The 72,089-nt window shown below is 41.9% G+C and overlaps 1 protein-coding gene across 9 annotated transcripts; it reads right to left on the reverse strand.

Moving 5' to 3' along the window:
• Window positions 1–1,424: 1,424 nt before the first annotated feature.
• On the reverse strand, window positions 1,425–46,744 carry LOC115179340 (uncharacterized). 9 transcript variants are annotated; one of them, XM_029740758.1, is made up of 13 exons: window positions 46,554–46,744; window positions 38,644–38,931; window positions 38,205–38,471; window positions 36,585–36,872; window positions 36,194–36,462; window positions 34,576–34,861; window positions 34,187–34,453; window positions 33,683–33,760; window positions 26,866–26,892; window positions 26,660–26,716; window positions 25,300–25,332; window positions 24,397–24,443; window positions 23,700–23,800 (listed from the first exon to the last, which is right to left on the reverse strand). In XM_029740758.1, exons 1-12 carry the CDS (start codon window positions 46,654–46,656, stop codon window positions 24,421–24,423), a joined length of 1,986 nt encoding a protein of 661 aa, XP_029596618.1. In that variant the 5' UTR covers window positions 46,657–46,744; the 3' UTR covers window positions 23,700–23,800; window positions 24,397–24,420. The 9 variants fall into 9 exon arrangements, with proteins under 9 accessions (XP_029596622.1, XP_029596620.1, XP_029596619.1 ...); XM_029740761.1 differs by lacking the exon at window positions 33,683–33,760 and having other exon boundaries at window positions 36,585–36,870; window positions 38,203–38,471; XM_029740762.1 differs by lacking the exons at window positions 23,700–23,800; window positions 24,397–24,443; window positions 25,300–25,332; ... (3 more) ...; window positions 34,187–34,453; window positions 34,576–34,861 and adding exons at window positions 1,425–1,489; window positions 7,744–7,800; window positions 7,936–7,962; window positions 8,494–8,763; window positions 8,901–9,188 and having other exon boundaries at window positions 36,196–36,462; window positions 36,585–36,870; window positions 38,203–38,471.
• Window positions 46,745–72,089: the final 25,345 nt, after the last annotated feature.

Below are 72,089 nucleotides of genomic sequence, written 5' to 3' on the forward strand. Positions count from 1 at the left end.
CATTTGATGCATTGAAAGGATGTGGGTGGAGCAATGTCTATCTACATAAGGGTGCAAATGAAAAACACTCATAAAAGCTCTGACGAAGACCTTGAGGCCGATACGTTAAGCTTATTAAATGCAGCGATACTATCAAGAGCATTTTCTCATGTTATTCAGTTGTTACCATGCACCTGCTACAAAGATAGCCCAGATGTGCCTTTTGAATGGAGGTCATAATAGAATCCGATATAGAACTCAACTCCTTTATAGAAAAAAATGAAATATCAAAACACCTCAAATTGGTAGTATATGCAGGCTGGAATTCAATAGTTGCAGATAGATGTGAGCTTTGAAGTGCATTTCTTTTGCACAGCAGCATGTCTTGGAAGGAAGGAGTTGGGGGGGGGTTGGCATAAATGACTAAAAACAATAACTAAAACAATAACAACCTGTGCAAATTCCTTGACTTAGGTCAAGTGAAGGCTTGAACAATGATTCAATTATGAAAGGAAAGACATTCACAAGCTGCAATTAAAAACAGAACGTGCAGTGGGTTGGCATAAAGTGCTCTGGAGAAAATACCAGAAAAGGTATCATACAACCACAAAGTGATTGACACTATGGCTTCAAACAACAACAATATGCGCAAATTGATTTCGATTTGTAAAGACGAGGCATGAATACTGAGAAAGGATAAGAATCCTAAGCTATTTACCTCAAAGTATAAGAATCTCGTTTTTGTCCATCATCAAATGTTCTGAGATACAAATATTCCCCTCATATTTCTGAAGTACTGTAAGTTCATAAAGCACACAGTTCATCACATTATACAGGTATTGGAAAGGTATTGGAACTGTGACACGTGTTTTGATTGTTTTGGCTCTGTACTCCAGCACTTATGATTAAATTGATACTACAATGAGGTACATTATTATTTACCATTCATTTCTATCAGGCCCAAAATAATCTGAAACAACCAAAACAAGTTTGTAGAGTCACAAGCTTTATGTAATCTTTGCGCACTAGGGATATGATCCAAATACTAAAAACTTTTGACTCCTTTAATACACATAAGTGAATTTGTACCAATACCTTTGCTTCCCTAAAATGAGGGGGGGGCAAAGGTACAAAAACTGCTGTAATTGCTAAGCGGTTCACCCAATATGGATGAGAAAACACTCAAATTAAAGCTGACAGTCTTATAGTCCTTGTATAATTTCAAATCCGAAGTGCTGGCGTACAGAGCCAAAACAACTAAAAATGTGTCACACTCCCAATACTTTTGTAGCTCTGTACTTCATCTGATTGAGTGCAAGTTACTATCTGCAATGTTTGCCTGTTTTCCTTCATTTTAAATTCAGATTTCATTGAAAACATCTCCAACAGTTCAAACGTGTTTCTCTCTTCTTGGTTGTTTGTCTCCATGTAACAGATATGGAGGCATGTACTGAGAGCCTTCAAACCCCATTTTTCTGGTCCTCAGTTAACCCACCAGGAAGACCACCAGCTGGAAGGAAGCAATAGAGGAAAGAGCTCATGAGACAAAACATGACTAATGACTAGGGCCGGGAGTTTTTCCTGGTCAGGTCACATGGTCTGGAAAATCTCTTGGTCTTATGTTATAAATGCAACAACAGGTGTTCTTCCTTTCCTTTAACTTCTTTGGGATAGGGGGCAGTATTTTCACGGCCGGATAAAAAACGTACCCGATTTAAGAATACCAGCACCAATCTGACTTGTTCATTGTTTGTCTTTCATTGCATCCAAATTAAAATCCCACATGTTGATCATCAAAAACATAATGTAATAACAATGTGAGCACTTCCTAATGTTTTCTTAATAAATGTTGTGGTTGGTGTCTTTCTCAGACTCATACTTACTATCCTAAAACACTGGATTCTTTACTGGTGGTCTTTCTACTCCATGAATGGGGTGTGTCATGACGTTGCCCTCTTTGGGTACAGCGAGCACTATTTCCCCCTCCCTCTGCACCAGCCCTTTTCTATGCACCATCCCCCTACCTCTGTCTCCCACACCCAGGCTGCTGTGGTCAGAAGAGGTCGTAAATTCCTAGAGAAGATCCTGCCTCATGGACAGACAGTATAGAGAGAGTGAGTTTTCATAGAGAGAACAAAGGAATTTCTTCCACCTCACAGAACTGGAGGGCCGAACAGTATTTATGTTCTGGAGAATGTATAAAAGATTGGTGAAGAATCCAGGTACGAACTGGTCCGTTTGGTACAATTTTGTGAAACTCATGAGAGACAATATGGCCACATAACAGTGTTTATATAATAGCCTCAGTTATGAGGCTTACATCTAATTGTTGTATAAAATGAATGAGTGAGGATGGAACTGTTTGTGAAATTGTGTAATGTGATTTTGGACTGTTTAATGAAGGAAACTCCAATTCCCTTTTGGAGTTTAACTAAATCAGAGGACCGCCCATGAGCACAGTTATGGTCTGGCATCATGGGACAGGCCCTTTTCTGCTCTTCCAAATAAAACCCCCACATGGGTTTTCTATGACCAGACCAGCTTACCTCGATAACGAGAGGGCCAAGGTTTGAGAGGAGACCAAGCTTACCTCAATTACAAGATGGCTAAAGATTGTAGACCATGCATTTCTCTTGCTGAACTTTTAACCATACCACGTGGTTAAACTCTTAGACTATCGATACCGACAGAATAAGAACAAGTCTTTGATATTAATTACTAGCCTGCAGCGAGGAATTGGTATCATTGAACGCGAAGACCGACAACCGCCCGAAACATCTATCTATAACGACATGAATGAATGTCATTCTGAACTATCCATTCTAACCACGAGAGAGAGAGAGCGGACAAACTCTCCAGCAGAAACAAACTTTTCAACAGAGATCCCGACGACACACTGAGCATAAATATATATATTGATTGCAGTTATTCCCGAATGAGTGAGCGCTCATGTGCAAAGGATTAGCATTTCAATTGTTATAATTATCAACTCTGTAGTGCCTTCTCAGCTGACCCCACTCCCCTTTTGTCTAACAAGCCTCCATACCGGTGTAGCCCATATTCTCCTATCATTTCCTTGTAACCATATCTACTGTTTGTTATGCATTTCTGTGAATTACCTAGTTAGTAAATAAATTATTTTAAGACAATTGATGTATGATGACTCATAGTGAAGACTGGGTTCATGCAGATAACCAACAATTTACGACTATTGGAATGAGACTAACGTGAGATAAATAATAATTCATTAATTCGAAGACTAATTGATCAGATATTACAATATCTGAAAGTTATATTAGGAAAATTATAACTTTGTAATCTGAATATTTTCCTTGGTGCCCCGACTTCCTAGTTAATTACAGTTACATGATTAATCAGTTTAATTGCGTAATAATAATAATTAGAGTTATTTGAAACAGAAGTCTTCAGTTTTAAGGATGCCAAAGATACGACAGGTGGCTACTGGCAAGAAAACACACGACAGAAGAGTTGGACTTAATCATACAAACACACAGGCATGCAAGCAAGCGCACACACACATCCCTGCTCTCCATTCCCACCCTCATAAGCTACAACAATCAAACAGTACAGGGATTTCCTAGTTAGTCTTTTCTGGACCACAAACTTGCTCTAACAGGTAATCAAGGTAATCAACAACATAGTAGATGACAGAATTCCAGGCGAATGCCACTGTGTCTTCTTACCCTCAGGCTTTGACTCATCTTTAGGACTGATGGATCTGCTGACTTCAGCTGCTAATGAGAACAGAAGGACAAACTTTCTCTAATCAGATACTTTGAAACAAACACTCCTATATTTATAACACACAGTATATTATATTTAACTTATAAGAATCAGTCCGTTACAGCAGTGTTTCCCCTAGGATTGTTTTCAGCACTGGTGGCATGTGTAGCAAGAGGGGGGTTACTCACCACGGCACATTTTCGTTGCAGATTCTAACTGCATAATACATATTTTATATATACTAGTCCACACACTGCTAACTTTAAACTCACATTAGTAATAACCTCAAACTGTATGTAGATGTCACTAAAACATGTTCTTCAAATAAATGCCACCACAAATAATGAGAAACCCATTACTGGCATGTAAGGCTCGGGCGTAGTGGAGGAGGAAACAGACACAGGAAGCAGCGAGAAGGGTTATAGCTTTTAATGCTCGAAAAGCAAAACACCTGCCAACCCAACATGCGAACTTAGCGCACACAAAATGAAAGTGCCCCAAACACAGGGGACAAAATACAGTGAGCGCAACACGATGCACTAGCGCAAAATACAGACAGCGCTTACCCAAGCAACACACAGAGGAAACAATCCAGCACAAAGAGCAGGCGGGCCAGCTAGCTCATATAGCCCCGCTAATCAACCCAACTACGGACAGGTGCAAACAATAACAGAATGGGGGAAAACAAAAAAGGAATCAGTGGCAGCTAGTAGGCCGGTGACGACGACCGCCGAGCGCCACCCGAGCAGGAGGGGGCGCCACCTTCGGTGGGAGTTGTGACATGGCAACATCTCCACATACAGTTGAAGTCGGAAGTTTACATACACTTAGGTTGAAGTCATTAAAAATCATTTTTCAACCACTCCACAAATTTTTTGTTAACAAACTATAGTTTTGGCAAGTCAGTTAGGACATCTACTTTGTGCATGACACAAGTAATATTTCCAACAATTGTTTACAGACAGATTATTTCACTTATAATTCACTGTATGACAATTCCAGTGGGTCAGAAGCTTACATACACTAAGTTGACTGTGCCTTTAAACAGCTTGGTAAATTCCATAAAATGATGTAATGGCTTTAGAAGCTTCTGATAGGCTAATTTACATCATTTGAGTCAATTGGAGGTGTACCTGTGGATGTATTTCAAGGCCTACCTTCAAACTCAGTGTCTCTTTGCTTGACATCATGGGAAATCAAAATAAATCAGACAAGACCTCAGAAAAAAAATTCTAAACCTCCACAAGTCTGGTTCATCCTTGGGAGCAATTTCCAAACGCCTGAAGGTACCATGTTCATCTGTACAAACAATAGTACGCAAGTATAAACACCATGGGACCAAGCAGCTGTCATTCTGCTCAGGAAGGAAATGCATTCTGACTCCTAGAGATGAACGTACTTTGGTGCGACGAGTGCAAATCGTTCCCAAAACAACAGCAAAGGACCTTGTGAAGATGCTTGAGGAAACAGGTACAAAAGTATCTATATTCACAGTAAAACGAGTCCTATATCAACATAACCTGAAAGGCCGCTCAGCAGGGAAGAAGCCACTGCTCCAAAACCAACCATAAAAAAAGCCAGACTACGGTTTGCAACTGCACATGGAGAAATGTCCTCTGATCTGTTGAAACAAAAATAAAACTGTTTGGTCATAATGACCATCGTTATGTTTGGAAGAAAAGGGGGAGGCTTGCAAGCCGAAGAACACCATCCAAACCGTGAAGCACGGGGGTGGCAGCATCATGTTGTGGGGGTGCTTTGCTGCAGGAGGGACTGGTGCACTTCACAAAATAAATGGCATCATAAGGAAGGAAAATGATGTGGATATATTGAAGCAACATCTCAAGACATCAGTCAGGAAGTTAAAGCTTGGTCGCAAATGGGTCTCAACCTGACTCAGTTACACCAGCTCTGTCAGCAGGAATGGGCCAAAATTCACCCAATTTATTGTGGGAAGCTTGTGGAAGGCTACCCGAAATGTTTGAACCAAGTTAAACAATTTAAAGGCAATGCTTCCAAATACTAATTGAGTGTATGTAAACTTCTGACCCACTGGGAATGTGATGAAAGAAATAAAAGCTGAAATAAATCATTCTCTCTATTATTATTATTCTGACATTTCACATTCTTAAAAGTGGTGATCCTAACTGACCTAAGACAGGGAATTTTACAAGGATTAAACGTCAAGAGTTTTGAAAAACTGAGTTAAAATGAATTTGGCTAAGATGTATGTAAACTTCCGACTTCAACTGTATCTGCATTGTCAAAATGGCCCCATAGAAGTACCATGTAAAATGTGTGTTAGTGTTACTACCTGTGTTAGTGGCAGTGTTCATTTTGTCATCCGTTTTAGTCATGACGACTAAAATACATTTTAATCTTAGCCCCATATTAGTAATTTCATCCTGAATTTGAGTTATCAGGCGACTGGACGATTCTAGTCCTATTTTAGTCATTGTAAATTAATTTAGTTAAATAGTTCATACAAACCTCTAACTTAACTTCCATCATGCACACAATAGCTTCCACTCCCTTAGACACAGCCATTTCAGTCACATAATAGTCAGTGCATTATTTTCTATAAAATCATTTATATTTAGGCTACCACCTGGGAGCTGTGTAGGAGAGCCGCGCAGATCAGCTCAATCAGATTGCGCAACTGAAAGATGTCAATTCTGCCAATGAGAGGATTGTATGACATTCTCCATGCACGCTTATGATTGGACAAAACATATGAAAATTAGCTTCATGTCGAATTGAATGTCCATTAGTCTCATGGGGAATTGTTGTCGTCACATTTTCGTAGACTGAAATGAAAGTAATTTGTAATAGTTCTCGTTTTTCCCCAGGGCATCGTGTCTCGTTATCGGCTTAGTTTTAGTCAGGAAAAATAGGTAGTTGACAAGTATTTTTCGTCATTGTTGACGAAATTACACTGGTTAGTGGGCTGATTGTTATTATTCTGATTAATGGAGTAATCTCTAGAACAGCAGTTCCCAACCTTTTCCGATCTGGGAACCATCATCAAAAGCTTGAGGACCACCATTCGCGAAGTCGCTAATTATTTTTTTCACATAAAATTGCCTGGTGGCCAACTTTAGTCCATTTTAGCAGTGAATGTAACAAATTAAAGGCCTATTATTATTATTATTATTATTATTCTAAACAATTAGCATTGTGAAAAGTAATGTACAAATTGCTTATAATAACAGTTAATGCTCCTTATCTTCTCCCCTACAGTCCTCAACATTGGTTTAGAATTTAGGATGTATTTTCCCTTTACGTTTGCATAAAGTTATGATGAGACTTCACTACATTCCAAAAGAAAATCATGTACTTTTTACTCCATACATATTCCCTAACACCAAAAAGTACTCATTACATTTTGAATGCTCAGGCAGGACAACAATATGGTCCAATCCATGCACCTATCAATATAATGCCTTGTCATTCCTACTGCCTCTGATCTTGTGGACTCACTAAACACAAATACTGCATTTGTAAATGTCTCAGTGTCTGTCCGTAAATAAAAAATAAACAAGAAAACTGTGCTGTCTGGTCTGGTTTGCTTCATATAAGGAATTTGATGTTTAGCATTTACTTTAACTTTTGACTTTTACTCAAGTATGACAATTAAGTACTTTTTCCACCACTGTACTTAAGTACATTTAAAACCAGATACTTTTAGACTTTTACTCAAGTACTAATTTACTGAGTGACATTCGCGTTAGTTTGGGCATCCTTTTCTATTAAGGTATCTTTACTTTTACTCAAGTATTACAATTGAGTACTTTTTCCACCACTGCACACACTGCAAAGGTTCCTAATTAGAATAAAACAGGTTTCTGGATTTCTGGGATGGGACAAAAACAACACTCCTGTCCTGTGAGGAAGCATGTGTGCAGTGCATGGAAAGTTGGGAATATAGATCAGTACATTAATAATGTTGTGTTTGTATTACTTTGGGGACCCTGTTAGCAGGTTGAATATGGATCAGAGTCAAGTTAAGGTAACACTTACCACAAATTCCACCACAAAACTTTCTCAAAAAGTCCATCCAGGTGTCTTGGGGATATCCTGAGATGAAAAAGAGACAAATTTAAGACAATTATTAAGAGACTTAAAGCATTTAAATGAAATTAACATTGTGTAACATTTTGGTGAAGAAGTGAGTATGAAGTTGAACCAGGAGGAGCCAGAGAATCATTCTACCTTTTATTTTATTCCACACCAACCAACCTGGGGAGTAAAAATACAAATATTTTATTACCTCTAAGTACAAGTCTGCATTAACCATTCTATCAGCTATTGAGTAGGACTTCACCGACAATTACATGCTTAAGCTGCAATAAGAACAGATATTTTCTGAGAGCACCAATTAACAACCTGCATACAGTACCTGCACATCTGAACACTACTGTAAATACAGGTAGAACAGGTATCCCCTTCAGGGGGTATAGCTCACTGTTGTTGCTACTGTTATGTCAATCTGTGCTTCAGAACTATGTACATGTGCAGTGCTCTGTTTCTATAGATGTACTGTTCCTATTATGACGGCAACAAGCACTACAATGATAACACCAACAACAACACCAACAACAATCCCTCCACCACCGACTTCAGAAGGCTCTGAAATGAAAAACGCATTCTGTATTGATTTGTTGATCATGAATTCAACATCGTGCAGCATTCAAAATGTCCTACAACATTAGCAGTGTTACTGACATATCAATACATAAGACTGTAGCACACTTATGAGTGTCCACTCACCTGAACCAAACACCTCTCCAACTGGCTCACTGACTTCCCCTTCTCCAGCAGAGTTCTTCATCTTGCAAACGTACTTGTAACCATTGGTTGATTTGCCAGTGTCGCTTTTAGAGACATTCAGCTGTTTGTATAAGTCCTTCCATGCTTTCTCTCCCACTTTCCAGCTGTAAGTGACTGGTTCAGCATCAGTGGTGTCACTTTCACAGGTCAGAGTGCAGGAGGTTTGGTTGGCGTTACAGGAAGAAGTGATTGTGGGTTTGGGGGCTGCCTCTGTAAATAGAGGAAAGAAACAGGAATAATTTGGGAAAATGGGTGTGAGGCACTACAATACATAACCTGCTGTTTCTACACGACCACACATGTACACACACACACACACACACACATACACATACACAAACACTTACTGATAACAGATCGTTTATATGTCTTGTCAAACAGTTTGCTGTTGAACTCCACAGAATAAACTCCACTGTCGGTTTTCATCAATCCACTGATTCTCAGCTCTCCAGTAGTCTGGTCCAGGGTTGTGCGGTTTATGAAGTCAGCATAGATGTCCAGGCCACCAAAAGCATTGTCCCACTCTGCCACCTTGTTCTTCCCATGCTTCCATAGGATGCTTGTGATGGGGTCAGGCACTGTGGACTTGTCCGGCGTCAACAGGAGCTCACCTCCCACTTTAAGGTTAAGGTCTTCTGGAAAAGCAGACATTTCATACATGTATCAGAGTATCAATGTATCCAGGGTAACACATTATGGTTAGGGTATAAATATGTAGTCCTAACCCTATTGGCATTGAACTGACATTCTTATCAACCTTTACTTTTTATGTCTAGAATTCTGCTTGCTGGGTGTATCTGGTCTATGTAGTCTGACCACTTTGACTAGTATGTCCTCCCTCACCACCACCACTGGAGCAGAAATGTATCTAGACTACACTACAGATGGAAATCTTTGGGTACACCCTGACTCGGAGGCTGTCCACTATTATATCAATATAGATCCTATTAAACCACTAGAGGGGCTATGTCATAGTCCCTCAACGTTCCAGAATGGGGAAAAATAGCAAACATCTTGTTCAGGGAGAAATCCAAAACCAGTCTAATTTGAATGAATGGCAGTAGAGGCATAGATGACGCATTTCCTGATTTTACTGATGCAGGAAAGTAAAAGTAAGGCATGTGACATATCAGAAATTGTGTAATGAAATTATAGTCAACCTAAAATATTGACATATAATTATAGATACTGCTTATAGGAAGAGGATGAACTTTAATATCCCAAGGGGAAAATTGTCTTAGACACTCAGTACTGCTGTATACAAAATAGATACTGTACATTACACACTCAACATAATACATACATTACCCTTATCATACACTTCTCTTACATTCACAAACATAATACTTTGCATAATCCCTTATTCTGTCAGCGGCGTACTAACACAGCTCAGCTTTACTTATTGCGGTTTAGGTATTTGCTGGACATGGGAATGATGGAGTGCTTATACCTGTTCAGCTTACACATAGAGATACTATAGCGTCTGCCTGAGGGAGGTGCTGATACCCAGAGTGGAATACATGGGACGGACCTGAAATAATTTGATGCGCTTGTCTGGTAACAGTCTGTTCAAAAATAGTCTGCAGGGAGGGATGTTGCCTCACACCCATACAGATTTTATACAAATTGTATGTATAAATAGCTTCTAAAATATACTGAACAAAAATATAAATGCAACAAGTAAAGTGTTCGCCCCATGTTTCGTGAGCTGAAATAAAAGATCCCCAAAATGTTCACTACGCGCAAAAAGCTTTTTTCTCTCAAATTTTGTGAGCATTTCTCCTTTGCTAAGATAATCCATCCACCTGACAGGTGTGGCATATCAAGAAGCTGATTAAACAGCGTGATCATTACACAGGTGCACCTTGTGCTGGGGACAATAAAAGGCCACTCTAAAATGTACTGTTTTGTCACACATCACAATGCCACAGATCTCTCAAGTTATGAGGGAGCGTGCATTTGGGATGCTGAATGCATCCCGTTTTAGAGCATTTGGCAGTAAGTCCAACTGGCCTCACAACTGCAGACCACGTGTAACTACACCAACCCAGGACCTCCACATCCGGCTTCTTCATAGAGTAGGATCTAATTAATTTATTAAAATTGAATGATTTCCTTCTATGAACTGTAACTCAGTAAAATCTTTGAAATTCTTGTTTATATTTTTGTTCAGGATATATGTAAACAGACCATAAAGGTGGAGAGCACACCTCCCTGTACTAATTGCTGATTGCCTAGGAGAGGTGAAACCACTCCCCCTCCAATACAGCCACTGATTACCAAAACAAGTCACAAATTGCCCTGCCCGTTGATCCTGGTTGATGTGTCAACAACTATCTGCAAATGAGGAGCAGTCAGCAGTTCACACACCAAGTAGGCTACTGGGAAAACAGGCAGCACTTAAAGTAGATAGCCCTAGCTAGTAGTACTAGACCACAACAGATAAAGGCAAACAATATATACTTATCACTCCTGGAGATATCAGGAGTCCTCTAGCAATAGAATGAAGCAGTTTGATGCATGATTCATATAATTCATCAATACATTTCTTGGTAGTTTAAAAATACTGCTATCAGGTTGTAAATCACAGCTGGTCTGGTACAATGTTACCTGCCTCCATTCAGGATGCAATGTTTCAGTTTCAATGGCTCAATATTTTGGACAGAAACGGAACAATGTAACTAAGGTTGGGAATGACAATACAATCAAACTAGCAACGTCAAAAATCACAAGTCAGTCATAACGTGGCTAATAGGCTAGCGTATCTATTTATGTAGCAAGCTAAAAACAAGGAGCCCTGCCTAGATACGCTAACGTTGGCTAGATACACAACAGATAAAGCGCATTCAGAAAGTATTCAGACCCCTCTACTTTTTCCACGTTACAGCCTTATTCTAAAATGGATTACATACATATTTTCCCTTAATCTACACACAATACCCCATAATGACACAGCGAAAACAGGTATTTATACATGTTTGCAAATGTAAAACATAAATACCTTATTTACATAAGTATTCAGACCCTTTGCTATGAGACTCAAAACTGAGCTCAAGTGCATCCTGTTTCCATTGATCATCCTTGAGACGTTTCTAAAACTTGGAGTCCACCTGTGGTCAATTCAATTGATTGGAAATGATTTGGAAAGGCACACACCTGTCTATATAAGGTCCCACAGTTGACAGTGCATGTCAGAGCAAAAACCAAGCCATGAGGTCGAAGGAATTGTCCGTAGGGCTCTGAGAGAGGATTGTGTCGAGGCACAGATCGGGGGAAATGTCTGCAGCATTGTTGGTCCACAAGAACACAGTGGCCTCCATCATTCTTAAATGGAAGAATTTTGGATCCACCAAGACTCTTTCTGGAGCTGGCCGCCCGGCCAAACTGAGCAATCAGAGGAGAAGAGCCTTGGTCAGGGAGGTGACCAAGAACCCGATGGTCACTCTGGCAGAGCTCCAGAGTTCCTCCAGAGTTCCTCTGTGGAGTTGGGAGAACCTTCCAGAAGGACAACCATCTCTGCAGCACTCCACCAATAAGCTCACACCATATCTTTTTCACCATTGCCTTGCTTCAGAATGTCCAGGATTCCGCGATCGCATAATTCAATGCAAAATCAACCAATCAGCACATATTATGCAAGAGCTCGCAATCAAAAGCGGGTTTGCAATTTTGACAAATTACTGCACCGTTACCGTGAAAAATGGCCCAATCCAATCACACTTCAACAAAGCCCCCCATGTCGAAGTCAACAGTCACTTCGAATCGGCAAAGCATATGAGAATGTCAGAACAGTTCCCACAGCAGCGGCAGATCACCATAACTGAAGTAGTAGCAGGGACAAGCGCTGAAAGGATCAAGGTGAGTGTCATTTTACTCAAACTTGTACTCCTCTATCCTTGGCTTTAGTAGGGGGGTCGGCACTCTGCTCTCCCCAGTCTGTCTATGGAGAGCGCTGCTCAAAGCACTGAGTGCAATTTGTCAGCTTTGCCGTTTTAAACTCTGTAAAACTTAATACGGATCACGAAAGCACAATCTTTTTGGATTTTTAGAAATGGTAATACTGTTTTAAAAGTACATATCAACCACAATACTCTATTTTTACGTTCTGTTCTCTCTCCCTTATGACACTTTCAGAAAGAAAAAAAAATCTGAGAGAATGCAGAAGAACAGCTCCTGACTTGTTATAACTTTCTGGTTGTTAAGAGTGAGAACACGATTAAATTAGCAAAAAATGTATAGGTAATCAATTTGTTCAACTGAAGATCAACACAGGAGGAAAAGATTGGTCTTTTAACTCACACTGTCAATTTCCAGCAGAAATCAAATCAGAAGTAGAGGTCGACCAACTATGATTTTTCAACGCCGATACCGATACCGATTATTGGAGGACCAAAAAAGCAGATACCGATTAATCGGCCGATTTCTATTTTTCTTTTATTCATTTGTAATAATGACAATTACAACAATACTGAATGAACACTTATTTTAACTTAATATAATACATCAATAAAATCAATTTAGCCTCAAATAGTGGTTAAAGCTGGGACAGGATGTGGAGTGCATCCTGTGTTTTTGAGCACCATATTTTGGACACCTTGTGGTGGGGGAAGAGTTTATCCTCTTGGATGAATTTCCCATTTGAGTCAATGAGGATGGCCACCTCAGTGGGTTTATGGTGTGGGGCTGGGGTACACAGGGCCTGTGTACAAGGAGGGGTGTGTCAGGGGGGGCCAGAGAGCTTCTCTCTGTAGTAAGTGTCCCCATGTGAGCCTCCTTGTTGACTGGGGGTGTGGGTAAAGGGTTGTCTGGTATGGGGGGGTTGTGGGTAAAGGTGGGTCCGTTAAGGGTGGTGAGGGGCAGCAGCTTCTCTCTAGGAGTCTCTACAGTCTGCGCTCTGTGCTGCAGCACCCTCTTGATGACAGACAACTCATTTGCCATCTCCTCCTTTACCTGCACTAGCTCTCTCCTCTAGAGGTCGACCGATTATGATTTTTCAACGCCGATACCGATTATTGGAGGACCAAAAAAGCCGATACCGATTAATCGGCCAATTTATATATATATATATATATATATATATATTTTTTTTTTTGTTGTAATAATGACAATTACAACAATACTGAATGAACACTTATTTTAACTTAATATAATACATCAATTCAGTCTCAAATAAATAATGAAACATGTTCAATTTGGTTTAAATAATGCAAAAACAAAGCATTGGAGAAGAAAGTAAAAGTGCAATATGTGCCATGTAAAAAAGCTAACATTTAAGTTCCTGTCTGAGGAGAGGTGTCTTATGATGCGCGTGCACGTGACTTCGTGTTTTTTTTATTTTTCTTCTGGGATGAATACCTTTTGCCCGGTTGTAAAATTATCGCAATTTGACGTTAAAAAATACCCTAAAGGATTGATTGTAAACATCGTTTGACGTGTTTCTACAAATGGTAATGGAACTTTGAACATTTCGTCTATGGATTTGCGTCCACGCCACATGGCATTGTTAAGTGTTCTGGATGGATGGGTCAACAAAACGGACGTATTTGGACATAAATGATGGACTTTGCAGAACAAATGAACATTTCTTGTGGAAGTGGGTGCCCATCCGAGTGCATTCCGCCGAAGATCAGCGAAGGTAAGTAAATATTTCGAACATATTGTTAGAGATTTGTCGACGCCGTGGTTGTAGGCTAACTGTATAGCTTAGCATTGAAGGCTAAGTTCTGTACTCAGAATATTGAACAATGTGCTTTTTCCGTAAAGTTATTTTGAAATCTGACAAAGTGGTTGCATAAAGGAGTAGATTATCTCTAATTCTTTAAATCATTGTTATACATTTTTATCAACGTTTATGAGTTCTTCTGTAAATGAAATGTGCCTATTCACCGGCGGTTATGGGGAGAAAACATTTTCTGAACGTCACGCGCCAATGTAAAAATTGGGTTTTTGGATATAAATATAAACTTGATCGAACAAAAAATGCATGTATTGTCTAACATGATGTCCTAGGAGTGTCATCTGATGAAGATTGTCAAAGGTTAGTGCTTAATTTTAGCTGTATATCTGGTTTTGTGATGGCTATCGTGCTTGGAAAATTGCTTTTTTTTTTGCTGAGGTGCTATGCTAAAATAATCTAATGTTTTGTTTTCACCGTAAAGCCTTTTTGAAATCGGACAATGTGATTGGATTAACGAGTAGAGTATCTTTAAAATGACGTATAATACTTGAATTTTAATTTTGAGATTATTTTGTTTTGAATATCGCGCCCTATCTCACTGGTTGTTGTCCAACCAATCCCGTTAGCGGGACTGTATCTCGAAGGGGTCCTCAAGAGGTTCCAGCCTTTTTCTAAAATGTAACAAAATGTGAATCTAATGGTCTGAATACTTTCTGAATACACTGTACAGCTTTGCGTTATTTCATGGTAGGCCTATATATATGACAAATGTAGCCTATTGGTTTTGCGCTGAGATGACGCCTTGACGCCAGTCATCTCGCTGACTGCCGATACTTCCCATGGTCCTGAATCAATCGTTTTTGTGCTGTTTTAATGAGCGCCTCTTGGGCTACCAGTCATCACGTGGCTTCTCTACAACATCCCACGCTTTCTTGTGGCAAAATGACAGTTGTGTAAGGCTGCATTTAAAAAATATATATATTTTGTATGTCACAGTGTAGGTCTCCTAAAAGAAGTAGGCAAACGTTCACTCTTATCATTCATTTGCATTAGTCGTTGTGTGATACTGTAAAAGTGACGTCAACACTGAAAACAACACAGTCTACCTTTTCGTCCCCTCCCTGCTGCGGTCTTGCTATAGCGTGTGTGTTGCTCTCGGAATGCGCTTTTAATCTTACTGCCAGATCAGCTATGAATTGAGAATATACACTTAGTTTTATTTAGTTTGCTTTTCTGAAACTCCCACAGGAAATATTGCGCACCTGGAGAAGTTGCCATTTGCCCTAGGTTATTTATTCAGTGCAGTGTCACAAATTCAACAAAATTGGTAGGCGCAAATGTACGGCCGATACAAGTGTATTCGAAATTCAGCTGTATGTCCTAGAGGGGCCGGGGCCAATATATTTATTGTGTTATAATATAAAACGCTGGTTGTTTGTGTATGGCTACATTTCAGACATTTTTGTATATTTGAACAATAGTAGGACAAATCTACCTTGTGGTGTTAGGGCTCTAAGCAATGCTAGTTGTGCCCCCCATATAATTAAAATGCACCCTCAGGCATTTCATCCTGGAGCTGGGCCTGCGTTGTGTTCATAATGCACACATTATTCCATAGTACTGTCCATTATACAATTCTATACAATTACAAGAATTGACAACTAGCTAACAGATAGGCATGGGTTTTACTGCTGTAATGCTATGTGGTTCATAAGGATTTTTTATTTTTTTATTCACAACAAATTAATACAGGAAGTACATGTGGGAACACAAGTATATATAAATAATATACAAAGGGCAATTGGGCTAGGGGGTACAATATCACATTACACAAGGACCTTAAGGGACATACATAGAATAATAAGTGTAACAGCTGTTCATGTTCAAAGTATTAGCATTTACATGAGTGTAGTTATGAACTGTATTAAAGTGGGTCCACTGAGTTTCCCGCTCTTGAACTGCCCCCACCCCTTTCCTTTGTCTACCAAGCTGTCATATTTTTATTTGTATCATGTTAGTAGCCAATGTATGACCTATTGTGTGTTTAGCTAGTCCTTTGTTATGCTAGCAAGAGGTTGCATGGCAACAGCATCAACTTCCGGTAGACAGACGAAACAATACTGTTCATTTACAGTATACTAATAGCACGTATTATATACTCATTAATTATGTAGCATACAGTATGTTAGTATGGGTATTCGAACACAGCTTTTATTTATATATATATAAATATATATATACAGTATCATTCCAAAGTTTGGACACACCTCATTCAAGGGTTTTTCTTTATTTGTACTATTTTCTACATTGTAGAATAATAGGACATCAAAACTAGAAAATAATATATGGAGTCATGAAGTAACCAAAAAAGTGTTAAACAAATCAAAATATATTATATTTTTGAGATTCTTCAAAGCACTCACCCTTTCCCTTGATGACAGCTATTTGCACTATTGGCATTTCCTCAACCAGCTTCATGAGGTAGTCAGGTGTGCCTTCATTAAATGTGAAGACTGTAATATTATCAATTCAAATCTCTGTGTAATTATTCTGTAATTCAACGAATCACTGAATAGTAATTAACTAGGTCAGGGCACCACGGGAAAATTGTTTGTATAGTTTCAATTTCCCGAATATAACTCGTTACCACATCGGTCTCATTTCTGAACGTCGTAAATCCTTGGATATCTGCATGAACCCTAGCATCAAATCATGAATCAGAGTTATACAAATTGGCATAATTATTTATTTACTAACTAATCAAACACAGTATTACATAAACACACAATAGGTCATACATTGGCTACTAACATGATACAAATAAAAATTTAACAGCTTGGTAGACAAAGGAAAGGGGTGGGGGCAGTTCAAGAGCGGGAAACTCAGTGGACCCACTGTAATACAGTTCATAACTACACTCATGTAAATGCTAATACTTTGAACATGAACAGCTGTTCATTAGAAAAATAGCAATTTACATATTTACGAGTGTATACCTTTGTTGTCCCTCTGCTCGCCGGTCCGTCTGTTGGATAATAGTCAGTCGACAGAAAGCCTCTGGTTTGTCCACCAGAGATCAAAGTCTGTCGTAGTTGTAGGTTGTTATTATGGATACGTCAGAGTACCATTCGGAAATGTTCTTAGATCGGACGCATTTACCAGACTAAAGTATTTAAACAGCTGCAGCCTGAATAATGGTCTTCAGTTTGTAGATTTCTTCACCATTTCAGCGTGTGGATGATCTCCATATTCTTTGGTATTGTCCTTTGCTAGAGTTGTAGTTTTGAACCACTTCACACACCAGCATCACCCAGCGTGTTTTGGTCTAATATATATTTTGTCAGAAGTGGGTTTTATACTTTTAGTAGAAAAGGGGGCGTTCCATTACGCCAATGTAAATGTTTGTGCTCACAGGGGCGTGGCCACTGACTGATCATAAGTTACTATGAAAAACAATTCTCATTTAGAAGACTAACATCACATCTTTCCAAAGGTATTCCTATACTCAATCATTTATTTTATACAACATGCAGACGCAAACCCCATCATTGAAGTGTATATAAACAAAGAAACAGTAATGTGTGTCTCCTGTCCTTCAGGAGGACACCAAATGAAACAAACTTGACATGACTGTTCCTTAAGTGTCCACGGACCACTCCAACTAGGGCAGCAGTTGGCCTAGTGGTTAGAGCGTTGGGCCAGTAACCGAAAGGTTGCTGGAATGAATCCCTGAGCTGACAAGGTAAAAATCTGACGTTCTGCCCCTGAACAAGGCAGTTAACCCACTGTTCCCCGGTAGGCCGTCATTGTAAATAAGAATTTGTTCTTAACTGATTTGCCTTGTTACATAAAAAAAATATAATAAAAATACTGTTCAATTATTCAAACTTTTGATGTCCAAGTGTGTGTTAACAAAATGATTCTCAATTTTGAGAATCCTTTTGGGGAAATGAGTTTCAGTATTTTCGATCGTCATAAACGTGTGTGTGTGTGTGTGTGTGTGTGTGTGTGTGTGTGTGTGTGTGTGTGTGTGTGTGTGTGTGTGTGTGTGTGTGTGTGTGTGTGTGTGTGTGTGTGTGTGTGTGTGTGTGAGAGAGAGAGAGACCTAACCACCCCCAGGGCAGTCATGACAGAATGTATTGTCCTTACTGGTCAAATGTCTATGAACGCCAATACAAGTGGTCAAACTAAGTAGGGTAGGGTCACCGGCAGCAATTAAAATGGCAGTACCAGCTCTGACATGAAGGTAGATTTTTATTTTTATAAATGTCATATGTAATAACATTAATAAACAGTATTGATGATCAGGCCTATTTATATTGTAATCTTTTAGCAGACACTCCTATCCAGAGCAATTAGGGTTAAGTGCCTTGCTTTAGGGCAGGGGTCGGCAAACCAAAATGTTGAAAGAGCCATATTGGACCAAAAAAACAAATCTGTCTGGACTGCAAAAAATTAAAAGCCTTATATAAGCCTTATAATGAAGGCAACACATGCTGTAAGTGTCTATATTAGCTTGCTATCAAAATGATAAGTAGGCTACAAATACATAATGAGCATTCATGATTAAACGTTTATTTTACCTGCAGCGCATCCTGGAGAGAATGACGCACCACGTGACTACTCTGCTATACGATGGTGCTTTAAGTTTAACTTCCATTATAATATTAATGTATTATGTTTCGTTGCATTGATGAAATTATAGAAATACAATACAGAAATCAGATTTGATGTCATTTTTATTTTAGGATTCGAAAAAACAACAACAAAATGTGCAACGTGCATAATAGCCTCCTGTAATTTCAGACCTCCCCATGGAAATAAAATGCAGTCCTTTTCAATCCTCAATAATACGATACAATCCTCTTCTCTTTTCCCCCTTATCTGGGCAACAGACAGAGTGCAATAAAACAGCAGCCTTTTGAAAAGGTAAAGTATATCAAATTAAAATAATACAGTTTAAGTTCGATTTCTGTGCATTATCCTCTTCTCTTTTGACACGCACAATACAATGCAGCCATCCTCGGACCTGAGCAACAAAACACAATAATATCCCTATGTGTCATTCCAAATATATACTGACAAAAATCAGAAATCACTTTATAAAAACAGCCACTGTGTTACTAAATATGTGACTCTGACAGGATTGTGTTCTTACCCGTTTAATGTGACTTCTGTTTTCGGACATCACTGGACAGCTTCTCAACATCGGGCATGTAAGATGTAACTTTAATCTTCACGCAGGACTGCAAACTCTCATCTGTGAGGCGGGTGCGGTATTTGGATTTTATGTAGTTCATGTTTGAGAATATCTGCTCACACAGGTATGTTGATCCAAAGATGGATAATACTCCAAATGCATATTTCTTCATGTTCCTATAACTGTCAGGAAGAATGTAAATGTCTTTCCACGTTACTCTTTTTGTTATTTGACAACCACTCATTACAAAGCAAACATGCAGGCAATCCTTCCGCATTGGCAATGAAAGCAAATGATTCGGTCCAAGAACTGTGGAATCCTCTGTTCTCCTCAGCCATCTTTCTCTTTTTCCCTTTGGGATCCATGGCCCATGACACACCCGCCGGTTTGTTTGCAACAGCCACCTGTCTGGCACTACGCCGAGCTGAAAGAAACGTGTGTCGCAGGCTATGACGTAAATCTTCGTTGACAGAAATGTTGAAATTAAATATTAATTATACACATTTTTTTACAGCATTGGATAATAAATTATATTAAAACAAAAAATATATTCACACCATCTTTTTCCATATTTTTGAAAAAGCTTCAGGGAGCCACTAGGGCGGCGCTAAAGAGCCGCATGCGGCTCAAAAGCCGCGGGTTGCCGACGCCCGCTCTAGGATATAGACAGATTTTTTGACCTAGTCGGCTCAGGGAGTCGAACAAGCGACCTTTCGGTGACTGGCCCAATGCTCTTAACCGCTAGGATACCTACCACTCTGGCCTATCATTACCACTCACCTGAGCCAAACACCTCTCCAACTGACTCGCTGACTTCCCCACTAACAGCGTTTTTCAGCTTGCAGATGTACTTGTAACTGTTGGTTGATTTGCCAGTGTCACTCTTAGAGACATTCATCTGTTTGTCTAAGACCTCCCACGCCCCCTCTCCCACTTTCCAGCTGTAGGTGACAGGTTCAGCATCAGTGGTGTCCCCCTCACAGGTCAGAGTGCAGATGGTTTTGTTGGAGTTACATGAAGAAGTGATTGTGGGTTTAAGGACTGCCTCTGTAAATCCAGGAGAAAAAGACAGAGACAAAGCAGGAAAAATGCTTGTGAGGCACTGCATAATCTGCTATTTAATATAAGGGCACACAGACCGACATACAGTGCAAGATCTGGAACAAACATGCACGCACACTTACAGATCATGTATACAGTATATTGCTTTCGCCAATCAGGTTTGAATTGTTTTTTAAATCACTGTCAGGTCATAATACAATCCAATATCGAACTCAACTCCTTTTATTGAAAAAATAAATATCACACAACTCAAATTCAAAGTATTGGCAGTATATGCAGGCTGGAATTCAATTGTTGCAGATAAAATATATTTAACACACTGCACTTTCAAGTGCATTTGTTTGTCACAGCAGCATGTCTCAGAAAGGAGTTGACCCTGATTTAGGAATCATCAGTCCTGTGGTGTGATCCGTTTGGCGAGAAGTACTTCCAGTACATGCAACGAGACTGATCTCTAAGTACCTTTCCCTAACTTCGTATTCACAGATCTTAGGGGTTCAGATAGGGATATGCGTTGGTGATGGCTCAGCCCTATACAGACCTTCCTCACCAATCAAGTTAGGAAAAAAATACATTCTTAAGACAAAGTTCTGAAACAGAATTGGTGTTCAGATGTGTGTACATGGACAACAATCATTCAGTCATCAACACACCACTAGTGTGAGGTCTGGAGTTTATACAGTTATACAAGGATTGTACATTTTTGCATGCGCCATGACTCCATTTTAGAACAGTCAAGTCCCAAAATAAAGCAAAGTGGCTGGTCTTAATTCATAATATCTTCTTCTGTAACAATTACCCGAGACATACCAGAACAGAACTAAAACCTGGGATATACCAGGTTAGTGGTTTTCCCAATCTGGTGGCAACTAGTGTACACTGCTGTTACCCCTTACTATGGTCCGTCACAGATTGATGTTGTCACAGGCCGGCTCATAGCCTGTGGCAAAAATGAGGGGACATGAACAACAGGTATAGGCCAATCAAAAGGTTCTTTATTGTAAACCAAAAACTATTAACTTTAAACAAAGAAAAAGGAATGAGGTGTGGAAATGTCATAATGTAGGGTGTATGTAAGGTGCATGGATGCATGAATCTGTGTGTGTGAACATGACTGAGTGGAAACTAAATAAACCTACAAAGGAACAAACAAAACAGGATCATACCTGGAGGAGCAGGGAGAGAGAGAGAAGAGTGGTTAGCGAAGCAGTTTAAATACCCTGAGCCCAGGTGGCTCCAATCACGGCAGCTCCAATCACTAATGACCCTCCTCTGCCTGCAGGAGGAACCGCCCCTGCACTGCAGAGGAGGGGCCGTGACAATGTACAGATATGGGAAAAATTATTACAATCCAGGTGACAATGTATATTGTGAAAACTGATATACCAGAGGGTTATTTGAAGGAATTGAAAGACAACCACTGTTTGTCAAATAAAAATAGGAAGGTATTAAAACAACTACAAATTGTGTTAGTAATAAAACATCTCAGTACTGCAGAGCTCTCTCTTAGTAATACAACATCTCAGTTCTGCAGAGCTCTCGCTTAGTAATACAACATCTCAGTGCTGCAGAGCTCTCGCTTAGTAATACAACATCTCAGTGCTGCAGAGCTCTCGCTTAGTAATACAACATCTCAGTGCTGCAGAGCTCTCGCTTAGTAATACAACATCTCAGTACTGCAGAGCTCTCTCTTAGTAATACAACATCTCAGTACTGCAGAGCTCTCTCTTAGTAATACAACATCTCAGTACTGCAGAGCTCTCTCTTAGTAATACAACATCTCAGTACTGCAGAGCTCTCTCTTAGTAATACAACATCTCAGTACTGCAGAGCTCTCTCTTAGTAATACAACATCTCAGTACTGCAGAGCTCTCTCTTAGTAATACAACATCTCAGTACTGCAGAGCTCTCTCTTAGTAATACAACATCTCAGTACTGCAGAGCTCTCTCTTAGTAATACAACATCTCAGTACTGCAGAGCTCTCTCTTAGTAATACAACATCTCAGTACTGCAGAGCTCTCTCTTAGTAATACAACATCTCAGTACTGCAGAGCTCTCTCTCTTTACAAGGCAGATGAGGATGAGCTCTACCTCTCAGGCCTGGTTCCTCTCAACCAACACTTTAATTTGCCTAGTGTGGGGGTTGCCATAAATTACTGAGAAAAAAAACTACCTGTACAAATTCCTTGACACAAATCAAGTGAAGAATTATATAAGACATTCATAAGCTGCGATTTTAAAACAAAGTGCAGTGGCTTGGCATAAAGCGCTCTGGAGAATATAATTAAAAAGGTATCATACAACAACAATGTGATTGATACTATGGCTTCAAACAACCTGTACGTTATTGATGGTGATTTGTAAAGACAAGGCATGAATACTGAGAAAGGATAAGAATCCACAAAGCTATTTACCTCAAAATATAAGAATCATTTTTGTCCAACATCAAAATGTTCTGAGATACAAATATTGCCCTCATATTTCTGAAGTACTGTAAGTTCATAAAGCACACAGTTCATCACATTATACAGTGAGCGCCAAAAGTATTGGGACAGTGACACTTTTTTGGTTGTTTTGGCTCTGTACTCCAGCACTTTGGATTTGAAATTATACAATAACTATGAGGTTAAATTGCAGACTGTCAGCTTTAATTTGAGGGTATTCTCATCCATATTGGGTTAAAGCTGACAGTCTGCACTATAACCTTTATAGTCATTGTATCATTACAAATCCCAAAGGGAAAGGGTGATAACTAGTCACTGAATGCCTTCAACTGAAATGTGTCTCCCGCATTTAACCCAACCCATCTGAATCAGAGAGGTGGGGAGGGCTGTCTGCATTTAACCCAACCCCTCTGAATCAGAGAGGTGGGGAGGGCTGTCTGCATTTAACCCAACCCATCTGAATCAGAGAGGTGCAGGGGGCTGCCTTAATTGACATCCAAGTCTTTGGTGCTCGGGGAACAGTGCTGGAGTACAGAGCCAAAACAACAAAAGATGTCATTGTGCCAATACTTTGTAGCCCAGTGTACTTCATCTGATTGCATGCAAGTTACTATGTGCAATATTTGCTTGTTGTTATCCTTCATTTTACTTTAAAAAAAAAATAAATAAATAAATAATATATATATATATATATATATATATATATATATATATATATATATATATATATATATATATATATACACACACTCAACAGGTCTCTTCTTGGTCGTTTGTCTCAATGTAACATATGGAGGCATGTACGGAGAGCCTTCAAACTCCATGTTTCTGGTCCTCGGTTACCTCACCAGGAAGACCACCAGCTGGAAGGAAGCAATAGAGGAAAGAGCTCATGAGACAAAACATGACTAATGACTAGGGCCAAGAGTTTTTCCTGGTCAGGTCACATGGTCTGGAAAAACTATTGGTCTTATGTTTTAAATGCAAAAGGATATCTTCCTTCCTTTAAAGCCAGACTAAGTAAGTCCCAAATAAAATATCACATTATTTTATTTTTTAATATATCTCAAAATGGATGAAAGCTTAAGTTGCCATTTGGGTCACTTCAAAGTGATAAATACATTTGAGATATAAATACAGCAGCTTTGTTTACAAAATTGCAAGTCAGATTTCTCTCAGGTGGCCTAGACTCTAGAGCATGTTTATGACATGCCTGGGTTTGTTTTGTCGATGCAACAAAATATACAATTTAAACAAAATGAGGAAACTGACACTTACTAAGTCTGGCTGTAAGAACGTTAACACCAATCTCAATTGTTCAATGTTTGTCTTTCATTGCATCCAAATTAAAATCCCACATGTTGATCATCACTAACATAATAACAACGTAATAACAATGTGAGCACTTCCAAATGTTTTCTTAAGTTGTGGTTGGTGTCTTTCTCAGACTCATACTTACTATCCTAAAACACTGGATGTCTTTCTACTCCATGAATGGATTGGCTTCTGGCAAGAAAACACACAACAGAAGAGTTGGACTTAATCATACACACACACACACACACACACACACACACACACACACACGCACAGGCACGCACGCACCCCTGGTCTCCATTCACACCCTCGCAAGCTACAACAATCAAACAGTACAGGAATCTCCCAGTTTTTCTATTCTGGACCACAAACTTGCTCTAATAATCCTCAAGGTAATCAACATCATAGCAGAATTCCAGGTGAATGCCACTGTGTCTTACCTCGGGCATTGACTCATCTTTAAGACTGTTGGATCCACTGGCTTCAGCTGCTAATCAGATCATTTCTAGTAACCCTCTAAATAACGTGTCAAACTCATTCCACGGAGGGCCGAGTGTCTGGGGTTTTCACTCCTCCCTTGTACTCAAGTGATTAAGGTCACTAATTACTAAAGAATTCCCCTCACCTGGTTGTCTAGGTCTTCATTGAAAGGAAAAACCAAAAACCTGCAGACACTAAACCCTTCATGGAATGAGTTTGACAGCCCAGTTCTAGATGAACCATCTATACATGTAATGCACAATATAATATATTTAGCTTTTAAGAATCAGTCAGTTACAGGAATCATCAGGACAAATATGGTTTGAGCGTACTGTAACCGCCAAAGCACTGATTCCAGATCTGTTACGGGGTAAACTATCTGCTTATGTCTCATACACCCCTGCAATTTGTCTGTGTCATCGTCCCCTGTTTTGATGGACACTAGCGCAACCCCCTGCAGAAACACCCAGAAGGAAAACCTCAACTACAGCCTGTCTCCTACTGCATCAAATGCTACTTAACTTACTTTTGCTTTATACAGTCTTAAATTAACTGGATGACTTGCCTGTGGTTTGGTTGTTTCCATCACTGGATTTAGCTGAAGAGAGAATAGATCAGTTTAGCATTCTCAAACATCTTTGTTGTGACAATATTTAATGATGATGTAGTAACCATTTGATTTGTAACATACAGTAGATCAGGGGTAGGTAACCCTGTTCCTGGAGTGCTAATTGATCACTTCAGCCTAAATTCATAACATCTTCTAGGTCAGTTAAATAAAAACATGAAGTGCCTGCGGACCTCCAGGACCAGGGTTGACTCTCTAAACCGGTAACAATCATATCAAACAAAACATGGAAACAGTTCTCAGAACTCAAAATGTTGTAATTGACATCCATGTAGCAGATCAAATGGAGCAGAAGATTGTGAAATAATTGGCTTTTCAACAGTACAAACTAGCAAGGGGTGACAGTGACGATCTTTATCCAGTGTTACCTCTATGGGTGACATTTTGACAGTGCAAAAATGCATAGATAAACCAAAACCAAACATTATTTCAAAAACTCATCACGGCACTTAATTTAAAGCACATTTTCCTTGCAGATTCCAACTGCATCATATACATTTTATATAGGTTAGCCCACACACTGCTAACTTTAAACTCACATTAGTAATCACCTTCTCATACTGTATGTAGATGTCACTAAAACATGCTCTTCAAATAAATGCCACCACAAATAATATGAGTAACACATTTCTGACAACATCTCCACATATCTGCATTGCCAAAATGTCCCCGTAGAAGTACCATGTAAAAGGTGTGTTAGTGTTACTACCTGTGTTAGTGGGCTGATTGTTATTATTCTGATTCATGGAGTAATCTCTAGAAGACATCTCCTCTATGGTGCATATGGTATCCATGCCAACCCCAGAGAGAACCCCTGAAGGCCCACGGTTGGCGACCTGAACATCCCCTACAGTGTGATAAACAGTACCCGGGGCAACAGAATTCTGATTGTTGACGGCATCCCCTGTAAAGTCTAGACCATCCATCAACATTGTTTACAGTAAACAGAGTAGAAGAGGTTCCTTGAATTTAGGATGCATTTGCCCTTTATGTGTGCATAAGGTCATGATGAGAAACCTTGGAAATATTCTGGATGATGGGATTACTGCTGTGCACTCGCACTCTCTCTCACACACACACAAGCGTATACAATAGGAGATACCTATTACTAAATAAGGGCCCTAATTCGATTAAATCACGTTTCTGGATTGGGACAAAAACAACACTACTGTCCTGTGTGGAAGCATGGAAGGTTGAAAATAGGGAAGAAATATTGAAGGAATTAATGATGTTGTGTTTGTACTACTTTGGGGAGTAGTTAGCAGGTTGAAAAGAGTCGAGTTAGGGTAACACTTACCACACATTCCACAAAAAACCTTGCTCAAAATTTCCCTCATGGTGTCGTCTGGATGTTCTGAGATGAAAAAGAGACAAAAACGTAAGACATATTAAAATGTTCATTCAAATGGTTCTTTATTTTCACTGGAATCCAAATGTTCAATTCCTTTCGTGAACCAGTGAGTATGAAGAATTGAGACAGGAAGAGACAGATAATCATCCTACCTTTCTTTTTCTTCCACACCAACATTCCTGAGGAGTAACAAAATAAATATTTTATTTTCCAAGTTGATCCATGGTTGTGTATCTTATGTGTTGGATTAACAGAGTGAGAAATAACCCCCCTTAAAGTACAAGTCTGTGCATTAACCATTCTGTCAGATATTGAGTAGGACTTCACCCACATTTACATGCTCAAGCTGCAATAAAAATACATAATTTGAGAGCATGCATACAGTACCTTCACAAGTGTAACGGTCGTCGTATATACTGGACCAAGGCGCAGCGGGTTGAGTGCTCATCTTAACTTTTATTACAACACTTAATGAAACAAAACAAACGAACGCACAGTATTGCAGGCTAACCCGAGCAGTGCAAAAACAACTTCCCACCAAACCCATTACAAAAACACCCCTCTATATAGGACCTTCAATCAGAGGCAACAAGGAACAGCTGCTTCCAATTAAAGGTCCATCCAATAGCCCTAAACATAGAACTAAAAAGACTAGACCAGAACATAGAAATATACTAACATAGAACATAACCAAAAACCCCAGAACACTCTAAACAAACACCCCTCTACCTAAACACATAGCCCAACAAAGCCCAACAAACCCCGAAACACTAAACAAATACCCCCTGCCACGTCCTGACCAACCTATAATAACAAATAACCCCTTTACTGGTCAGGACGTGACAACAAGGCCGACTTCAAATCAATGTGAAAGTAGCCGGTGCATTAAACAGCTGACGACGAATGCAAACTATGCTAGATAAATCCTACACATGCATTGAAATAAAAAGGTAAACATCGAAGGACTTACCCAGGCCTACAATCAACAAGAACGAATGAAGACAAACAACCTCAAAGAATGACAAAAATCACTAAATATACACATGCTTTTTTAAAGGGAGCTAACATGCTGACCAATCCACTGGTGTTGCAAAATAAATGTACACATACAGTGCATTCAGAAAGTATTCAGACCCCTTGACTTTTTCCTCATTTTGTTACGTTACAGCCTTATTCTTAAATGGATGGGGGGAAAAATCATCAATCTACACACAATACCCCATAATGACGAAGTGAAAACAGGTTTTTAGAAATGTTTGCACATTTATGAAAAAAAATAAAACCAGAAATACCTTAATTACTTAAGTATTCAAAGTACCCTTTGCTATGATACTCAAATTTCAGCTCAGGTGCATCCTGTTTCCATTGATCATCCTTGAAAAGTTTCTACAACTTGATTGGAGTCCACCTGTGGTAAATTCAATTGATTGGACATGATTTGGAAAGGCACACACCTGTCTATATATGGTCCAAAGTTGGCAGTGCATGTCAGAGCAAAAACCACGCCATGAGGTTGAAGGAATTGTCCGTATGGCTCCGAGACAGGAGTGTGTCAAGGCACAGATCTGGGGAAGGGTACCAAAACATTTCTGCAGCATTTAAGGTCCCCAAGAACACAGTGGTCTCCATCATTCTTAAATGGAAGAAGTTTGGAACCCCCAAGACTCTTCATAGAGCTGGCCGCCCGGGCCAAACTGAGCAATCGGGGGAAACCAAGAACCCGATTGTCACACTGACAGAGCTCCAGAGTTCCTCTGTGGCGATGGGAGAACCTTCCAGAAGGACAATCATCTCTGCAGCACTCCACCAAATCAGGCCTTTATGGTAGAGTGGTCAGACAGAAGCCACTTCTCTGTAAAAGGCACGTGACAGCCTGCTTGGAATTTGCCAAAAGGCACCTAAAGGACTCTCAGACCACGAGAAACAAGATTCTCTGGTCTGGTGAAACCAAGATTGAACTCTTTGGCCTGAATGCCAAGTGTTGCCTCTGGAATAAACCTGGAACCATCCCTATGGTGACGCATGGTGGTGGCAGCATCATGCTGTGGGGATGTTTTTCAGCAGCCGGGACTGGTAGACTAGTCAGGATTGAGGGAAAGATGAACAGAGGAAAGTACAGAGAGATCCTTGATGAAAACCTGCTCCAGAGCACTCAGGACCTCAGACTTGGGCGAAGGTTCACCTTCCAACAGGACAACGGCCCTAAGCACGCAGCCAAGACAACGCAGGCGTGGCTTCGGGCAAGTCTCAATGTCCTTTAATGGCCCAGCCAGAGCCCGTACTTGAACTCGATCTCACATCTCTGGAGAGACCTGAAAATAGCTGTGCAGTGACGCTCCCCGTCCAGCCTGACAGAGCTTGAGAGGATCTTCAGAGAAGAATGGGAGAAACTCCCCAAATACAGGTGCGCCAAGCTTGTAGTGTCATACCCAATAAGACTTGAGGCTGTAATCGCTGCCAACAAAGTACTGAGTGAAGGGTCTGAATACTTATGTAAATATGCTTTTTCAGTTTAATACATTTGCAAAACAAAAATTGCTTTGTCAATATGGGGAATTGTGTGTAGATTGATGTGGGAAAAACTATTTAATCAATTTTAGAGTAAGGCTTTAACGCAACAAAATGTGGAAAAAGTCAAGGGGTCAGTTGTTTTTATTTTATAACAATACAAACCAAAATGGCAGTAGCCTACTGGGCCGAATAAATGAAAATACCAATTAGGCTACAGCTATCACAATCTATATTTTAATATAAATAAAATTGCTTTTGGTTTCCAATGGTCACCAAAAAGGAGGACTCCCCCACCTCCCAATTCCCTGGCTATCAGATGACAACAAGGCTTACAAGGACGAGTTCAAATGCTGACATCAAATTCAAAGCAATCGGCATATGGCCTAAACTGCTGACCAGCAAAACAAACTGGCACTCTGTTCTCTGCTTTCTAAAAGTGAAAGAAAAGGCACCATGCTGGCAGCTGCTCTCTGAGCCATGCCATCCAATACTCTAAACAGCCGTTACATTTTAATCAGGATTGGAATGATTTTAGTCTACTTTTTTGCCTACTTTAAATGATTGTTATTGAGCAACTGCCATACCCTGCTATACCAAATGGATGCCCCCAGTGTTGGGGAGGTACTGATTATATGTAACCTACCCAACCCTGGAAACCCCCTACCTCTTATGGTAAAGCCACACACACACACACACACACACACACACACAAAATGAACCATCCTTTTATGGACGTGCAGATAGGCCTTAGGCACAGTCACATATTAAAGTTATAGTGGATGGTCGATTTGATATCGAAAACGTAGCATACTTGTGTGACAAGGGGAGAATCTTAATGGCATACTCCTTGCGTCCTCTCTCTCCTACTTTTAAAACCCATTGGATGACAAAGCCAGAGGCCCCTCCCCTCTGACCTTCTCCAATGGGTTTTGAGAATTGATGGCGGCATTTGTGCTAAACTGAAAGCGCAAAACATCGCATTTAACCATGGAAAGACGACTGGGAATATGGCTGAATACAAACAGTGTAGTTATTCCCACCGCAAGGCAAGCAAATAAGTGAAACGTTGGTATAGGGACAAAGTGGAGTCGCAATTGAATGGCTCAGACACGAGACGTATGTGGCAGGGTCTACACGGACACCGACGTCTCGCTTCCAGACAAACTGAACACGTTCTTTGCCCACTTTAAGGATAATACAGTGCCACCGACGCGGCCTGCTACCAAGGACTGCGGGCTCTCCTTCTCCGTGGCCGACGTGAGTAAGACATTTATGTGTTAACCCTTGCAAGGCTGCCGGCCCAGACGGCATCCCTAGCTGCGTCCTGAGAGTATGCGCAGACCAGCTGGCTGGTGTGTTTATGAACATATTCAATCTTTCCCTATCCCAGTCTGCTGTCCCCACATGCTGCAAGATGGCCCCTATTGTCCCTGTACCCAAGAAGGCAAAGGTAATTGAACAAAATTACTATTGCCACGTTGCACTCACTTGTCATCATTAAGTGCTTTGAGAGACTAGTCAAGGATCATATCACCTCCACCTTACCTGCTACGCTAGACCAACTTTAATTTGCATACCGCCCCAATAGGTCCACAGATGATGTAATCGCCATCACACTGCACACTGCCCTATCCCATCTGGACAAGAGGAATACCTATGTAAGAATGCTGTTCATTGACTACAGCTCAGCATTCAACACCATAGTACTCTTCAAGTTCATCAATAAGCTTGAGGCCCTAGGTCTCAACACCACCCTGTGCAATTGGGTCCTGGACTTCCTGACGGCCACCCCCAGGTGGTGAAGTTAGGAAACAATATCTCAACTTCGCTGATCCTCAACACTGGGGCTCCATAACATTTTACATTACATTTTAGTCATTTAGCAGACGCTCTTATCCAGAGCGACTTACAGTAGTGAATGCATACATTTCATACATTTTTTTTTTTCCTGTGCTGGCCCCCCGTGGGAAACGAACCCACAACCCTGGTGTTGCAAACACCATGCTCTACCAACTGAGCTACAAGGAAGGTGTGTTCTCAGCCCTCTCCTGTACTCCCTGTTCACACATGACTGTGTAGCCACGCATGCCTCCAACTCAATCATCAAGTTTGCAGACGACACAACAGTAGTAGGCTTGATCACCAACAACGACGAGACAGCCTATAGGGCGGAGGTGAGGGCACTCTGAGTATGGTGTCAGGAAAACAACCTGTCACTCAAAGTCAACAAAACAAAGGAGATGATCGTGGACTTCAGAAAACAGCAGAGCGAGCACCCCCTATCCACATCGAAGGGGCAGCAGTGGAGAAGGTGGAAAGTTTTAAGTTCCTCGGCATACACATCACGGACAAACTGAAATGGTCCACCCACACATACAGTGTGGTGAAGAAGGCTGAAGAAATTTGGCTTGTCACCTAAAACCCTCACACACTTTTACAGATGCACAATCGAGAGCATCCTGTTGGGCTGCATCACCGCCTGGTGCGGCAACTGCACCGCCCACAACCGCAAGGCTCTCCAGAGGTTGGTGCGGTCTGCACAACGCATCACCGGGGGCAAACTACCTGCCCTCCAGGACACCCACAGCACCCAATGTGGGTGCTGGCCAAAAATATCATCAATATCAAGGCCAAAAATATCATCAAGGACAACAACCACCTGAGCCACTTCCTGTTCACCCCACTACCATCCAGAAGGTGAGGTCAGTACAGGTGCATCAAAGCGGGGACCGAGAGACTGAAAAACAGCTTCTATCTCAAGGCCATCAGACTGTTAAACAGCCATCACTAACACAGAGAGGTTGCTGCCTAAACACAGACTTGAAATCATTGGTCACTTTAATAAATGGATCACTAGTCTCTTTAATAATGTTTACATATCCATCTTGCATTACCTATCCCATTTGTATATACTGTCTTTTATACCATCTATGGCATCTTGCCTATGCCGCTCGGTCATTGCTCATCCATAAATGTATATGGATATACATTCTATTCCATCCCTTTACTTAGATGTGTGTACTAGGTAGTTGTCATGGAATTGTTAGATTACTTATTAGATATTACTGCACTGTCGGAACTAGAAGCACAAGCATTTCGCTACATTCACAATAACATCTGCTAACCATGTGTATGTGACAAATAAAATTTGATTTGAGACGGGAATCGAGGACAGAGCAAGCTAAGAGTAAACAATTCAGATTCTACCCATGACTTATTATTAGCAGTTTCCTAACAATATGTTTTATTGACTTGTGTTGAGATGTACATCAAGCGCGCTGCGATGGCAGGAAGTATTTGCATAAAGTTCAGCTTTCCCTGACTTTGGTCCCACCCTGTTCACGACCCTCGCCCATGCTAGCATCACCCAACTGTACTCCGCACACTTCGCTTCTCTGCCATTGAAAATTAATGGCTTTCAGTAGTTTCATCACCCATATCGTCTTCAGAGGCACTGTGAGCCTTTTCTTTTAAATATTTTTTATTGTTACTTTGTAACAAACAGTTGTGTAGTATGTTGACTGTGTCTATGTCTTCAGCCTACATGCAGACATGAGCTATCTGTAAAAGTGGAAGTAAACTTGCATGTTGAGCCACTCGATTGAAAAAAAACAGGATGGGTGTAGCCTATGACAAAGGTAAAATAACCTAGCCAGCAATTTCACATCTAATATCCATTGTAAACTAAACATATTTTTAGGTTACCACAAAATAATTACCATCCTTTTTGCTGATTAATTCAGATTAGACTAATCCATACTGGGCGCGATCCAATTTGGTGATGTCACGGTCGTCGTAGTGAATGGACCAAGGCACAGCGGGTACGTGAATGCTCATGTTAATTTGACAAAATAAAACACAAAAACAATGAACGGACGACAAACAGTCTTGCAGGCAACACACAGCTATGCAAAGAACAATCTCCCACAAATCCCATGACAAACACATTCCTCATTATAGGACCTTCAATCAGAGGCAACGATAGACAGCTGCCTTCAATTGAAGGCCCCATCCCAATTAAACACAGATCTAAACACCCTAGAACAGAAATAACAAACATAGAACAATGACCAAAACCCCGGAATACATAAATCAAACACCCCTCTACATACACAAACACCCCGAACCATATAAAACAAATACCCCCTGCCACGTCCTGACCAAACTATAATAACAAATAACCCCTTTACTGGTCAGGACGTGACAGGTGCCTCCTTGTGACACGTTACGAAGACAGTGCCCTACAACAGGTGGTGCATCTAACCCCTTGTATTGTCTGTAGCAGTAGCCTGAACACTACTGTAAATACAGGTAGAACAGGTATCCCCTTCAGGGGGTATAGCTCACTGTTGTTGCTACTGTTATGTCAATCTGTGATTCAGAAATATGTACATGTGCACCTTTAACCAGTTTATGTGATTGTGATGTACTCTGTTACTATAGATGTGCTGTCCTTACCTATTATGGTGATAGCAAGCGTTGTGACAAGTAAACCACGGACAACACCACCAACAACACCACCAACTGTAGAAGGCTCTGAAAACAAAAATCTATACATTTTTGTATTGATATGTTTGTAAGGATCGACGCTGGAGACAGGAAGCAGGTACAGGGAGAACATTTAATAAATGACGGACATGAACCAGGACAGGAACAGCGTCTGGACAGGGGACAAACGAACATCAATGCAGACACGGAACAGAGAGGAAACAGACAGATAATGTGGAGGCAATCAAACAATGATGGAGTTCAGGTGTGTCCAATGAGGTGCGCGTAACAAAGGGGACAGGTGTGCGCAAAGATAGGCAGTCTGGTGCCCTCGAGCGCCAGAGAGGGAGAGCGGGAGCAGGCGTGACAATGTTGAAAGAACATAGTGCAGCATTCAAAATGTCCTACAACATTAGCAGTGTTATTGACATATCAATACATAAGACTGTAACACACTTATGAGTGTCCACTCACCTGGACCAAACACCTCTCCAACTGGCTCACTGACGTCCCCACTAACAGAGTTCTTCAGCTTGCAGATGTACTTGTAACAGTTGGTTGAATTGCCAGTGTCGCTCTTAGAGACATTCATCTGTTTGTCTAAGACCTCCCACGCCCCCTCTCCCACTTTCCAGCTGTAGGTGACAGGTTCAGCATCAGTGGTGTCGCCTTCACAGGTCAGAGTGCAGAAGGTTTTGTCTGGGTTACAGGAAGAAGTGATTGTGGGTTTGCGGACTGAGTCTGTAAATAGAGGAAAGAAACAGGAATAATTAGGGAAAATGCTTGCGAGGCAATTCATAACCTGCTGTTTCTACATTACCAAGCATACATACACACACACACACACACACACAAACACTTACTGATAACAGACAGTGTATATGTCTTGTCAAACAGTTTGCTGTTGAACTCCACAGAATAAACTCCACTGTCTGTTTTCATCAATCCACTGATTCTCAGCTCTCCAGTAGTCTGGTCCAGGGTTGTGCGATCTTTGAAGGCAGCATAGATGTCCAGACCACCAAAATCCTTGTCCCACTCTGCCACCTTGTACTTCCCATGCTTCCATAGGATGCTTGTGATGGGGTCAGTCACTGTGGACTTGTCTGGTTTCAACACGAGCTCACCACCCACTTTATGATAAAGATCCTCTGGAAAAGCAGACATTTCATACATGTATCAGAGTGTCAATGTATCCAGGGTAACACATTATGGTTAGGGTATAAATATGTAGTCCTAACCCTATTGGCATTGAAAGAGACATTATCATCTACCTTTACTTTTTATGTCTAGAATTCTGCTTGCTGGGTGTATCTGGTCTATGTAGACAGCCCACTTTGACTAGTATTTTCCCCTCACCACCCCCGGAGCGTAAATTCATCTAGACTACACCACAGATTTAAATGTTTGGGTACACCCTGCCTCTGAGGCTGTCCACTATTATATCACTAGCCAGATTTCCATCCAATTTGCCACAGATCTTCATGCAAATATTCAAAAATCTGCATAAAACAACATGCACATTTTCCTCCCAGAGATATGTTTCCATAAAACTGACATTTTTGCGGATAAAAGGCTGTGCGTGATGAAGCAGTGCACATAAAAATAACTTTTGCCGTTAAATTCCCATGTACCGAATGAAAAATACAAGTTTAAATGGGTTTCCATTGCATTTTCAAAATCATTACCTATTTCACCTGTAGCCTAATAAACTGCATGTTTTCCCGAGTCGTAGTGGGAGGACCACAAAACATGTCATCGCGTGATCAAGTTTACTTCGATATGATGGTTATTATGTCTGTCACGCCCTGACCATAGAGAGCCCTCGGGGTTCTCTATGGTGTTTTAGGTCAGGTCGTGACTAGGGGTTTCAAGGGATTATATTTCTATGTTGGTGTATGTGTATGGTTCTCAATTAGAGGCAGCTGAATATCGTTACCTCTAATTGGGGATCATACTTAGTGTGTCCTTTTTCCCACCTGCGATGTGGGATATTGTTTTTGGATTAGTGCATATGTGCGCTACGTACTTCATGATCGTTTTACCTTTGTTGTTGGTTTTTTGAAGTTTCACTATCATAAAAATGTGGAACTCTACTCACGCTGCGCCTTGGTCCAATTATTTATACGACGGTTGTGACAATATCAATACTTGCGCATAAAAGCGATCCAACAGCATTTGACGTATAATACATTTTACTGACACAAAAAGATCCAACCTTGTCTAGCATATTTTGTTTTGTTAACATTTGGAAACTTTACAGAAAAATGTTCTGTTTCACACACACACGTACACACACACAGAAACACTTAGTGATAACATAATGTATATGTCCTCTAAAACAGTTTGCTGTTGAACTCCACATAACAAACTCCACTGTCTGTTTTCAACATAGTGCAGCATTCAAAATGTCCTACAACATTAGCAGTGTTACTGACATATCAATACATAAGACTGTAGCACACTTATGAGTGTCCACTCACCTGAACAAAACACCTCTCCAACTGGCTCACTGACGTCCCCACTAACAGCGTTCTTCAGCTTGCAGATGTACTTGTAACCGCTGTTTGATTTGCCAGTGTTGCTCTTAGAGAAAATCAGCTGTTTGCCTAAGACCTCCCACGCCCCCTCTCCCACTTTCCAGCTGTAGGTGACAGGTTCAGCATCAGTGGTGTCGCCTTCACAGGTCAGAGTGCAGAAGGTTTTGTCTGGGTTACAGGAAGAAGTGATTGTGGGTTTGCGGACTGAGTCTGTAAATAGAGGAAAGAAACAGGAATAATTAGGGAAAATGCTTGCGAGGCAATTCATAACCTGCTGTTTCTACATTACCAAGCATACATACACACACACACACACACACACAAACACTTACTGATAACAGACAGTGTATATGTCTTGTCAAACAGTTTGCTGTTGAACTCCACAGAATAAACTCCACTGTCTGTTTTCATCAATCCACTGATTCTCAGCTCTCCAGTAGTCTGGTCCAGGGTTGTGCGATCTTTGAAGGCAGCATAGATGTCCAGACCACCAAAATCCTTGTCCCACTCTGCCACCTTGTACTTCCCATGCTTCCATAGGATGCTTGTGATGGGGTCAGTCACTGTGGACTTGTCTGGTTTCAACACGAGCTCACCACCCACTTTATGATAAAGATCCTCTGGAAAAGCAGACATTTCATACATGTATCAGAGTGTCAATGTATCCAGGGTAACACATTATGGTTAGGGTATAAATATGTAGTCCTAACCCTATTGGCATTGAAAGAGACATTATCATCTACCTTTACTTTTTATGTCTAGAATTCTGCTTGCTGGGTGTATCTGGTCTATGTAGACAGCCCACTTTGACTAGTATTTTCCCCTCACCACCCCCGGAGCGTAAATTCATCTAGACTACACCACAGATTTAAATGTTTGGGTACACCCTGCCTCTGAGGCTGTCCACTATTATATCACTAGCCAGATTTCCATCCAATTTGCCACAGATCTTCATGCAAATATTCAAAAATCTGCATAAAACAACATGCACATTTTCCTCCCAGAGATATGTTTCCATAAAACTGACATTTTTGCGGATAAAAGGCTGTGCGTGATGAAGCAGTGCACATAAAAATAACTTTTGCCGTTAAATTCCCATGTACCGAATGAAAAATACAAGTTTAAATGGGTTTCCATTGCATTTTCAAAATCATTACCTATTTCACCTGTAGCCTAATAAACTGCATGTTTTCCCGAGTCGTAGTGGGAGGACCACAAAACATGTCATCGCGTGATCAAGTTTACTTCGATATGATGGTTATTATGTCTGTCACGCCCTGACCATAGAGAGCCCTCGGGGTTCTCTATGGTGTTTTAGGTCAGGTCGTGACTAGGGGTTTCAAGGGATTATATTTCTATGTTGGTGTATGTGTATGGTTCTCAATTAGAGGCAGCTGAATATCGTTACCTCTAATTGGGGATCATACTTAGTGTGTCCTTTTTCCCACCTGCGATGTGGGATATTGTTTTTGGATTAGTGCATATGTGCGCTACGTACTTCATGATCGTTTTACCTTTGTTGTTGGTTTTTTGAAGTTTCACTATCATAAAAATGTGGAACTCTACTCACGCTGCGCCTTGGTCCAATTATTTATACGACGGTTGTGACAATATCAATACTTGCGCATAAAAGCGATCCAACAGCATTTGACGTATAATACATTTTACTGACACAAAAAGATCCAACCTTGTCTAGCATATTTTGTTTTGTTAACATTTGGAAACTTTACAGAAAAATGTTCTGTTTCACACACACACGTACACACACACAGAAACACTTAGTGATAACATAATGTATATGTCCTCTAAAACAGTTTGCTGTTGAACTCCACATAACAAACTCCACTGTCTGTTTTCAACATAGTGCAGCATTCAAAATGTCCTACAACATTAGCAGTGTTACTGACATATCAATACATAAGACTGTAGCACACTTATGAGTGTCCACTCACCTGAACAAAACACCTCTCCAACTGGCTCACTGACGTCCCCACTAACAGCGTTCTTCAGCTTGCAGATGTACTTGTAACCGCTGTTTGATTTGCCAGTGTTGCTCTTAGAGAAAATCAGCTGTTTGCCTAAGACCTCCCACGCCCCCTCTCCCACTTTCCAGCTGTAGGTGACAGGTTCAGCATCAGTGGTGTCCCCCTCACAGGTCAGAGTGCAGATGGTTTTGTCTGGGTTACAGGAAGAAGTGATTGTGGGTTTATGGACTGCGTCTGTAAATAGAGGAAAGAAACAGGAATAATTAGGGAAAATGCTTGCGAGGCAATTCATAACCTGCTGTTTCTACATTACCAAGCATACACACACACACACACACACACACACACACACACACACACACACACACACACACACACACACACACATACAGAAAGAAACACTTACTGATAACAGACAGTGTATATGTTTTGTCAAACAGTTTGCTGTTGAACTCCACAGAATAAACTCCACTGTCTGTTTTCATCAATCCACTGATTCTCAGCTCTCCAGTAGTCTGGTCCAGGGTTGTGCGATCTTTGAAGGCAGCATAGATGTCCAGACCACCAAAAGCATTGTCCCACTCTGCCACCTTGTACTTCCCATGCTTCCATAGGATGCTTGTGATGGGGTCAGGCACTGTGGACTTGTCTGGTTTCAACACGAGCTCACCACCCACTTTATGGTAAAGATCACCTGGAAAAGCAGACATTTCATACATGTATCAGAGTGTCAATGTATCCAGGGTAACACATTATGGTTAGGGTATAAATATGTAGTCCTAACCCTGTTGGCATTGAAAGTGACATATATAGACTGCTGTGTTATATAAACTGCTGTGTTATATCGACTGCTCTGTTATATCGACTGCTGTGTAATATAGCAAATGTGCCCACTCTGGTCTTGGCACATGCGCTCTAGCCAACAGCTCGCAGCTACAGTGGCGGTAAACTATCTACATTATGAAATTATCATGGATAAGTGCAAGGATTATTTTTATTTGTCAAACGGCCTCAAAGCATCGATCATCATGTCACAAGAATAAGAACGTCAATTTTTATTGAAAGGAGCATCAAACTCATCACCTTGCACTTTCACCACCCTATGAAGTTAACATCATCATTTATTTCATCTGTAGCCTAATAAACTGCATGTTTTCCCGAGTCATAGTGGGAGGACCACACAACATATCATCACATGACTCCAAGTTTACTTTGATATGATGGTTATTATATCAATATTTGTGCATAAAGCAGGGCAGGCATTATGGGCGGGACCTAGGGGGCCTGGCCCGCACTATTGTACCTCCTTGCCCATCTAAATAAAATATTGATCATTTATTTGACCGAGACGTGCGCCGACAGAAAGACGCATCAATCTCAGATAAAGCATAAGAGCGAGTGAAAGAGTGCCCCTGTCACATCCTGGCCAGTATAAGGGTTAATTGTTATTGTAGTTTGGTCAGGACGTGGCAGTGGGTATTTGTTTTATGTGGTTCGGGGTGGTGTTTTGGTAGAAGGGCGTTTGATTTAGTATTTCCGGGTTTTTGGTTTATGGTCTATGTTTATGTATTTCTATGTGTAGTCTAGTGAGTGTGTTTCTATGGTTGGTTAATTGGGGTTGGGACTCTCAATTGAAGGCAGGTGTTTTCTCTTTGCCTTTGATTGAGAGTCCTATATATTAGGGTGTGTTTGTCATTTGTGGGAGATTGTTCCGTGTATAGCGTCAAGCCTTACAGGACTGTTTATTGTCGGTGTGTTTCTTTTTGTATACGTGTTTATTTTGGGTTTGCCTTCTTTCCTTATAATAAAGAAGATGAGTATACATTTCCCTGCTGCGTTTTGGTCTCATCACTACGACAACTGTGACAGCCCCTCTGTCTCCGTATGTGTAGACCATGTATCTGATGCTGTCTGGACAAAAGGAGTATGGCATGTCATACTTTTTCTGGCCAGACACTATCAGATACATGGGCTACATTTAGTAGGACAAAGGGGCGCTGTTTCGCTGCTAGGTTCAGCAGAGAGGAAGAAGCTAAGTGAGATGGCTCACTCTCGCCAAAATTGGTCCTGAATAAGCCCGCAGTCACTGAACAATTCTTGCACGTTCATTGTTACATTGTGTGAATTCTTTGCCCCTTTGGTTGTTTTTTCTGATCAATAACCCATGCAAATAAGGTATTTCTGTTTTTATTTGTAATAAATTTGCAAAGATTTCGAAAAACCTGTTTTCGCTTTGTCATTATGGGATATTGTATGTAGATTGATGAGGGGAAATAAAAAAATAAAAAACAATTTTAGAATAAGACTGTATCAAATCATATCAAAGTTTATTTGTCACGTGCGCCGAATACAACAGGTGTAGACCTTACAGTGAAATGCTTCCTTACAGGCTCTAACCGAATAGTGCAAAAAAAGGTATTAGGTGAACAATAGGTAAGTAAAGAAATAAAACAACAGTAAAAAGACAGTTAAAAATAACAGTAGCAAGGCTATATACAGACACCGGTTAGTCAGGCTTATTGAGGTAGTATGTACATGTAGATATGGTTAAAGTGACTATGCATATATGATGAACAGAGAGTTGCAGTAGCGTAAAAGAGGGGCTGGCGGGACCCAATGCAGATAGCCCGGTTAGCCAATGTGCGGGAGCACTGGTTGGTCGGGCCAATTGAGGTAGTATGTACATGAATGTATAGTTAAAGTGACTATGCATATATGGTAACGTAACAAAATGTGTAAAAAGTCAAGAGGTCTGAATACCTTCTGAGTAAACTGTATGTAACCAGTAGGCCTAAATGTACAGTTAAACGCTGTCATTTGGTTACATGAATTACTGTTAAGGCAAGCATTCCAGTCATTTACCGTTCTAATTCTCGGACTGGAAACGTTGTTTGCAGGGTTCTAAACCTGCTACACTTGTGAGAAACAACTGTTGGTTCATTTCGTAACCATCATTTAGGAGTTCCATCAAACATGTTTGATTATATTGGGATGTCTGGTACTGCTCAAAGATGAGATCGGTAGCCTTCAGATTGCGTCTTTGACCTACTCACATTAAAGAGCGTCGGTGATGGCTGCGCACCCGGAGTAGGCAACGACATGGGGATTTTGTCTCCAATCTCAAAAACTGGGTCTGGGACAGCTAAATCATGGCCAAAATCGTGTAGTGTACACCTGGCTTAAGGCGAGAGCACCAGCCTCTGCCATATGGACACATTGATACACTGTGGTCCATCGGCGGCTATAGAACTCAGAGATAGTCTATAGGCCAATGCAGTAGTAGGCCTATAACTTCCATCATCAACTAAGATAGATAGGCCTAAACAGACAATTACAGTAGGAAATATCCTGATGAAAATGCTGGTTCTTTCAATCACATTCATCTCTCTACTCCGCCAGTCTGCCTCCCTTTCTATCTGTCTTGACTTGAGCTATTGCTTATGAAGCGAAACATTGTATCAAATCATCAACTGGCTGTCCCTAGAAAACTTGCAACATTGTATCAAATCATCAACTGGCTGTCCCTAGGAAACTTGCAACATTGTATCAAATCATCAACTGGCTGTCCCTAGCAAACTTGCAACATTGTATCAAATCATCAACTGGCTGTCCCTAACGAACTTGCAACATTGTATCAAATCATCAACTGGCTGTCCCTAGCGAACTTGCAACATTGTATCAAATCATCAACTGGCTGTCCCTAGCGAACTTGCAACATTGTATCAAATCATCAACTGGCTGTCCCTAGCGAACTTGCAACATTGTATCAAATCATCAACTGGCTGTCCCTAGCGAACTTGCAACATTGTATCAATGTATCAACTAGCCTATTCCAGGCCCTTGCACCAGTAAGCTCAGAACAAACGTTTATGCTGGATATATGGGATCATCAGACCATGATGATATTTGGATTATCGAGTGTTGGAAAGATTTTTCAAATACTGAGGAACTATCATTTGCAATGGATGTAAAAACACTTTGTTTACACTGTGTGAGGTGAAGAAAAAATTACTGAGAAGTTCAGCATTTTAGTGGTGGATGTGGTGAGTTAAGACAGAGTTAAGTCAGAAATCAGACATTGCCAAATGGGCACTTTCCTACAGTTGCATGCAGCAGGCCAGGTAGGCCTACTTCTATGTGAGCACAGGCACTCACGTGCTCCCTCAACTTGGTCAAGACAGAAGGAAAAGATTTGACAAAACTCATAATGGTTATGAAATAAACCAAAACTTGTTTCTCACAAGTGTAGCAGGTTGTACATTCTGCAAACAATGTTTCCACTCAGAGAATGATAATGGTAAATGACTGTAATTAATACATGCATTAACAGAAATGTATGTAACCAAATGAAGAGGGATTAATACATTTACTAGGCCTACTGGTGACATATCTCAAGTGTTATTACATACAGCCGGGAAGAACTATTGGATATGTCAACTTACCAACATTACGACCAGGAATACGTCTTTCCCGAAGCAGATACTTCATTCGGACCTCCACCCTGGACATGGGATCTTATCCCAGAGGGCGACCCAAGACAACGCGGTCGCCGCAGGAGAGGCAGACAGAGCGGCCTACTGGTCAGACTCAAAAGGCAAGCACACCATCCACCGCTTCCGAGCATGTTACACCAATGTCCAGAGACATGTTTCACAGAAGCATGGCTCACTCAGGATATGTTGTCAGAGTCGTTACAGCCACCCGGTTTCTTCACACATTGCGCCGACAGAAAGAAAACATCTCTCTGGTAAGAGGAAGGGCGGGGGTGTATGCCTTATGATTAACGACTCATGGTGTAATCACAACAACATACAGGAAGTCCTTTCGTTCACCTGACCTAGAAATCCTTACAAATGCCGACCGCATTATCTTCCAAGAGAATTCTCTTCAATTATAGTCACAGCAGTGTATATCCCCCCCAAGCAGACACCTCATTGGCCCTGAAAGAACTTCACTGGACTCTATGTAAACTGGAAACCATACATCCTGAGGCTGCATTTATTCTGGCTTGGGATTTTAACAAAGCTAACCTGAGAACAAGACTTTCTAAATTCTATCAGCATATTGAATGCGCGACACGAGCCGGTAGCATTCTGGATCATTGCTACTCTAATTTCCGCGATGCATACAAAGCCCTCCCCCGCCCTGCCTTCGGCAAATCTGACCATGACTACATTTTGTTGCTCCCAGCCTATAGGCAGAAACTAAAACAGGAAACGCCCGTGCTCAGGTATATACAATGCTGGTCTGACCAACCGGATTACACGCTTCAAGATTGATCACGTGGACTGGGATATGTTCCAGATATCCTCAGACAATAACATTGATGTATACGCTGACTCAGTGAGCGAGATTATTAGCAAGTGCATCGGAGATATCGTACCCACTGTGACTATTAAAACCTTTCCTAACCAGAAACTATGGATTGATGGCAGCATTTATGCAAAACTGAAAGCGCGAACCACCGCTTTTAATCATGGCAAGGCGACTGGAAACATGACCGAATACAAAAAGTGCAGCTATTCCCTCCGCAAGGCAATCAAACAAGCAAAGCGTCAGTATAGAGACAAGGTAGAGTCGCAATTCAATGGCTCAAACACGAGACGTATATAGCAAGGTCTACAGTCACAGATTACAAAAAGAAAACCAGCCCCGTTGCTCCCAGACAAATTAAACAACTTCTTTGCTCACTTTGGGGACAATACAGTGCCACTGACACGGCCTGCTACCAAAGCCTGCGAGCTCTCCTCCGTGGCCAATGTGAGTAAAACATTTAAACGTGGTAACCCTCGCAAGGCTGCCGGCCCAGACGGCATCCCTAGCCGCGTCCTCAGAGCATGCACAGACCAGCTGCCTGGTGTGTTTACGGACATATTTAATCAATCTCTATCCCAGTCTGTTGTCCCCACATTCCTCAAGATGGCCACCATTGTTCCTGTTCCCAAGAAAGCTAAGGTAAGCTAAGAAAGCTCAGCACATAACACCATAGTACCCTCCAAACTCATCATTAAGCTCGAGACCCTGGGTCTCGACCCCGCCTTGTGCAACTGGGTCCTGGACTTTCTGACGGGCTGCCCCCAGGTGGTGAAGGTAGGAAACAACATCTCCACCCCGCTGATCCTCAACACTGGGGCCCCACAAGGGTGCGTTCTCAGCCCTCTCCTGTACTCCCTGTTCACCCATGACTGCATGGCCATGCACGCTTCCAACTCAATCATCAAGTTTGCAGACGACTGTCACGTCCTGACCAGTAAAAGGGGTTATTTGTCATTGTATTTTGGTCAGGGCGTGGCAGGGGGTGTTTGTTTTGTGTGTTTCGGTGTTTTTGGTTTAGGTTCTATGTTTTCTATTTCTATGTTTATATCTCGTTTTCTATTTCTATGTTGGGTTTTTGGCAATGACCTCCAATTAGAGGCAGCTGGTTGTTGTTGTCTCTAATTGGAGGCCATATTTAGTTGTGTTTGTTTTCCTGTATAGCCTGTGTTGCCTTACGGAACTGTTTCGTCGTTTTGTTTATTTTGTTTAAGTGTTCACGTTACTTCAAATAAAGAAGATGAGCACTTTACCCGCTGCGCCTTGGTCCTATCCTTACGACGCCTATGACAGAACCACCCACCAAACAAGGACCAAGCAGCGGGGATTGGAGCACCAAACAAGGACCAAGCAGCGGGGATTGGAGCACCGAAGAGAAGGATGGACGTGGGAGGCAGAACGACATTTCAGGGAGAGGAAACTAAGGGAGCTAGATGAGGCCGAGAGGCATCCCCCCCAAAAATGTTGGGGGGGGCACACGGGGAGTTGGGCAGAGTCAGGATGGAGACCTGAGCCAACTCCCCGTGCTTATTATGGGGAGCGACGGATCAAGCAAGCAGCTTGTTATGCGGAGATACACACTGTGTCGCCCATACGCATGCACAGTCCGGTGCGGTCAATAAGGGCTCCGCAGCGTTGCCGGGCGAGAGTTGGCCGGCAGCCAGGGAGAAGTGCGCCGGCGCAGCGCATCTGGCCACCAGTGCATCTCCTCGGTCCAGTTTACCCTGTTCCTGCTCCTCGCACTAGCCCTGAGGTGCGTGTCACTAGTCTGGCGCCTCCAAAGCCAGCCCCACGCATCAGGCCTCTAGTGTGCCTGCCCAGTCCAGTACGTCCTGTTCCTGCTCCCCGCACTAGCCCTGAGGTGCGTGTTACTAGTCTGGCGCCTCCAAAGCCAGCCCCACGCATCAGGCCTCTAGTGCGCCTGCCCAGTCCAGCAGCTAAGACATATTGCCACGCCCGCTGCCCAAATTTTCAGATTCCAAAATAGGCATAGGCCTATGCAGTTCTGATTTGAAACAATTCACAGCTATTTTTTTTTAAGAAGCTAATGATCTTCTGTGGCTAAGTCATGCTCTCTGGTGAAGTATTTTGAAAGTTTTTATTAAGGATGGAGTAATTATATAGGAGTAATTATATAATTTTGGCAAAACAATCATCAATTTACTTTAGGGGAAGCCAGCATCCTAACAGTGCACCGTGCACCCGCCAACTTTCCTTTCGAATTCGCAAGAGGCTGGAATCAGAGATCTGTATATAATGATGAGATACTCATGTCTCCGCCCTAACAATGGGAGTCATTGTCCTTAAGGCGGGAAGGCAGGCCACAAGCTTATGTCTGCATATTATACCCATAGGGCTTATTCTGGACTGATTTTGTCTGGCCAGAAATAGTATGACATGCCATACTATTTTGGTCCAGACAGCATCAGATACATTGTCTACACATACTGAGACAGGGGCACTGTTTCGCTCACTCGGATGCTTCATCTGAGATTGATGGCTCTTTCTGTCGGTGCACATCTCGGTCAAATCACGCAGACCCTTCTGTAGGTTTATGCCTTGGTAGGCCAGGACTTAATATTCGATCACTTCCTGAAGTAGGCTCTGTGTGTGTAGCTACAAATAATAAGAAGGGTGCGGTCCTTATTTCTCATCGAAACCCACATAGACTTCGTTTAAAACCATTCTGACTTTCCATGTTGAAAATCACTATGAAGAGCGTGTTTAGGCTATTGTCCATAATGTCGCTATAAAAGCTTTTTGTTTCAGATTGCCATGTTTTTTCATTGATGTGAATAACACTTGGGCGGCTGCGCATGTTCTTGAAGTTGCAACGCACATTGTGTTCATAAGGCACATTGTTACATATCCTACCTACTGTTCATCATAATCAAACATTATGATGTGATAATGTTGTAGGCTACACAGTAAGCACACAAGTAGCCTTACAAATATTAGGTAGACCGAAAGCTACGTTCGACCCTGTGGGTCGGTTCAACTTACCTCCGGAAACCACATTTTGCGCCACATAAATCCAGAAGCACAATTCGATGAGCGTTAGTTTGGGCATATTTGCTAATAAGTTTGTTTGTTTAGATAATAACATGAGATATGCTAAAACATGGTGTGGTTCATAGTCTAGCCTACGTATGATATTGTATTTTCTGTGAAAGTGAAAGTAAACTGTGGTTTAGTTCCTCCCTATTCATGACCTCTTGGTGGAAAATAAAATTGTTTAATTTGACTTGTAAATTATGATTAATAGCTGCAATTAGATCATATGGTATACAAACACATTGCATTATGTTTATATGTTATAATAACTTTAATAAGCATTTTTCTAACCACTTCTGGAATATTCATTCCTGTAGTTGTACTTATACCTGGTCTTTGGCGCCTCCTGTGTGTATAACTGGCTACAACGCACATAATTAAATATGTAGAATTTAGAATTGATAGAATCTCTGCTATAATGTAACAACACTTGGCAATACTGAAATATTCAAAGGTAAATGAATAACTATAGTTCATTTAATTTTCCTCCTGTCCAATGAGTGTAAGAGAGATTTTAATTCAACAGCCTATAGCCATTCGTCCATAGGCCTATATGGCATGCACACTAAAACATTCACAAGATTCAATATTTTCCTCAAAACATATAAAGCATGTTTGCCATCTTACTGTATGGATCAATATTTCATTATAATTCACAATATATATTGAACCAAAATATAAACGCAACATGCAACAATTTCAACGATTTTACAGAGTTACAGTTCATGTAAGGAAATCAGTAAATTTAAATAAATAAATTAAGCCCTAATCTAATGATTTCACATGACTGGGCAGGGGCGCAGGTAGTCTGCTCTAAAATGACGTTGGAGGTGGCTTATGGTAGAGAAATGAACACTCAATTATCTGGCAACAGCTCTGATAGACCTTCCTGCAGTCGGCATGCCAATTGCATGCTCCCTCAAAACTTGAGACATCTGTGGTATTGTGTTGTGTGACATATCTGCACGTTGTAGAGTGACCTTTTATTGTCCCCAACACAAGGTGCACCTGTGTAATGATCATGCTGTTTAATCAGCTTCTTGATATGCCACACCTGTCAAGTGGATGGATTATCTTGGCAAAGGAGAAATGCTCACTAACAGGGATGTAAACTAATTGGTGCACAGCATTTGAGAGAAATCATATTTTTTGTAACATTTCTGGATTTTTTTATTTCAGCTCATGAAACATGGGAACAACATTTTACATGTTGCGTTTATACACTGCTCAAAAAAATAAAGGGAACACTAAAATAACACATCCTAGATCTGAATGAATGAAATAATCTTATTAAATACTTTTTTCTTTACATAGTTGAATGTGCTGACAACAAAATCACACAAAAATAATCAATGGAAATCCTATTTATCAACCCATGGAGGTCTGGATTTGGAGTCACACTCAAAATTAAAGTGGAAAACCACACTACAGGCTGATCCAACTTTGATATAATGTCCTTAAAACAAGTCAAAATGAGGCTCAGTAGTGTGTGTGGCCTCCACGTGCCTGTATGACCTCCCTACAACGCCTGGGCATGCTCCTGATGAGGTGGCGGATGGTCTACTGAGGGATCTCCTCCCAGACCTGGACTAAAGCATCCGCCAACTCCTGGACAGTCTGTGGTGCAACATGGCGTTGGTGGATGGAGCGAGACATGATGTCCCAGATGTGCTCAATTGGATTCAGGTCTGGGGAACGGGCGGGCCAGTCCATAGCATCAATGCCTTCCTCTTGCAGGAACTGCTGACACACTCCAGCCACATGAGGTCTAGCATTGTCTTGCATTAGGAGGAGCCCAGGGCCAACCGCACCAGCATATGGTCTCACAAGGGGTCTGAGGATCTTATCTCGGTACCTAATGGCAGTCAGGCTACCTCTGGCGAGCACATGGAGGGCTGTGCGGCCCCCCAAAGAAATGCCACCCCACACCATGACTGACCCACCGCCAAACCGGTCATGCTGGAGGATGTTGCATGCAGCAGAACGTTCTCCACGGCGTCTCCAGACTCTGTCACGTCTGTCACGTGCTCAGTGTGAACCTGCTTTCATCTGTGAAGAGCACAGGGCGCCAGTGGCGAATTTGCCAATCTTGGTGTTCTCTGGCAAATGCCAAACGTCCTGCACGGTGTTGGGCTGTAAGCACAACCCCCACCTGTGGACGTCGGGCCCTCATACCACCCTCATGGAGTCTGTTTCTGACCGTTTCAGCAGACACATGCACATCTGTGGCCTGCTGGAGGTCATTTTGCAGGGCTCTGGCAGTGCTCCTCCTGCTCCTCCTTGCACAAAGGCGGAGTAAGCGGTCCTGCTGCTGGGTTGTTGCCCTCCTACGGCCTCCTCCACGTCTCCTGATGTACTGGCCTGTCTCCTGGTAGCGCCTCCATGCTCTGGACACTACGCTGACAGACACAGCAAACCTTCTTGCCACAGCTCGCATTGATGTGCCATCCTGGATGAGCTGCACTACCTGAGCCACTTGTGTGGGTTGTAGACTCCGTCTCACGCTACATCTAGAGTGAAAGCACCGCCAGCATTCAAAAGTGCCCAAAACATCAGCCAGGAAGCATAGGAACTGAGAAGTGGTCTGTGGTCCCCACCTGCAGAACCACTCCTTTATTGGGGGTGTCTTGCTAATTGCCTAATTTCCTATAATTTCCACATGTGAAATGTATTGTCAATCGGTGTTGCTTCCTAAGTGGACAGTTTGATTTCACAGAAGTGTGATTGACTTGGAGTTACATTGTGTTGTTTAAGTGTTCCCTTTATTTTTTTGAGCAGTGTATTTTGGTTCAGTATACATAGTTGAGCTAGTAGCCTAGGCTAAACATGACAGCCCATACAGGATAACAATATGATACTTAATAACCCATAAGCGATAGAAAAAGAGAGATGAGTTTACTGAAGAGAAACAAACCTTCCCTGTACACAATCCAAATATTTATCAAACAAACTATATATTCAACAGGTGCTTTTCAACTGGTTTCTTCTGGTCCAGACTCTGTAGCTGTACTGGTCTCTGTTGGTACAGAGGATTTACCTATACTTCGCTATGAAGTAGACAGAGTATCTGAGCTACTCTCTATTGCTGTACATGCTGTATCTGAGCTGGTGTCTACCGGTTCAGAGGGTGCACCTGAACTGTATTTTACTGGAGTAGATAGTGTACCTACATGCTGTGGCTCTGAGACCAGCTGACAATCCTGGACTGCTTCTATCAGGAGTGTTTGTACTGTCTGACACTGAGCTAGTTAGTGGGTCTACTCAGACCTGATAGGCCAGATGTTCCTCCCTCTCTGTCTGCCTGATCACTGCTCCTCTGGGTTTCAATTGTTTTCAACACACTTCCTTGTTCTACACCCATCTGATAGCAATGAGTGTCTTATAGTTGATGGTTTCGGGGGTGAGAAGTGGTGGGGGGGGCATTGCGGGGGAGTGTTTGTTTGGGAGAAGTTGGGCTCTTTCCTTCCTCTCCCTTCTGTGTCTCTTCTCCTTTCTTCCCTATTTCTTCTCCCTCTCCTTTCACCTGCTCTTCTTCATTGTTTTCAGTCTCTCTCTCCTGTCCATTTCTTTATCCTCCATCAGCATCACCTCTCTTACCTGTCTCTTCATGTCCCTCTCCCTCCTCTGTCACTAAATCATCTTCTACTACCTTCTCTTTTTCAACGTGTTCTCCCTCCTCTCTTGTCCCTGCCTCCTTTCCTCTGCTCTCCTCCCCTGTGTCTAAGATTAGGACTTTCTGGGGCATAAACTGTCCATCTCCCTCTCCATCTCCCGCTCCCTCTGTGCCATAACCGCACATGCTTTGGACAGGTCCTCTCCCATGATGCTCTCTGCTGTGCTGTGTCTCCAGAATCTGTGGGTACGGTTAATTATAGTTAAGGCTGCTCCGAGGTGGCTTCGAAGGAGCAATTTGGCCGGAATCTATGGTAACATTCATGTTCTGTTTGGATTCTGCACTTTTTCTTCACTCTGTCTCTTTCCGGACTCCCAACCGCAAACCTGATTCTGGTTGTTCAGTTTGAACGGGATATTACTCACAATAACATCTGAATCAGTGGATCCTGCCTTGTCTAGTAATGACTTCTTCTCTCCCGCACCCTCTCCAGTTTCACAGCCTCGCTGGTCTGGTTGATTCGATTGACCCTGTCCTTTACACTTGTGTTCCAAGTAAGTTCTTCATCTAGTAATACCCTTTTCTCCTCTTCCCCAATCTCTGCCTGGCTGATTGCCACCGCCTTCTCTCGATACTCTTCAAGATGGCTGGCATTCCCTGTGCTCCGCAAATCTAGAGGAACGGAGATGTCATGGCCGAATTGGAAAGTATCAGCTTGTCACGGTTGTCGTAGAGAGGAGCGGACCAAAGTGCAGCGTGTGTGTCGTTCCACATTTTTATTTATACTGTGAAACTATGCAATATATAAATACACTGAAATGAAAAAAACAACAAACCGTGACGCAGAGATGAACACATACACAACTCAAAATTAACCTCCCACAAACCCAGGTGGAAAAAACCCTACTTAAGTATGATCTCCAATTAGAGACAACGAGGACCAGCTGCCTCTAATTGGAGATCATCCCAAACAAAACCAACATAGAAATACAAAACTAGAACATAGACATACAAAACATAGAATAACACCCCCTGTCACGCCCTGACCTACTCTACCATAGAAAATAACATCTTACTATGGTCAGGATGTGACACAGCTGTGGTGTCACCAAGGGAGCTGACAGATCTTGATTGATCCACAGAATTAGCTTGGCCTTAGTTACAAAAACAAGGGAGAGGAAAGAAGGGAAGTCAATGGGTATGCAGGTATGGAGCGACTAGAGGGCTTAGAAAGACAGGGAAATGCAACAGATTTTCTTCAGTTGATTATGAGTCTAAACTGAACACAATGAATCAACACCATGTCAATACAACTTTAAGGAGACTCATAATAAAGAACCCTGTTACAAGGTATTACTGTACTTATTTTAAAAACTGGGCTTACCTTTGGAACGCTTCTTGAATGCTTCTTGATGAGCCAGACCACAACAGCAACCACACCAGCAACCAACAGCAAGACACCTGCACCAATACCAGTGTAGATGTAGATCTCAGGATTACCTGACACACACACATACAGACAGAAACACACAAGAAAGGTCACGTGGTCAGTGGAAACTGAAGAGAGGAATTCCTATTCCTTTACCAACAGCGTTAAAATACTTGGACATGATTTAACATTGACTGAGTATACCAACAGAATGGTATTCACTTCACAAAACCCAAACCTTCTAAATCTCGCCTATCTTGTTTACCTGTGGTCAGACAGTCATTTCTGTTGTAGGTCTGTGTCTTCTCACTGACTGGGTTCCTGGCCTCACAGGTGTAGCTGTCTGACTCTGGGGATTTGAGGTTGTAGTGCTGTCCACTCTGCTCCTGGCTCCACATCTCCCCCTGGTGGTCAGGCCAAGACCAGCGGTACACCACCAGCGGACATAAACTAAACCTACAGCTAGTGGACTTGTCCGGAGTCAAAACAAGAAACTCTCCCACTTTTCTGTAGAGCTGTTCATCTGGAAAACCAGACATCATATACATGAAAGTGAACTAGTGGCTTGTGTCCAGGTTAGAGGTTAACATTCTAAATGGGCCTACATAGCCATTGACATTGAACATGATATATATTAACCACAATAACCATAATAACAGTTGTCAGTTTACATGTACTTTTAAACGTGTCATGTTATCCCTATGTGGGAATTATGTTATGTGTGGTTTATGTACAGCCCTTAAAATAAACTGATGTCAAAATAAAGGGGATAAGTGAGGGTTACCACGTACAGTTTCAGCTGTTAATATCTCTGCTTGCCAATACAATAGGCCTATAATATGTCATCATTGGGAGGCAGAAGTGGAAACCCCAAGGGATGGGGAGTAACTGATTACATGTAACCTACACAACCCTGGAAACCCCCGATTTCTTATGCTAAAGCCACCCACACACATACACACAGCTAAAATGTACCATCCTTTTATGGATCTGCAAATACTGTAGGCCTTCTGCAGTCATATATTCCAGTTATGGGGTGCGGTCGATATTGAAAACGTAGCCTACTTGTGCAAACATGGCTTATTATTTACTAGCAGTTTCATATCATTGTGTTTTATTGACTTGTGATATCCTTGTTTGTAATCAGCACACATAACAGACCAGTAACTTGTAATAAACACAAGTGCATCTTTAAAAGAAGAGTTTCGCGCCACCCAGAACACAGCCTGTGCAACAAAATAACCTACTTGATGAAACTGCGCAGCGTATCGTTTCCCTGAAAAAGACGCTCAAAAGTGAGCCTTTTCTTAGAAGTCATTTTGCTGGTTTGTTTGCAGCTACAGACAACAAAACAGTCATGTAGTATGTTGACTCACTGTGGCTATGTCTTTAGCATGTCTGCCTACCTAGCAGACATGAGATGTAAAACTTCAACTTGCCTGTTGAGCCACTCGATTGCAAACGATATGTTGGATTGAAAATTAAATCAAATTCTATTGGTCACATACACGTGTTTAGCAGATGTTATTGCGGGTGTAGCGAAATGCTTGTGTTTCTAGCTCCGACAGTGCAGTAATATCTAACAAGTAATATCTAACCATTTCACAACATATACCAATACACACAAATCTAAGAAAAGGAACGTAATTAGAATATATAAATATTTGGATGAGCAATGTCAGAGCGGCATAGACTAAGATACAGTAGAATAGTATAGAATACAGTATATACATAAGAGATGAGTAATGCAAGATATGTAAACATTATTAAAGTGACTAGTGTTCCATTTATTAAAGTGGCCAATGGTTACAAGTCTATAAATATAGGCAGCAACCTCTATGTGCTAGTGATGGCTATTTAGCAGTCTGATGGCCTTGAGATAGAAGCTGTTTATGATGCACCTGTACTGACCTTGTCTTCTGGATCATAGCAGGGTGAACTTTTTGGCTGTCTTTTTATTTTATTTTTTATTTTACCAGGTAAATTGACTGATAACACATTCTCATTTACAGCAACGACCTGGGGAATAGTTTCAGGGGAGAGGAGGGGGATGAATGAGCCAATTGTAAGCTGGGGATGATTAGATGGCCGTGATGGTATGAGGGCCAGATTGGGAATTTAGCCAGGACACCGGGGTTAACACCCCTACTCTTACGATAAGTGCAATGGGATCTTTAATGACCTCAGAGAGTCAGGACACACGTTTAAAGTCCCATCCGAAAGACGGCACCCTACACAGGGCAATCACTGCCCTGGGGCATTGGGATCTTTTTTTTTTAGACCAGAGGAAAGAGTGCCTCCTACTGGCTCTCCAACACCACTTCCAGCAGCATCTGATCTCCCATCCAGGGACTGACCATGACCAATCCTGCTTAGCTTCAGAAGCAAGCCAGCAGTGGGATGCAGGGTGGTATGCTGCTGGCAAACTCTCAATTGTGCATCTGTAAAAGTCTTGTGACATCGGATGCTGTTGGTGTCCTGGAGGGCAGGTAGTTTGCCCCGGGTGATACGTTGGGCAGACTGCACCTCCCTCTGGAGAGCCCTGCGGTGGCGGGTGGTGCAGTTGCCGTACCGAGTGGTGATAAGCCTGACAGGATACTCTCAATTGTGCATCTGTAAAAGTTTGTGAGGGTTTTAGGTGCCAAGCCAAATTTATTCAACCTCCTGAGGTTGAAGAGGCGCTGTTGCACCTTCTTCACCACACTGTCTGTGTGGGTGGGCCATTTCAGTTTGTCAGTGATGTGTACGCTGAGGAACTTGAAGCTTTCCACCTTCTCCACTGCGGTCCCGTCGATGTGGATAGGGGGGTGCTCCCTCTGCTGTTTCCTGAAGTCCACGATCATCTCCTTTATTTTGTTGATGCTGAGTGAGATGTTATTTTCCTGGCACCACACTCCCAGAGCCCTCACCTACCAGTCTCGTCATTGTTGGTAATCAAGAAAACTACTGTTGTGTCATCTGCAAACTTGATGATTAAGTTGGAGGCGTGCTTGGCCACGCAGTCATGGGTGAACAGGGAGTACAGAGGGGCTGAGCACGCACCCTTGTGGGGCCCCATGTTGAGGGTCAGCCAAGTGGAGGGGTTGTTTCCTACCTTCACCACCTGGGGGCAGCTTGTCAGGAAGTCCAGGACCCAGTTGCACAGGGCGGGGTCCAGAACCAGGGCCTCAAGCTTAATGATGAGCTTGGAGGGTACTATGGTGTTTAATGCTGAGCTATAGTCAATGAACAGCATTCTTACATAGTTATTCCTTTTGTCCAGATGGGATAAGGCAGTGTGCAGTGTGATGGCGATTGCATCGTCTGTGGATCTATTGGGGCGGTAAGCAAATTGAAGTGGGTCTAGGGTGACAGGTAAAGTGGAGGTGATATGATCCTTGACTAGTCTCTCAAAGCACTTCATGATGACAGAAGTGCTACGGGGCGATAGTCATTTAGTTCAGTTAGCTTCGCTTTCTTGGGTACAGAAACAATGGTGGCCATCCTGAAGCATGTAGGGACAGCACACTGCGGTAGGGAGAGATTGAATATGTCCGTAAACACACCAGCCAGCTGGTCTGCGCATGCTCTGAGAATGCGGCTAGGGATGCCGTCTGGGCCGGCAGCCTTGCGAGGGTTAACACATAAATGTCTTACTCACGTCGGCCACGGAGAAGGCGAGCCCTCAGTCCTTGGTAGCGGGCTGCGTCGGTGGCACTGTGTTACCTTCAAAGTGGGAGAGGAAGGTGTTTAGCTTATCTGGTAGCAAGACGTTGGTGTCCACGACGTGGCTGGTTTTCTTTTTGTAGTCCACGATTGTCTGTAGACCCTGCCACATACGTCTCGTGTCTGAGCCATTGAATTGCTACTCCACTTTGTCTCTATACTGATGTTTTTCCTGTTTGATTGCCTTTCCAGAGGGAATATTTACATTGTTTGTATTCTGTCATATTCCTAGTCACCTTGCCATGGTTAAATGTGGTGGTTCGCGCTTTCAGGTTTGTGTGAATGCTGCCATCTATCCACGTTTTCTGGTTTGGGTATTGTCACAGTGGGTACAACATCTCCTATACACTTCCTGATAAACTCAGTCACTGTATCAGTGTATAGGTCTATCTTATTCTCTGAAGCTACCCGGAGTATATCCTAGTCCGCGTGATCAGAACAATCTTGAAGTGAGGATTCCGATTGGTCAGACCAGTGTTGAATAGTCCTTAGCATGGGTACTTCCTGTTTGAGATCTGCCTATAGGAAGGGAGGAGCAAAATAGATTCGTGGTCAGATTTGCCGAAAGGAGGGAGGGGGAGGGTCTTGAAGGCCTCCCGGAAGTTGGAGTAACAGTGGTTGAGTGTCTTAGCAGTGCGAGTACTACAGTCAATGTGTTGGTAGAATTTCAGCATCCTTTTCCTCAAATTTGCTTTGTTAAAATCCCCAGCTATAATAAATGCAGCCTCAGGATATGTGGTTTCCAGTTTGCATAAAGTCCAGTGAAGTTCTTTGAGGGCCGTCGTGGTATTGGCTTGAGGGGGAATATACACAGCCATGACCACAACCGAAGGAAATTATCTTGGGAGAGAATATGGTCGGCATTTGATGGTGAGGTATTGTAGGTCGGGTGAACAAAAGGTCTTGAGTTTCTGTGTGTTATCATAATTACACCATGAGTCGTTGATCATGAAACATACACCCCTTCCCTTCTTCTTCCCGGAGAGATATTTATTCCTGTCTGCGTGATGTACTGAGAACCCGTCTGGCTGGACCGACTTAGAGTATGCTACAATCCTTGATGTCTCTCTGGAAAGATACTCTCGCTCTGAGCTCGTCAACTTTATTATCCAAAGACTGAACATTAGCGAGTAATATACTTGGAAGCGGTGGGTGGTGTGCGCGCCTCCTAAGTCGGACTAGAAGACCACTCCGAGTACCTCTCCTTCGCTGGCGTTGTTTTGGGTCAGCTTCTGGAATCAGTTCAATTGCCCTGGGGGGTGCGAACAAAGGATCCGCTTCGGGAAAGTCATTTTCCTGGTCGTGATGCTGGTAGTGCTGGTGAGTTACCGCCACTCTGATACCCAGTAGTTCTCCCCGACTGTATGTAATAACACAAAAATAATTCTGGACTAGCAATGTAAGAAATAATACATAAAAAAATGAAATACTGCAAAGTTTCCTAAGAGCTGGAAGCGAAGCAGCCCTCTTTGTTGACGCCATCTTTAGCTTATGACAAAGGCAAAATAACCTAGCTAGCGACTTCAAATCAATAAAATATCTATCAAAGGCTAAACATATGTTTGACACAAAGTAATTACGAATAATTTTACCCATCAATTCTCGTTTCATCTTGTTCTTCATACCATGTCTTGTTTTAGAGGTGTTTTGACTCATGTCATGTCTACGCTAATATGGCTAAAATTCGCTAGCTAGCTAACCAACAACTGTAAAGATGTATTTGAGAGAAAACAAGTGCTCATTGTGAAAACGTATTTATGTTTTCTATAATCATTGGAGACTAAATAAAGCTTACATGTTATCAGCAATCTAAGCCAATCCAATCTGTTTGCCTCATACTTGCGGACGTGTCGATTTGTTGCTAAACAACCAAACCTGCTATAGTGCCAAAACATTATCATATTGGCTCTGCTTGAACTCCCCTGCCAATGCATTGTTGTTCTTCTCAGACAGTTTTTTACAATTATATTTCAACATTTGAGGTAGGCTACATGATCACACTGGTAATAGATCAGTTGTTGTATTACTTGAGGCACAGCTGAGTGAGCATACATTTAAATAGTGAGCATACATTTAAATAATTCGCTTTTTTATTTTACTGGGCTGATTTCACTGGTCATCCCCAAAGCCAACACCTCCTTTGTGTAAAGCCCTGGCCATAGAGAGGGGTTTTTGTTCTTTATTTTGGTTAGGCCAGGGTGTTACATTGGCAGGGCGTTCTATGTTCCTTTTTCTATGTTTTTGTATTTCTTTGTTTTGGGCCATGTGTGGCTCCCAATCAGGCACAGCTGAAGCTCGTTGTTGCTGACTGGGAGTCACACATAAGGAGCATGTTTTTCCTTTGGGTTTTGTGGGTAATTGTTTCTGTTCAGTTGTTTCCTGTCAGTACTGTTTGGCTGTCGGTTTTCCTGTTTTTTTGTATAGTGTTCTCTTTGTTTGAATTAAATGTCAAGATGAACACTAACTCCGCTGCACCTTGGTCTACTCTCTCTCACGACAGCCGTTACACTTTGGCCGTCTTTCCTTCCAGTTCTCTGCTGCCATTGACTGGAACGAATTGCAAAAATCACTGAAGCTGGAGACTTATATCTCCCTCTCTAACTTTAAGCATAAAAAAACACTGATGTCCCCCCCCCCCCCAGGAAGACAGAGTTTTCGTACATATGAAATGGTTCAAAATGGGAACACGTCGCCTACCAAGCACGAAGGGCAGCTGAATTGAGTGCACATTTGTCACGGTTTTCAAAAGGAGAGGACCAAGGTGCAGCGTGTGTGTAGTTCCACATTTTATTTAATCTGTGAAACTTTGCAATACATAAATAAACTGAATTGACAAAACAACAAACCGTGACGCAGAGGAGAAACAAACACTACTCAAAAATAATCATCCACAAAACCCAGGAAGAAAAACCCCTACTTAAGTATGATCTCCAATTAGATACAACGAGGACCTCCAATTGGAGATCATCCCAAACAAACCAACATAGAAATACAAAAACTAGAACCTAAGAACATAGAAATAGAAAACATAGAAAAACACAAAACACCCCGTCACGCCCTGACCTACTCTACCATAGAAAATAACATCTTACTATGGTCAGGATGTGACAACATTTCACCTACAACACCATAGGAATAAAAAAAGGATATAGGATATTGAATTTGAATGGAATATTTTTATTTGTAATGCGCCAATTGACTTATCATAGATTTCATAATTTGAACTTGTATTTCATGATTTGAAACTGAATTGAATGAATATTAATTTAGTTTTAATTATATTTCAATTTAATTTAATATTTATATATTCAGTTTCAGTATGGTAGATATTGCATTTATTGTTTCTGCATCAAGTTTACAGACTATTATTTCAAGTTGATCAAAGTTTCATATATTAAACTTCTCGGATGCATTCAAATTCAGTTCTCTAAATTCAGATTTAAAAACCAGACACAACATCCTGGTACTTTGCCAGCCAGGAAAGGTAGAGGAGAACAGATCGAATAAAACGCTCTCTGTGGTAAACAGAAGCTTCTGGTGGTTTATGAAGCCAATGTGGAATGTTGAAGGTCCATGTTCCAGAGAGCTTTCAGGTATGGGGTCATAATAGTTTATAGCCAAAACCATTCAAACGTTAGAGACAAATTGATAGGAAGAAAATTAATTCAACATTCCACATTGGCTTCAGAAACTGCCAGAAGCTTCTGTTTAAAACGGAGTGTTTGACTCTCTGTGCTCCTCTACCTTTCCTGGCTGGCAAAATACCACCACAGACCAAGGGGTAATCCAGACACATCACAGGGGCTACTGAAATCCTTCTATATGAATTTTGCATTCCGTTTTCAAATAATATTAAAATGGTGCAGGCAGGCAGTCAATGGCCCAGTGTTCCAAAACTGTTCACCTGTTTCTATGTCAAGCAAGGACAATGTTCCATTTGTTCTTTTTGTGTAATTTTATGGTGAGCGTGTGGCAAAGTAGCATATTAAATATTTTATCTCCAATTTCCCCCAAAAAAGTGACATATCATATTGATAGATTGCTATATGGGCTGCAAATTGTTTGGGGGGTGCTAATGTTAAACATGGCCTTTAAACACTGTTCTGTCATACTGAACGCAGGCAAATGCAATCAAGCAACGTGCCGTGGCATTGACCAACCAATGGTGTGTTGGTTGGTTGGTTGGTCAAACATATGTTTGCTTGACACCCCCAGTTATCAAATTGGAGGAGTAAATACAGAAACATATAAAAAGATCAATGAGTGGGATTAATTATTTAAATAATTAGCTATTTATGTGTGCATAAATTCACCCATTTATACGTGCATTTATTCATGGTTGATCTATTTGTGTGCATTTATATATTTTATTTCATTCTAATTACGGCAGGTTTGGTCCTCCATATGGATAATCCATGAGAAACAACATGTACCTTAAATGGCGCAGAGTATTGCTTCCACCAGAAAGACAGAAGTGTGATCGACATATTCTTTGAAGTCACATTGATCATTTGTCAAAATCTGCTTAGCGCTGCTATTGCAGTAGCCTAGGCTATATTACGTGGTTAACTTTCTGCGGAAGCTCCCTTTTCGTAGCCTATGAGGTGAAATTCAGCTTGCAACTAGATAACGTCTTGATAATGAAACTGGACTGTCGTGTGCATTTCTTTTCACAGCAGCACGTCTCAGAAGGAAGGAGTTGACACTTGATTTAGGAATCGTCAGTCCTGTGGTGTGATCTGTTAAGGGAACCTGGCTGAGAAGTAGCCTAGTGGTTAGAGCGTTGGGCCAGTAACTGAAAGGTTGCTATATTGAATCCCCGAATTTACAAGGGAAAAATCTGTTGTTCTGCACCTGAACAAGGCAGTTAGCCCACTGTTCCTAGGCCATCATTGTAAATAAGAATTTGTTCTTAACTGACTTGCCTAGTTAAACAAAGGTTTAATAAATAAATAAAATTATAATACAAAGTCATTCAGTACATGCAACGAGACTGATCTAAGTCTAGTTTTAACTAATCTCTTTCCCCAGCTCAGTATTCACAGATCTGAAGGGTTCAGATAGGGATATGCATGTTGGTGATGTCTGAACCCAGCCCTATATGGACCTTCCTCTGTATTGCTTTCACCAATCAAGTTTGGAAAAACATACATTCTTAAGACAAAGTGCTGAAACAGAATTGGTGTTCAGATGTGTACATGGATAACACAAGCCTTCAGTCATCAACACATCAATTCAAGTACAGGTTTTTGCATGTGCCAGGACTCCATTTTAGAACAGTATTGGTCCAGTCCCAAAATAAATTAGTGTGAGCTGGTCTTAATTCAAAACATCTTCTGTAACAGAATTACATGAGACATACCAGTAACATAACTAAAACCTGGGATATAGCAGGTTAGTGGTCTTGCCCAACAAATGTTCTGACCAATCTGGTGGTAACTAGTGTTACCCCTTACTATGGTCCATAATTGGTCCATCACAAATTGATATAGATATATTCTCAAAAAAAGTTCCAAAATTCAGGTGACAAAATTCTATTATGAAAACAGATATATACCAGAGGGTAATTTGATGAAGACAAACACTGTGTCAAAATAACATTTTAATGCATAAAATAAAAAATACACATGCACCATTGTTGTTAGTTATTAAACATAGTACTGCAGAGCTCTCTCTTAGTAATACAACATCTCAGTACTGCAGAGCTCTCTCTTAGTAATAAAACATCTCAGTACTGCAGAGCTCTCTCTTAGTAATACAACATCTCAGTACTGCAGAGCTCTCTCTTAGTAATACAACATCTCAGTACTGCAGAGCTCTCTCTTAGTAATAAAACATCTCAGTACTGCAGAGCTCTCTCTTAGTAATACAACATCTCAGTACTGCAGAGCTCTCTCTTAGTAATAAAACATCTCAGTGCTGCAGAGCTCTCTCTTAGTAATACAACACAGCTCTCTCTGTCACGCTCTGACCTAGGAGAGCTGTGTTTTCTCTGTTTAGTTAGGTCAGGGTGTGATAGGTGGGTGGGCATTCTATGTTTTTGTTTTCTATGTGTTGGTCGTGTATGGTTTCCAATCAGAGGCAGCTGTCTATCGTTGTCTCTGATTGGAAGCCATCCTTAGGCAGCCTGTTTTTCCTGTGTTGGTGTGGGTAGTTGTTTTCCGTTTTGTAAGTAGTACCTGACAGAACTGTTGGCTGTCGTTTTGTTGGTTTCTGTTTAAGTGTCATCATTAAAGTAATTATGAGCACTCTACACGCTGCGCCTTGGTCCCCTTTAGACGACCCGTGTTACAGAACTACCCACCATGATTGGATCAAGCGGCGTGCCCAGGCAGAAATGGACACCTGGTCACATAGTGAGTGGACGGAAAGGAGAGACTGGACTTGGGGCCAGGTAATAGAGAGATATCGGAGCCTACCGGGGAAGAACGAGAGGCAGCCCCAAAAAAGTATTTTTGGGGGGCACACGGGTAGTTTGGCTGGGCCAGGGGTGAGACCTGAGCCAACTCCCTGTGCTTATTGTGGTGAGCATGTGCCTGCCTCTCGCACTCTCTCTCCAGTGCGCCTTCTCGGGCAGACTCTTTTCTCTGTATATCAACGATGTCGCTCTTGCTCCACCTCTACGCAGACGATGCAGACGACACCATGCTGTATACATCTGGCCCTTCTTTGGACACTGTGTTAACAACCTCCAAATGAGCTTCAATGCCATACAACACTCCTTCCCTGGTCTCCAACTGCTCTTACACGCTAGTAAAACTAAATGCACGTTCGCTGCCCGCACCCGCCTGCCCGACTAGCATCACAACTCTGGACGGTTCTGACGGAGAATATGTGGACAACTACAAATACCTAGGTGTCTGGCTAGACTGTAAATTCTCCTTCCAGACTCATATTAAACATCTCCAATCCAAAATTAAATCTAGAATCAGCTTCCTATTTCGCAACAAAGCCTCCTTCACTCACGCCGCCAAACATACCCTCGTAAAGCTGACTATCCTACCAATCCTCGACTTCGGCGATGTCATTTACAAAATAGCCTACAACACTCTACTCAGCAAACTGGATGCAGTGCCATCCGTTTTGTCACCAAAGCCCCATATACCACTCACCACTGCGACCTGCATGCTCTAGTCGGCTGGCCTTCGCTACATATTCGTCGCCAGACCCACTGGCTCCAGGTCATCTATAAGTCTTTGCTAAGTAAAGCTCTGCCTTATCTCAGCTCACTGGTCACCATTACAACACCCACCCGTAGCAGGCGCTCCAGCAGGTATATCTCACTGTTCATCCCCAAAGCCAACACCCCCATTGGCCGCCTTTCCTTCCAGTTCTCTGCTGCCAATGACTGGAACGAATTGCAAAAATCGCTGAAGCTGGAGACTTATATTTCCCTCACTAACTTTAAACATCAGCTATCTGAGCAGCTAACCGATCGCTGCAGCTGTACATAGCCCATCTGTAAATAGCCCATCCAATCTACCTACCTCATCCCCATATTGTTCTTATTTACTTTTCTGCTCTTTAGCACACCAGTATTTCTACTTGCACATCATCATCTGCACATCTATCACTCCAGTGTTTATTTAATAAATTGTAATGACTTCGCGACTATGGCTTATTTATTGCCTTACCTCCTCAAGCCATTTGCACACACTGTATATAGACTTAATTTTTTTCCTATTGTGTTATTGACTGTACGCTTGTTTACTCCATGTGTTACTCTGTGTTGTTGTTTGTGTCACACTGCTTATCTTTATCTTGGCCAAGTCGCAGTTGTAAATGAGAACTTGCTCTCAACTAGCCTACCTGGTTAAATAAAGGTGAAATAACAAATAAAAAAGACCTGTGGATGTATTTCAAGGCCTACCTTCAAACTCAGTGCCTCTTTGCTTGGCATCATGGGAAAATCAAAAGAAATCAGCCAAGACCTCAGAAAAAAATTGTAGACCTCCCCAAGTCTGGTTCATCCATGGGAGCAATTTCCAAACACCTGAAGGTACCACGTTCATCTGTACAAACAATAGTAAGCAAGTATAAACACCATGGGACCACGCAGCTGTAATACCGCTCAGGAAGGAGACGCGTTCTGTCTCCTAGAGATGAACGTACTTTGGTGCGAAAAGTGCAAATCAATCCCAGAACAACAGCAAAGGACCTTGTGAAGATGCTGGAGGAAACAGGTACAAAGTATCTATATCCACAGTGAAACGAGTCCTATATCGACATAACCTGAAAAGCCGCTCAGCAAGGAGGAAGCCACTGCTCCAAAACCGCCATAGAAAAGCCAGACTACGGTTTGCAACTGCACATGGGGACAAAGATCGTACTTTTTGGAGAAATGTCCTCTGGTCTGATGAAACAAAATAAAACTGTTTGGCCATAATGACCATTGTTATGTTTGTAGGAAAAAGGGGGAGGCTTGCAAGCCCGAAGAACACCCCATGAAGCACGGGGGTGGCAGCATCATGTTGTGGGGGTGCTTTACTGCAGGAGGGACTGGTGCACTTCACAAAATAGATGGCATCATGAGGAAGGAAAATTATGTGGATATATTGAAGCAACATCTCAAGGCATCAGTCAGGAAGTTAAAGCTTGGTCGCAAATGGGTCTTCCAAATGGACAATGAACCCAAGCATATTTCCAAAGTTGTGGCAAAATGGCTTAAGGACAACAAAGTCAAGGTATTGGAGTGGCCATCACAAAGCCCTCACCCCAATCCTATAGAAAAGTTGTGTGCAGAACTGAAAAAGCGTGTGCGAGCAAAAGCGTGTGCGAGCAACCTGACTCAATTACACCAGCTCTGTCAAGAGGAATGGGCCAACATTCACCCAACTTATTGTGGGAAGCTTGTGGAAGGCTACCCGAAATGTTTGACCCAAGTTAAACAATTTAAAGGCAATGCTACCAAATACTAATTGAGTGTATGTAAACTTCTGACCCACTGGGAATGTGATGAAAGAAATAAAAGCTGAAAGAAATAATTCTCTCTACTATTATTCTGACATTTCACATTCTTAATATAAAGTGACGATCCTAACTGACCTAAAACAGGGAATTTTTACTAGGATTAAATGTCAGGAATTGTGAAACACTGAGTTTAAATGTATTTGGCTAAGGTGTATGTAACCTTCCGACTTCAACTGTATTTTCCCCTTTAAGTTTGCATAAGGTTATGATGAGATTGCTACTGTGCCCTCGCACACTCTCACACACACATCCCTTTTTCTATTTATTTTCTTCATTCTTCTCTTAATTTGGGGGGGGTATCTGTACTTTACTATTTATATATTTTTTACTTTTACTTCACTACATTCCTAAAGAAAATGATGTACTTTTTACTCCATACATTTTCCACGACACCTAAAAGTACTTGTTACATTTAGAATGCTCAGGCATGACATCAATATGGTCCAATGCACACATCAATCAATATAATGCATTGTCATCCCTACTGCCTCTCATCTGGCGGATTCACTAAACACAAATACTGCATTTGTAAATTATGCCTGAGTGTTGGAGTGTGCATACATTAATACATTATTAAGACCCTTCCAATGAAATTAAATGCACATTGTCTAACATTTTGGTGAAGCAGTGAGTATGAAGAGTTGAACCAGGAGGAGCCAGAGAATCATCCTACCTTTAATTTTCTTCCACACCAACCAAACTGGGGAGTAAAAATACAAATATTTGACAACTTCTTAAAGTACAAGTCTGCATTAACCATTCTATCAGCTATTGAGTAGGACTTCACCGACAATTACATGCTTAAGCTGCAATAAGAACAGATGTTTTCTGAGAGCACCAATTAACAACCTGCATACAGTACCTGCACATCTGAACAGTACTGTAAATACAGGTAGAACAGGTATCCCCTTCAGGGGGTATAGCTCACTGTTGTTGCTACTGTTATGTCAATCTGTGCTTCAGAACTATGTACATGTCCAGTGCTCTGTTACTAGAGATGTGCTGTTCTTACCTGTTATGACAGCAACAAGCGCTACAATGATAACACCAACAACAACACCAACAACACCAACAACAATTTCAGAAGGCTCTGAAATGAAAACACATGTTGTATTGCTCCTTTGACAGGCGTTTCAGGTATTAAACATAGGACATTTTGAATGCTGCACTACAACACTAGCAGTGTTACTGACATATCAATACATAAGACTGTAACACACTTATGAGTGTCCACTCACCTGGACCAAACACCTCTCCAACTGGCTCACTGACTTAACAGCGTTCTTCAGCTTGCAGATGTACTTGTAACTGTTGGTTGATTTGCCAGTGTCGTTCTTGGAGACAATCAGCTATTTTCCTATGACCTCCCACGCCTGTTTTTCCACCTGTCTTTTGTGGGAAGTTGTTTTTGCATTGCTGCGTGTAGCCTGCAAAACAGTCTAGCTGTCGTTCGGTTTCTTGTTTTTGTTTAAGTGTTAAATAAAAGTTAAAGATGAGCACTCAACCCGCTGCGCCTTGGTCGGTCAGGACGTGACAGAACCCTAGAAATATGGAGAATAGGTTTTATATGCAGTGACATGGTATAACCTACTGAGAAGTAGATGCACGTGTTATAAAAAATATATATATGTATTATTTTTTTCCCCTTTCTCTCTTATTGAAAGATGAAAATATTCCTGCAGGTTATAAAAATATTGATTAAGTGTGTTTGGGGATAGTACTGTGTAAATGTGATATCAGAGCTGTGTGAGTGTGGACATAAGTGTTAATCTGAAATGTGCATAATAAACTGATTGAAATTTGGATAATAAGTTTCAATATATAACATTATCTTGGGGTTCTGTCCTCCACGGCCCATCATAGTCTGGGACGACTAGCAATATCACAGGATGTTATTTTACGTGTATGGGAATTAGCGGCAAGTCTATCGTTTCTGGGAGGCTAAATAGGGTGTTGAGGATTCGTGTGGCACAGTATTTCCATGACCCGCCGGGCAGCGTCCGGCAAACCAAAAGTCTTTGGGTTCTGGGGAAGTATGGTTGCAAAGCTGAAACTTTGTAGCAGCTGAGAGTCATTGAAAACGCACATGGATTGGTTGATGTGAGTAGCTAAGATTTATAACGTTATATATGGATTCTGTGAAGATAACGTTTTGCATTGTATGACTGTCTAAAAAGGTCTGGGAAATATTCTCAGAAAAGATTGGCATATATCCACTTTTGTTAAAGGTATCGGACTTGACTTACCTCTAACCAATAAAACTATAAACGCTTATGGGATTTTCTCCATCCTGGGAATACATAAAAAAACTGCTCATAATCAATTAAATCACATTTTATTAGTCACATGGGCCAAATACAACAGTTAGCTACAGTGAAATGCTTACTTACGAGCCCCTAACCAACAGTGCAGTTTCAAAAAAATACGAATAAGAGATTAAAGAGCAGCAGTAAAATAACAATAGCGAGACTATATACAGGGGGGTACCAATACAGAGATAATGTGCAGGGTCACCGGTTAGTTGAGGTAGTATATACATGTAGGTAGAGTTTTTAAAGTGACTATGCATAGATGACAACAGAGAGTAGCAGTGGTGTAAAGAGGGGGTGGGGGGCACTGGAAATAGTCTGGGTAGCCATTTGACTAGGTGTTCAGGAGTCTTATGGCTTGGGGGTAGAAGCTGTTTAGAAGCCTCTTGAACCTAGACTTGGCTCTCCGGTACCGCTTGCTGTGCAGTAGCAGAGAGAATAGTCTATGACTAGGGTGGCTGGAGTCTTTGACAATTTGTAGGGCCTTCCTCTTACACCGCCTGGTATAGAGGTCCTGGATGGCAGGAAGCTTGGCCCCAGTGATGTACTGGGCCGTTCGCACTACCCTATGTAGTGCCTTGCGGTCGGAGGCCGAGCAGTTGCCATGCCAAGCAGTGAAGCAACCAGTCAGGATGCTCTCGATGGTGCAGCTGAAAAACCTTTTGAGGATCTGAGGACCAATGCCAAATATTTTCAGTCTCCTGAGTGGGAATAGGTTTTGTCGTGCCCTCTTCACGACTGTCCTGGTGTGCTGGGACCATAAGGCCTGAAAATTCCTATTATTATTATTTTTCACTCTCTTTTTCGCAGCAAGAGGGGAGTTTCCATATTTATCGAATAAACCCTTTTTCTATAAAGTTAAAGCGAATTAAGCTGGAATATCGACGTAACTTGGAATGACGTAAAAAGCCAAATTGGTTTATTTGTGGGATTTACTCGTCATTTCAATAGCATTGGGGGGCACTGGAAATAGTCTGGGTAGCCATTTGACTAGGTGTTCAGGAGTCTTATGGCTTGGGGGTAGAAGCTGTTTAGAAGCCTCTTGAACCTAGACTTGGCTCTCCGGTACCGCTTGCTGTGCAGTAGCAGAGAGAATAGTCTATGACTAGGGTGGCTGGAGTCTTTGACAATTTGTAGGGCCTTCCTCTTACACCGCCTGGTATAGAGGTCCTGGATGGCAGGAAGCTTGGCCCCAGTGATGTACTGGGCCGTTCGCACTACCCTATGTAGTGCAGCTATTATTGACGCAAATCTGTGTTTCAGATTGTAATTCAAATATTGACATGGTTTTCTTAGCTAGATACAGCAGCTAGTGTTTGTTATAAGATGTAAACTGAACGATTTAGCGCCTTGCTCAGTTCAAATTGAAATACTTCAACATGAATAGCAAGGCGATTGAGAGGAATACATTTTTGTGTTGCCTAATAGCCTGCTAGAATAGGCTACTGAGAACGGTGTCGTAATTTCAATCACTGAATCAAATATTAATAATATGGATATGAACTGAATATATGCTTGTCAACAACAGACATTGTTTGTTTTGTTACATGTAGCCTAATCTGACGGATTGTTACCTAAATCTAATGCATTCTAAAAACAGCTGATCGGCAATTGCGATAGAACTGTGAACATGATCACAATTGATAACTTCCAATTTCATGATTGTTTTCAGTATGTGGATGGTAATATGTTAGTGGTATTTGAATAGACTAATAATTCAATGTTTTAGTTGACGGGTGAAAGAGAGTAGTGCCGCTGGGCTCGAGAGGGCTGTAAGGGATGCATGTGGGATATTTGGAGCAGAGGTATGAATAGTTGAATGGGAAATGTTTTTGACAATTTCTAATTATTATTACTCAATTTTATAGTTTGGGTAACACCAGTGATTTAAGCAAGAAGGTAAAACCACAATTGGTTTCCATTACGTGGAACAGTGTCTGAGATTGAAGCAAACGTTTTAGTATTGAATATTAAGCTGATAAGACGGCACCAACTTTTGAAGGTCCTAGATTTGTTAAACAGCAGGTTTTATATTGTCACTAAATCAATGCAACAGGTCAAAATGATAAGATTACTGGAAAGTGGCTCCGGAATTGTTTACTTCAGAAGGTGTCTATTCCACTTACTGGGAAACTGTATCTTCTGATGTGTCTGAAGTATAATTCTGGATACGTATGGTTTTATCAAGGCTTCCTGCCCAAAATGCTGTAAACTCGACTAAGATAAACTATTTTTTGGATATAACATAGTGAAAACAAAGTACATGTTTATTTTTTTCAGGACTGATGGAATGTCCACCATCCAGTTGTCTGATGACTTTACCAAGGATTCTGTATCTCTCCCTTTGAAATGTTTCTTGAGGCAGGTGCCTTGAGAGGGAGTTAGTGAAATTCCCGCACCTCCATTTCCCTCTCCTTTTTCAGCTGTGTTCAGGTCGGCCCCCGGGCCTCCGCCGCTGGCCCTTTCAGAATCGCCGCCGTCTCCCAGTCCGCCGCCGCTTTCACAAATGCCGCCTCCGCCGCCTTTGCAATTGCCGCCTCCGCTGCAATCGCCGCCTCCGCAATCGCTGCCTCCGCAATCGTCGCCTCCGCATTCGCCGCCTCCGCATTCGCCGCCTCCTCATTCGCCGCCTCAGCAATCTCCGCCTTCGCAATCGCCGCCATCGCCGCCGCCATCGCCACCATCGCTGCCTCCGCAATCGCCACCATCGCCGCCTTCGCCGCAATTGCTGCTGCCGCCTCCGCTGCCTCCGCAATCGCCGCCGGTCCGCCGCCGGCCCCTGTCCCGCCACCGCCGTCCCTTTTAGGCTCACCGTCGCGCCCTGAGGAAACACACAGAGAGGGTAAACAATATACTACAGCCGCTGCTGAACCACCAGTGTTTCTCAGACATCAACATTTGTTCGCAGCAAAAAGAGTAGAGAAGGTTCCTTGAAGTTAATTTATGTATATGCCCTTTAATTTTGCGTAAGGTTATGGCAAATTGGAAATGTTCTGGGTGGTGGGATTTACTGCTCTGTGAGTAAAGGTCTCTAGTTCAATTAAAACTAATTTCTGGTGATGCCATTAGGGGAACAGTAACCTCCTCAAAAACACACACAGAAGGACAACATCAATTACAGCTTCTCTCCTACTGCATCAAAAACACACTGCTTAAATCTGCAATATGTAACTTTTTGGGCAACCCAAACAAATTCACATAGAAACGTGAGTTATAGATCTGTCATTCCCATTGAAAGCAAGTTCAAGAAGCTGTAGATTTGTTCTATGTGTGCTATTTATATGCTTCCCATTTCAGTTTTGTACACCAGCTTCACACACCAGCTGAATATACTATATTTTTGGGTATGGAAAATATAGTTCACAGCGGTTTAGATGGTACAATGATCCTCTACACCAGGTATTCCCAAAGCCCCAGGGGTACGCGCAATGCCGTCGGGGGTACGCCAAATAAAAATGTGATTCACAGTCCATTTATATTTTCCAACGGGGCTATACATTTGGGTGAGGTTTTTCTCTCGTGGGAAATCCACTAACGGTCCGCATGTAGCCAAACGTAGCTGCTGCTCATTCCGTTTACTCAAAAATGTGTAAATGGTTTTAAAAAAAAGGCCAGCGTCAATTGATACACATACCAGCTCTACTGGTAGTACTGCTACTACCAGCAGTAATACACCTGCTTCTGTCGATGACAAGTTGTTCTGCTTCCATGAGCACATCCAATGCTAGCATTAGTAATTCTACATTTGTTGTTAGCCCAGCTAGCATGGACACTGACAATTGTGAATCTGATGCAGCCAAAGAGCTACTGCCCCCTTACCCGGGAAAGCACCGAACAACAGACAGGGATGTTGGACCATCGAAGAGGCTCAAATATGATGAGAACTACATTGACTTGGGGTTCACTTATTTTGGGAGTAGTGCCTTTCCTCATTCACAGTGTGTTATATGTGCAAAAGTACTATCTCACAACTGGATGAAACCTTCACTCTTGCGCAGACATTTAGAAACAAAACGTGGCCATTTGAAAAATGGTTTGAGTGTTGGGCTAGTAACCGAAAGGTTGCAAGTTCAAATCCCTGAACTGACAAGGTATAAATCTGTCATTCTGCCCCTGAACAAGGCAGTTAACCCACTGTTCCTAGGCTGTCATTGAAAATAAGAATTTGTTCTTAACCGACTTGCCTAGTTAAATAAAGGTCAAATAAATAAAGATTTAAATATGGCTGGGACAATAGTGGGGGAAAAGGCCAAAAAAAAACAATACAGACAATGCCTTCATCAAACAACACTGTTTCATGACATATCAGTGACATGCAGGAGATGTTTTGAAACAATTACTGCTTTGCATACAAGCCAGTTAATTATATGCGTTACAGCTGATTCCAAGATGGCGTAGCAGTCAGACGTGTGTTTTGTCTTGCCCCGTCCTGTCCCGTGTAAATATTGTTTTTTGCTTGGTTTTTCCCCCCTTCGTATACATCTTAATCTCACTTTCCATCTACGGACTGAATATACTCTCCTGCAACCCGCCTCACCCAATGTGGTACGGATCTGCTATTTTTATACTTTAGAACCGGAACCCCCTTCAGCAGCTAGCCAGCTTACTAGCTAGTAGTCAGTTAGCCACTGCTAGCAGTCTTCAGCCTTAACTCAGACACCAGCCAGCCTCAGCTCAGTCAATACCTGCCAGTCTACACAGCGCGATATTAATCCAGAGCATATCGTGCTGCTTTTTCTCTACCACATCTCCGGATTCCTACCGCAAACTCTGAACCTTTACCCCGGATCATCGCAGCTCGCTAGCTGCAATCAGAGTGGCTACTCCTGGCTAACGTCTCTGTCCCGAAGCAAGCACCAGTTAGCCTTGAGCTAACCTCGAGCAAGGCCCATCTCCCCGCTAGCCGAAGAGGTCCACCAGCCAATTCTTGGGCTACAATACCCCTCCTGCCAATTGGCCTGGACCCTTTACTGCCGACACGGAGCCCCGCCAATCCATCACGACTGGTCTGCCGACGTAATCTTCCGAGGTGGTTTCAACAGGCTTTTCCGTTGCGACTTCGCCGGAGGCCCATCTGCTAGCCCCGGCCCGCTAGCTATCTGAATGGCCGTGTCTCCAGCTCACCTAGCGTGGTAGCGACTACTGAATCGGCTTCCTGACTCATCTATTGCTACTCATTGGACCCTTTGATCACTCGGCTACACATGCCTCTCCCTAATGTCAATATGCCTTGTCTATTGCTGTTTTGGTTAGTTATTGTGTTATTAAATTGTTTAATTTGGGTCAAACATTTCGGGTAGCCTTCCACTAGCTTCCCACAATAAGTTGTGTACATTTTGGCCCGTTCCTCCTGACAGAGCTGGTGTAACAGAGTCAGGTTTGTAGGCCTCCTTGCTCGCACACGCTTTTTCAGTTCTGCCCACAAATTTTCTATGGGATTGAGGTCAGGGATTTGTGAT

This window comes from Salmo trutta, chromosome 39 (genome assembly GCF_901001165.1).
Source record: "Salmo trutta chromosome 39, fSalTru1.1, whole genome shotgun sequence".
Taxonomy (NCBI): domain Eukaryota; kingdom Metazoa; phylum Chordata; class Actinopteri; order Salmoniformes; family Salmonidae; genus Salmo; species Salmo trutta.

Bases quoted from the DNA above. Each gene is read 5' to 3' on its own strand.
- LOC115179340 (XM_029740758.1), bottom strand. From the start codon at position 46,656: ATGTTATTATCTAAACAAACAAACTTATTAGCAAATATGCCCAAACTA. The intron at 38,932-46,553 runs GTAAGTTGAACC...CTGCTTTTCCAG, and splicing joins GCAAAATGTGGTTTCCGGAG to GTGATCTTTACCATAAAGTG. The intron at 26,717-26,865 runs GTAGGATGATTA...TTTTCATCTCAG, and splicing joins GGTGTGGAAGAAAAAGAAAG to AACATCCAGACGACACCATG.